The 72,089-nt window shown below is 38.6% G+C and overlaps 2 protein-coding genes across 6 annotated transcripts; one reads left to right on the top strand and one right to left on the bottom strand.

Annotated features, from left to right (window-relative positions):
• Positions 1-23,509: 23,509 nt before the first annotated feature.
• LOC132186613 (RING/FYVE/PHD zinc finger superfamily protein) lies at positions 23,510-50,497 on the top strand. 4 transcript variants are annotated; one of them, XM_088517380.1, is made up of 9 exons: positions 23,512-24,028; positions 24,544-24,875; positions 25,070-25,155; positions 25,356-25,502; positions 25,755-25,829; positions 29,623-29,725; positions 36,851-36,963; positions 47,277-47,401; positions 49,977-50,497. In XM_088517380.1, exons 2-8 carry the CDS (start codon positions 24,632-24,634, stop codon positions 47,367-47,369), a joined length of 861 nt encoding a protein of 286 aa, XP_088373506.1. In that variant the 5' UTR covers positions 23,512-24,028; positions 24,544-24,631; the 3' UTR covers positions 47,370-47,401; positions 49,977-50,497. The 4 variants fall into 4 exon arrangements, with proteins under 4 accessions (XP_059456584.2, XP_088373506.1, XP_088373505.1 ...); XM_088517379.1 differs by having other exon boundaries at positions 23,512-24,206; XM_088517381.1 differs by lacking the exon at positions 25,755-25,829 and having other exon boundaries at positions 23,517-24,206.
• Positions 50,498-56,170: 5,673 nt separating this feature from the next.
• Positions 56,171-67,150, bottom strand: LOC132187443 (uncharacterized). Of its 2 annotated transcripts, none has more exons than XM_059601756.2 (3): positions 66,630-67,150; positions 65,671-65,768; positions 56,171-56,541 (listed from the first exon to the last, which is right to left on the bottom strand). In XM_059601756.2, exons 1-2 carry the CDS (start codon positions 67,021-67,023, stop codon positions 65,695-65,697), a joined length of 468 nt encoding a protein of 155 aa, XP_059457739.1. In that variant the 5' UTR covers positions 67,024-67,150; the 3' UTR covers positions 56,171-56,541; positions 65,671-65,694. The 2 variants fall into 2 exon arrangements, with proteins under 2 accessions (XP_059457739.1, XP_059457740.1); XM_059601757.2 differs by lacking the exon at positions 56,171-56,541 and adding an exon at positions 56,565-56,828.
• Positions 67,151-72,089: the final 4,939 nt, after the last annotated feature.

The following is a 72,089-nucleotide window of genomic DNA, read 5'->3' as shown; positions in this document are numbered from 1 at the left end:
TAACCATAATAAGGCTTTCTTATTTATTGGCCTAAATATTTTATTTATTTAAAATATGAGCTAGAGAGATATGGCACAATTGAGCTTGAGAATAAAACCTAGAGACACAATGAGCATAATGAAACGCATAAGGCCAGGAAAAATTTGATAGCCCTATGCGTTGGAGACAAGGAGGAGGCTATAGGTAAAACCCAAGCCCAATTCCCAAGGATGGGAATGCATGGCCCAAGGCGATTCTCTCCTTGGACCATGCGGCCACTTGTATGGAGGCTAGGGTTTTATACCCTAGCCGTCCATACTTAATCCAAGAGCCTCTTGGATTTTTTTTTTTTTTCTTAGTCACACTTTGCTTAAATCTGAAACTTTGCTTCCCGCCTTAGCCTATAAATAGAGAAGAGCCTGAACTCTCAAATCACTCACTCAACTTATCAAGTTCTCTTGATAATTAATTTTCAAAAACTCTCTGAGAATTAATGGTTCTTGTGTTAACTCACAAAGAACAAAAGTTTAAGATTTGAAGAGCCAAGTAAGAGCCAACATTCTCTTGGTTATTATCAGTTATTGGTGAGAAGATTTTGAGGTCTCTTCATCCTTAAGATTTGTCGTGTTATTGAAGAAAGAAGAACTTGTTCTTTGTGTTCTTGAAAAAAGAAGAATTTTTTCTTCATATTATTAAACAAGAAGGAACATGTTCTTGGAAAAACAAAAAGATTTTTACCCAAAGCTAGGAGTAGCTGTTCATATCCAACTAAGTGTTCTTCGTTCTTGTGACTTAATTTTAAATAGCCAGACCACTTGTAAGAGTATGTGAGTGGCCGATCTAGCCCCGGCCACTCCCTAGTAGGTTCTGGGGTGGCTCACCCACCCCAAGTAGCGGTTGGGGGTGGCCGAGCCACCCCATTAGCTTTTGGCGTGGCCAAGCCACTGCCAAAATCGCTATTGGGGGTGGCTCGACCACCCCTATCCACATGGAAGTGGCTGATGCACCCCCCCTTAAGGGTGGTTTGACTAACCATAGGGGTGGTTCAAAACGGACAAAAATTTGCTACAAACCAGTTTGTAAAAATTCATATAAACCAATATAATAAAGTGACATGTGTCCCTTAGGATATAAAAATCACATTTTTTTTTTAATAGAATGTGCTTCTCACTTGTTTTTTTAATAACTATGGGACACATGTCACTTTATTAGATTTGTTTGTTTGAATTAGGTATAAACTTGTTTGTAGCAAATTTATGTCTGTTCAAAACCACCCCAATTTTTTTTTTTTTTTTTAATTATATTTTTATAATGTTCGCTTAATTTTTTCAATTACCATCTAAATATAATCTCAACTTTTTTTCTCGTCGATATTCACAATCCAAAAATAAGATAAAAAGAGTTGAGAATAAAAAATAAATAAATAAAATTGCACACCCAAACGAGTCCTTATCGTTTTCATCTATTCATAGTTCTAAAATTAGATATAATATTCATAAGTGACTAATGAATTTTGGTTTGGACCAACAATATTCAAAAAGAAAACAACATAACAATCAATATTGTAATATCCTCCCTATAGTGGATCACTTTAACATATTTAGGAGGAAATTCATGAATAAATAAGGAAAAATGGTACTATTTATTCTCAAGCAGCATTTTCTTTGTCTTTTTGAAGTTGACATGTGATAGATTACTAAGATCGAGTTCTACTTCTAATTGCCAAATGAACAAAATATGGAACTAAGTCATTCAACAAACATAAAACATTCATTGCGGAATTAAAGCAACATCACAAGCACAAGCACAACACAAAGTTTGTTTACGAAGTGGAGAATCCTTTGAACACATTAAAGGTAAAAACCACTTCATGACAGCCAAATCTAAAAATTACTCTACGAAGATTTAGAGTTACAGACTAGTATTCACTCCTTGGAGGACCTTTAGACTGTTATGGGCATTCGTAACGAGGGATGAACAATTAGCGAGAGTGATAGGTTTTGATAAGGCTTGGTAGGATAATTCGAGGAATCCTAGGCCTCCTAATTTTAGGGTAATTCGAGGAATCCTAAACCTGCCAAAATGACTATTAAAGTTGAATATTAAACTATTCATATATTTTATTGATCACTCTTAGGTTTATATAGAATATTACATGGCAAAAAATAGAAATACATGTAAATAGAAAATATAATTCTAATGGGAGACAAATCCCATATTTCCTACTAGAGATATTGCTTTATGAGCAAGTCTCCCTATTTTCCTAATAAGAATAGTAATACATCATTACCTTATTTAATAGGAAAATTATATATAAACTTCTTAGGTCAACGCGCTTTTTTTAAAAACTCACTGGGTATTTTTTTTCCAAAAATTTAGTCATTGAGTCACTCAAAACTACTAGAAAACTCCATACCGTCAATTTTTGTTAACTGCCGTTAGTCCACTCAAAACTCCCTATTTTATTTGATTAAACTATTCATTTTTTATTAATTTAATTTAAAAAATTAAATCTTAAAAAAAATAAAATAAAATAAAAAAATTGAAGGGTGGCCAGGGGTGGTGGTGCCACCCCTGGCCACCGCCGCAACCCCTATGGGGTGGCCGTAAGCCACCCCAGGGGTGGTTTGCCCACCCCTAGGGTGGCTTGCGGCCACCCCCAGGTGGTTTGGGGTGGCTTGCAGGCCACCCCAAACCACCCATGGGGTGGCTCGCTGCCACCCCTTTCCACCCATGGTTGCGGGCCACCCCTCCACCCATGGGGTGGCTCGCAGCCACCCCATGGGTGGAAAGGGGTGGCCGCAAGCCACCCCAGGGATGGGCACACCAGCCCTGGGGTGGCTTACGGCCACCCCATAGGGGTTGGGGGGGGGGGGGGGGGCGAGGGAGGGTGGCCGCCACCCCTAGCCACCCCTCAATTTTTTTTTTTAAAGATTTAACTTTTTAAATTAAATTAATAAAAAATTAATATTTTAATGAGATAAAACAGGGAGTTTTGAGTGGTACTAACGACTGTTAAAAATTTTTTACGGTAGGGAGTTTATTGTAGTTTCGATTGACCCAGGGAGTTAATTTCCGGAAAAAAAAAATTACCTAGGGAGTTTTTAATAAAAGCGCGTTGACCTAAGGAGTTTATATATAATTTCCCTATTTAATAATTATTCTAATATATAAATAATTATAATATATATATATATATTCACCGGGTTATGACCCGTGTTGTTACGGGCCTCTGAGGGAGGAACAGTCAAAGGTTTTGATAGGGTTTGGTAGGATAATTCGAGGAATCCTGGGTCTCCTAATTTTAGGTTAATTAGAGAAACCCTAAACTTCCTAAAACAACTACTAAAGTTGAATATTAAACTTCCCTTATAATTTATTGATCACTCTTAAGTTTATATAGACTATTATATGGAAAAAATAGAAATACATGTAAATAGAAAATATAATTCTAATGGGAGACAAATCCCATATTTCCTACTAGAGATATTGCTTTATGAGCAAGTCTCCTTATTTTCCAAATAAGAATAGTAATACATCATTATCTTAGTAAATAATTATTCTAATATATAAATAATTATAATATATATATTCACCGGGTTATGACCCGTGTTGTTACGGGCCTCCAAGGGAGGAACCGTCAAAGGTTTTGATAGGGTTTGGTGGGATAATTCGAGGAATCCTAGGCCTCCTAATTTTAGGGTAATTCGAGGAACCCTAAACCTCCTAAAACAACTACTAAAGTTGAATATTAAACTTCTCATATATTTTATTGATCACTCTTAAGTTTATATAGACTATTACATAGAAAAAATAGAAATACATGTAAATAGAAAATATAATTCTAATGGGAGACAAATCTCATATTTCCTACTAGAGATATTGTTTTATGAGCAAGTCTCCTTATTTTCCTAATAATAATAGTAATACATCATTACCTTCTTTAATATATATATATCGGATTATGACCCGTAACATAGACTTAGGAAGAACAACAAACTTGACAACTTGTTTCTATTCTGACCATCTTCGCGGAGTGTATCTCCTCACCGACTCTTTGGTTGACTTCTTTCTTTATGTACCCATGACAACAACAACAAACTTTGTGTAGGTGAATGAACAGGCAACTTGCCAAGCAAGAGTAAAGGACAGCACGAAGCTTTATCACATCCTCTCTTGAATAAACAACTCTAGAGACAGTGCTTGTAGAAATTTTTTAGACTTTAGTGAACAATGCACAAAGAAAATATTTTCCCAAAAGTCTTGGAATGAACAGTGACAAAAACAATTTATAGGAGAAACATTTCTGTCTTCACGTCCTAACAGGATACCACTCTTGTTATGACAGGAAGAACAAATTCTCAGATTTGATAATTCCACGTCCTAACTAGAAAATAGTTCCATTACAACGAGAAGAACAAATGTTTTATCTTCGTCACATGTCCCGTCTTAACGCACCATTTGACAAGAAAACAGTAGCTTCAGCTTTGCTCCCGTTACATGTCCCGTCTTGACGAGGTTCCTGACGAGGAAACCGTAGCTTCAACTTTGCTCCCATTACATCCTCGTCTTGACGCAACTTCTTATGAAAAAATAATAACTTCCCGTTACATGTCTCGTTCTAACAGCACTCTTAATGAGGAAGTAGAAACTTCTCGTTACATGTCCCTTTCTAATGGCACTTTTGACGAGGAAACAAAAACTCCTCGTTACATCTCCTGTTCTTACGGGAAAACAGTAAGCTTCTTCAACCAACTCCTGTAGGCCTAAAAAGTTATTCTCCAAAGTTTTAAACAACAAGAAATACAAGAAACAACATTGAATAAAGACAAACTAAAACCTAACTACATGAATGTGCCACATAGACATGAATGCCAGAAGAGTGCTACTTTAGAATGCAAAGTAGCATTCCTCATACATAAGACACATATCAAAGACTTCTCATGTTAATGTATAAAAGGTTGAATGTATTTACAAATTAGTTTAATAAAGTGACATGTGTTCCTAAAGCATGTGCGAAACACATATTTTTTTTTAATTAATACTATTAAAAAAATGTGAGAAGCACATGCTATTAAAAAAATATGTATTTCTTATATACTAAGAGATATATGTCATTTTATTATACTGATTTGTATAAATTAACTATGAACTAGTTTGTACCTAATTTATGTCCAAATGTTTGACCATATAGTTGCAACAATAATGTAAGCACCATTTCCACTAGAAACTAAGGGGTTGTTTGTCAATCTCCGCCACACCAAATATTATTCACTTTCTTTTTTCAAAGAAATAACATTAAAACATTCTCACTTTTTATATCACATCTTTCACTTTTTACTATTATTCAAATAAATAAAAAAATTACTACAAAATAAAAATCTTCCACTTTTTAATATCATTTTTTCACCTTTAAATGCTAATCATTATTTTTTTTTTCTTCCAAAAAGTATAAACCACACCTAAACATAATTTAACATTGAAATAATTAAAAAAAAAAAGATGGAAATAGTTGAGGGTTGTCGAAAGTGTCATTTTTTTTTTGGAGCTTACAGACAGAAAAATAAGAATGCCCCCACCTGACCACCATTCCTAATATAATAAGAATAAGGGTTAAATACTCCATACCCCCTAGGGTTTTCCAACTTTATTTTTTCCCCCCTGGGGTTTCATTTTTATCACAGGAAGTCCCTGTGGTTTTGATAAATGACCAAATTAGTCCATCCGTTAGTTGACCGTTAGTTTACTGTACAAATTGACATGTGGACCACTTACAAATTGACACCTGGAATAAGGCCACGTCATCACTATTCACACTGCCACATAACCTGCCACCTAATTAAACAAAATATCAAATAAACAAAACACCTAATCATTAAACAAAATATCAAATAAACAAAACACCTAATTAAAAAACAAAACACCTTCAGCCTCTTCTATCGACGACATTTACCAACAATAGAAATAAAACCCTTAATTAAACAACAAAAATAGGTTCCTTCAGGCAGCTACGATATTGACGAACAAAACATGGGACGAAAAAAATCAACCCAAACCCTAGGCTCAATCTGGCCAAATTTCCGGCCAAAACTCCACAAACCGGCGACGGAGCTTCCTCCCCAACCCAACCCAAGCTTCCACAGCCGCATTTTCTCTGGCGACAGACCACCGCACCACCGGCGACGAAGCTTCCTCCCCAACCCACCCACAAGCTTCCGCGGCCGCATCTTCTCCGGCGACAGACCACCGCACCATCGGCGACGAAGCTTCCTCCCCAACCCACCCCCAAGCTTCCACGGGCAAACCATCGCACCACTCTCTGGCGACCAAGCTTCCACGACGGACCCTAACAACTTTCTTCCGCAATCCAAGAAACCCCAAATCCCGTCAATCTTCAAACCAAAGTTTGCTTCCACTGACTCGTGGTATGAGAATTTTGGGTTGCTTTTACTGGTTTCCAGTTAAATAGTGAATAACTAAACATGTATTTAAAGTTTTGGTAGGGCCTCTACTGCACGTGTTTTTGGATTGTTGTTGTTTGGATTGTTGCTGTGGGTTGCTTAACAATGAATACTTTTTTAGATTGTTGTTTGGTTGGTGGACACATTGATTGATATTCAACTTTTATGCATGCTTTATTCAATGTGTGTTCTATTAAGAAACACTTTATGCATACTTTATTCAATGGTCCTATTGCATGTGTTTAAGAACTTTTGTTGTGAGAAGTTGCCTTGTGATTTTCTTGGGTAATACGACTGGATATATATATATATATATATATATATATATATAGTTGGGTCATTCCTCTTTGGTACAATAGTATCACGGGTTTGTTTTTAATTGGGTTGAAAGTGAGTTGTCTATGTCACATATTGTTTCACGCGTGGATTGCCTATAAAAGCTATTGACAGCAACATGATATAAACCTAATTTAAGTAATGAGGTGATTGAGTGCTTCGCAATCTTGTTTAGTTTTTTTGTAGCCGCAAAAAATATTATTGTTGAGCTGATATCTTCACTTAGTAAGTAAAATAGTCTGTCAAGATTCAATAATTCAAAAACTCTTTGAACTTTCCAACCATTTTCCTACCATTCATACTTTATTCTCTTTGCCTAATCTACTTCTCTAAAATAATAGAATTTCATCCAATAACACCTAGTCAACGATAGCATGTCTATTGCATGTATAATATATATGGTCTGATTTAGGAATTAGGATACATTTACAATTTGCAGCTTAATTTATAAATGATTATGCATCACATAAAAATGAATAAATTAGAAGATGATGTTATTGCAGCAGACAGAATTTAAAAAAAACACATATTGTGCGTATTCTTGGATACACTAGAAAAACAAAAAAGAACAAAGAATATAATCTCGTCAGCTTCATTTTTTCCCCCCTTTCAAATAATTTTTATTTTAAGTCAGTTTTATTTGTTATATTTTAAGAAATAAAATTTAATGTATTTTTAGACAATTTTATGTACGTATTTTGGATGTATTTTAGATTTATGTATTTTGGATGTATGTACTTTGGATGTATGTATTTTGCACGTAACAATCCAGTTACAGAAATGGCTAAAATACCTGTTTGTTGTCAATGTACAGAAATGCCTACATCAGTTGTTGATCTTTTCATTCACCATCATGGATCATTTAGTCAACCGGATTTGGAATATGTGGGAGGTGATGTGATGCCTATAGAAGGTTTGGATGCAAACCGCCTATGTTTTTGGGATATAACCAACATAATGGAATTGTACTTAGAGTACAACTATAAGGACATTCCAAGGTTGATGTTGTACTACAAGTTTGATGATGAAATGAATGACTACATACGTGGACTTACTAACGACAAAGACATCATAAAAATGTTCAAAGAAGTGGCTAGTGGGAAGAAAAATAGATTGCATGTATTTGTGACCGATATTATAGTTGAAGAAGTTCCAATTGAAGTCAGGTCTCCAATGATGATGATTTCTCAGTCACCCGCACAAGTTTATGAGGAAGAGCCTCCACAAGAACATGTGCAAGAGCATCAGCCTTCAAAGCCGCAAGATACAAAGCAAAAGTCTGCAAAACGAAGTGGTAGGAACAAATTCACACTGAGGGGGGAGAGCATACAGACTTGAGTGACTTTGAAGTAACGGATGGCAATGAAGAGGACGTTTTCTTAGAAAATAATGAAGAACATATACGTCAAGCTAAGGATGATATAATGAAATGGTTTCAATCGTGGTATGAAACAGAGACATCTAAGACTATTGTGGATATTTCAAATGAGCCGGATGAAGATGATGGCGATAGTGATGGTGGCTACTCGAGCATAGATAGTGATGATGTGGGTGAAGGGTCCCCGAGACATGTTAGGAGGAAGTATCCTCAATGGATGGTAAAAACTGACTTGAAAGAGATAGTAGAATTGCATATTGGGCATGAATTTGTTAACCCCCCTCAGTTTAAGGATGCATTGCAACTGTTTGCAGTTCAAAATTCTTTTGACTACACCTACTTGCGCAATGAGAGAACAAGGGTTACCGCCATTTGTAAGAAAGCTTGTGGATGGAGAATACATGCACCGTGGTCGAATGACAAAGGTTGTTTCCAAATCAAGAGTTACATTAAAGAGCACAATTGTGGGGCTCACTACTACAACAAGAAGGCATCAATCAAGTGGGCTGCACACCGATATTTGGACAACTTTCGGGACCAACCGAATTTTAAACCAATTGCATTGAAGGAAATGATTAGAAGGGATTACAATGTCAAAATGACTTTGTTGAGTTGTCACCGAGCAAAGAGGATGGCAATGGGTATTTTGAAAGGGAAAAAAGGTGAGCAATATAAACATGTGCAAATGTATGCAAATGCATTAAGGAAGTAGAATCCTGGCACATCAACTTATAGACAACGGGATGGAAGATTTTTTCAGCGAATGTATGTGTCATTGGCAGCCTGCAAGAGGGGCTTCTTGGAGGCGCGTAGACCCATGATTTGTGTCGATGCTTGCTTCCTAAAGAGCGAGTTCGGTGGGCAGCTGCATGCAGCCGTTGCGCGGGATGCAAATGACGACATTTATCCACTAGCATATGCTGTATGTGAGTGTGAAGATCAGCATACATGGACATGGTTTTTGAGCTGTTTATTGGAAGATATTGGCAATCCACGAGTACACACTTGGTCATTCATGTCTGATCGACAAAAGGTATGAATTAGTTGAATATTATGTATTGTTTGTATTTTGTTTGATGAACAATTAACAAGTTTTATTTTGTATTGATAATCAGGGATTGCTCAATGCCATGGAGAATTTGATGCCTGGTCTAGAACATCGATTTTGTCTCAGGCTCCTGCATGCAAACTTCAAGAAATAAGGGTTCAAGGGCAAGGCATACAAAGATGCTTTGGATGGTGCAGCTCATGCAGCTAATGAGTTGCAATTCAAATACTACCTATCGGTCATTAGAGGTATAAGTGAAGCTGCATTCGACTACATTAGCAAGATTGATCCCCGGATGTGGTCAAGGCATGCATTTAGTGATTATAGTTGTAGTGATATATTAATGAACAATACCGCCGAGTGTTTCAATGCGTGGATCCTAGAGGCAAGAGATAAGCCTATATTGGGATGCCTGGAATTAATATGGCGGAAACTAATGTCCAGGTTCAATCAAAAAGGGGCTGGAGCAGAAACTTCAAAAAATATGATTTGCCCTAAGATTGTGATAAAATTGGAGAGAAACAAGCGGGATTCAAGAAACTACATTTGTCATTGGAGTAATAAATTGCAGTTTGAGGTTGACCATAGTCATGAGCCTAGGAGAATTGTTGATCTAGGGAGAAGAACATGTGGTTGTGGTAGATTTCAATTGAATGGTATTCCATGCCCCCATGCAATTTCTGCAATTTCTGCACATAGGCAAGTCCCTGAGCAGTATGTCAGTAAGTGATATTCGATGGATACTTTTAGGAAGTCATATGCCCCTGAGATATATCCGATACCATCAGCTTACAATGAGTGGCCTATTGAGGATGATGTGGAACATATACTGCCCCCTATACAAAAAAAAAAAAAAAACAAAGAGGTAGGCCTAGAAAGGCGAGAAGAAGAGGAGAGGATGAGAATGAGCCTATTGAAACGATCAAGGTGACTCGTAAGGGGTATAGTGTACGTTGTGGGAATTGTGGTCAAGCGGGTCACAATGCTAGGAATTGTCGTGAACCAGACAATCCGAACAAGAAGATTTGGCCCAAAAAGGTTGTGAAGACAAAGAAAAACAATAAAACTGAGGTTAGTTATTTGAACAAACTATTAATGTTATCTTTATTAAAATATTGAGCGTGTATTTATGACATTGTTTTTTCGTATGGTGTAGCAGCAAGGATCACAAGATGCAGGAGAGCCCACCACCACTGTCGACAACAATGGCCCAATTAGCCAATCAGTAGGGGTGAGTAATGGATTCATTATGACTTTAGTATAAATCCTGCTATTAATTAATTTGCTACACAATAATACATTTTCTAGTGCATCCAATAATACGCACAATATGTGTGTTTTTTAATTCCGTCTGCTGCAATAACATCATTTTCTAATTTATTCTTTTTTATGCGATGCAATAGACATGCTATCATGGAGTAAGTGCTATTGGATGAAATTCTATTATTTTAGAGAAGTAGATTAGGCAAAGAGAAGAAAGTATGAATGGTAGGAAAATGGTTGGAAAGTTCAAAGAGTTTTTGAATTATTGAATCTTGACCGACTATTTTACTTACTAAGTGATGATGCATAATCCTTTATTTATTTATTTATTTTTCTAGTTGAATGATACAATAATTAACCCTTAACATGGTATAGCCTACGTGATTGAAGTTTTATAGCTTAATTTAACATGTCTCTTGGTGATATGGATGTGCATGTATTTCAGATTGGAGAATCACAAGCGGGAGGACAATTCATCACAAGATCACGTTTAGGACAGTATAGGGCAACTCAATAGATTATTGGGTTTTGGATAATGGATCCAATGTTTGGGATGAATGTATTTTATATGTATGTATTTTGGACGTATGTATTTTGGGTGTATGTATTTTAGATGTACGTACTTTGGATGTATTTTGGACGTATGTATTTTGGGTGTATGTATTTTAGATGTACGTAATTTGGATGTATTTTGGACTTATGTATTTTGGGTGTATGTATTTTAGATGTACATTATGAAAATGTTGGAGTTGTCGGTTGTTATAAGTATATATATGTCAGTATGTGTGTTTGCGTCTATAAGACGCGGTTTGATTTCATTATCAGTCAATTATCCTGTTTTCGGAGTGGTGCTGTCGAAGAAAATGGAAGAGTCGCCTCTAGTGATGGTACACAAGCAGTTTAATTATGGACTTAATTTTGCAGTCAATTGGACCTAATGTTGCTTGTGAATCGTTGAATTGTGGCGGTGTTGTAATTTCAGTTGGTATGAGCAAGAAAAGCGATGTTTGTATGTGACATTTGCACCAATTTAGAATATTATTTAAATAATTAAATTCACTATTTTTTTATTAATTTAATTTTTTGGGGAAAAATGGTGATTTAAGATGGTCTTGGAGCAACTCCTGAGTCCCAACATTTTTTTTTTTTGGAGTTGTTTGATATATTTTGATTGGTAAACAGGAACATCTGAAATCATATTGAGGAAGAAATGATTCAAGCTGCTATTGAGGCTTCAAAGAAGGAGGTTGAAAGGGGTTATCTAAATCAGCAACAAAGGGCTCCCAACGTGTGTTACAACTAATTTTACTGCCTTGGCCTGTATTTTTGTTTAATGTTTCCTTGAAGTTCTTTTTATCCACATTTTGATGCAGGATTCGTCTAGGAGTGGGCTTCTGCAAAGGGAAATGCACCTAGAAGATGATGACTTTTCTCTTGCAATTTCATTGTATTTGATGCTCATGTCGTAGAAAATAGATATAATTTCAAAATGACAATTTTGACAACAAAATGACAATTTCAGAAAAACCAAGTTGTTCTAAATTAAGAATATACAAACATATGAACTCAGTTTAAAAAAGTTTACATTTCATAAGTAGGGATACATAATCAATTTACATTAGTTAAAAAAGATACATCATTACACAAAATTCATTGCATAAGTGCAACATAAACAACCAACAACATCATACACCATGACAAAAACAAGGCATACATAAGAAATTTCTCTCTTGCTCTAAATATGGCATTTTCCTTCTCCAACTCTCGAATCTTTTCTATATGTATGACACCTTCATTCTGGATTTGCTTATCCCTTGTCAGGTAGTTGTCATTTTCACTCAACAGGTCTTCAATCCTTGCCCTGCAATTGTCTTTTTCATCCTCCAGCTCTCTAACCTTATCAAACAAGCCAGGTAGAACCGTCATACCCCTTTTACAAGTTGGTTTATCGTGCCATTTGAAAAATCTGCAGGCAGCATTCCTCTGCATAAAAGAAGATAATAATAATAATAATTAAAAAAAAAAAAAAGGAAGCAAAACATTGAATAAGACAAGGTAAAGCTATAAGAAACAGCCTCATATTGAGAACACTCTATTATCAGAGCAAATGATAATAGAGTGTTCATTGATATAAGTCCATTGTATTTTTCTTATTTATCCTCTTAAGAGTGGTCGTATAGCATTGGACTGAGGAGACATACTTTTTTATTTTTTAGAGTGGGCAGAGTTTGAAGCAATTAAAGTGGCTGAAATTAACCCACAAGAAAAAAGAAAAAAAAATTAAATAAATAAAATAAAATAAAAAAGGGCTGAAATGCCAAAAAGAGAAGAAAATATGAGATTTTTGAGAGATAACAGAAAGGATAAATAAATCGCAATAGGAAATACCATAGCAGGAAATACCATCCTCTTGAAAATAACATGGAAAGAAACCTAGCACCTTAATAAATCGAAGGCCAATTCATACAACTTGTACGCTTTCTAAGAACATCAAACAACTCACACAAATTTTAAACAAACAATTGCAAGCAAACTTGAATTGTTAATTACAATCTGTAATTCCTAAAGTCTCACCCATATCAATATCTAATAACAAATAGAATCCAAAACTAATCTTAATGCTCCACATGCTATTCAAGACAACCTTTAATCCAAGAATCACAGCCCATATCAGTACCAATTCAACAAATGGGATTCAAAACCAACATTCAACATTCATAATGGATTTACAGTGGAAACAAGATTTCTTACACTCGAATCGTAGGTGGCGCAACCCCAGAATCGTCTGCCAGGGTTGTCCGGAGTCATTGAAGTCCTCAAAGGTGCAGGTAAATTGCAATAACATACAAAGGACATCTCACTACAGTCCACTGATGAAGATCCAGCAGATGAATTCGTCTGCATCAAAATAAAACTATCCAAAAATACATAAAATAGAACTAACTTAAAATAGGAAAAATAAAACTTACTTAAAATACTACAAATAAAGCTGACATAAAATAAAAAGAGTTAAAAGAGCAAGCAACATGCATACACGTTGTGTTGTGTGTGTGTTGTTTTTTTGTCTTGTTTTGGGCTCCAGTAAAAGGCATGTAATGGGTTGGTAGGGGAATGGCATTTCCATATTAAGGCATGGGGTCCATTTTAATGGGTTGTTAGAGGAACACTTTTCCTGCTCTTGTATGGCTGTGTTGAGACAACTCTTCCCCCTCCCCCATTAAAGGACGAGAAACTCCTGTACACATAGATGATTTCAACACCACAATTGCCATTGATTTAGGCTTAAAATCACATATAATATGAACTTTAATGGCAGAAAAATGTTGTTTTGCATTAAAATACTAGAAATAAAACTGACTTAAAATTTTTTTAAAAAAAGAAAAGAACGGAAACAACAATGGGAAACAAAATTAAATTTCGTAAAATACTTGCAGATTGTTCGTAAAATTCATAAAAGAAAAACAAGGTGCAGATTTTTTGTAGAATATACCTTCTCAATGCTACGGGAAACTTCCTTTCGTTTCGAGCCGTACATCCGACTTGATGCCATCACGTACACAGATCGGACAGCGGAAGCAAACTTTGGTTTGGAGATTGACGGGATTTGGGGTTTCTCGGATTGTGGAAGAAAGTGGTTAGGGTCTGTCGTGGAAGCTTGGTCGCTGGAGAGTGGTGCGATGGTTTGGCTGTGGAAGCTTGGGGGTGGGTTGGGGAGGAAGCTTCGTCGCCGGTGGTGCGGTGGTCTGTCGCCGGAGAAGATGCGGCCGTGGAAGCTTGTGGGTGGGTTGAGGAGGAAGCTTCGTCGCTGGTGGTGCGGTGGTCTGTCGCCGGAGAAAATGCGGACGTGGAAGCTTGGGGTTGGGTTGGGTTGGGGAGGAAGCTCCGTCGTCGATTTGTGGAGTTTTGGCCGGAAATTTGGCCAGATTGAGCCTAGGGTTTGGGTTGATTTTTTTCTTCCCCTGTTTTGTTCGTCAATATCGTAGTTGCCTGAAGGAACCTGTTTTGTTGTTTAATTAAGGGTTTTAATTCTATTGTTGGTGAATGTCGTCGATTGAAGAGGCTGAAGGTGTTTTGTTTGTTTAATTAGGTGTTTTGTTTATTTGATATTTTGTTTTAATGATTAGGTGTTTTGTTTATTTGATATTTTGTTTAATTAGGTGGCAGATTATGTGGCAGTGTGAATAGTGATGACGTGGCCTTATTCCAGGTGTCAATTTGTAAATGGTCCACGTGTCAGTCCGTACAGTCAACTAACGGTCAACTAACGGATGAACTAATTTGGTCATTTATCAAAACCACAGGGACCTCCTGTGATAAAAATGAAACCCATGGGAGGAAAAAATAAAGTTGGGAAACCCCAGGGGGGTATGGAGTATTTAACCCTAAGAATAATAAGAAAGCCATAACCTGCATTTTCTTCAATTTCGGTTTGTTCAGAGTCTCTTTCTCTCTCTCCCTCTCTTTGTGGAACTCTTGTTCATGCCAAATTGGAAAACCGGAGTGGAATTCTCGGTCATGCCAAATTGTAAAACCATAAGAATTTGATTATTGTTCTAAAATACCCCACCGAGCTATGCCTATATTGTTTGAAACTGTAACACACCTGCTATTGATTTGGGAATTTCTGTATGGATTAAGGATGGATGATTGAATGATTTGTAAAACAATGGATTGAAAATGGAATTGAACGGAACGAATTACAGATAAGGATCAATTCGAGTTTGATCGGACTCCTCTTACAAGACTGAGGCTAAACTATCAAGAACTACAACTATAGGTTCCACAATACAAGATATTCGATAATCCCCTTCTCTTGACTTTTGTTTTATATATACAAGTCCAAGCTGTTAAGCCCAACTGACTATTAACTGTTCAGCACAACTAACTAACTAACTAACTAACAACTGTCCAGCCCACTTATTATAGCTTACCACACACCTGTTACAATACTCACCCCTTTAAGAGCACCTTGCCCATAAGGTGAAGTTGAAAAAGACAAGCCCACTTCAATATTGACTATTACAAAACAACCCCAAAAGAAAAAAAAAAATCATTTCCATAACATCTAAAAGCCCAACTCGCAGGCTACAGAATCCTTTCCTCCAACCCATAGACCAATCCCCCATATATCCCAACGGCAGCATTTCCATCTCGTTGTCAAGCATTTTTGTAATGCTTTCCAACTCTTTTCTCTACACCCCGCATAATGTGCCAAGTGTCCAGCCACTTCTTTCCACCACACTCTTTGGGCCATGTATCCCTCCTATCAATTATTCACATCTGATTCTTCTCCCCCAAACACACAAGGCCTTCTTCTCCCTTTCTTCTTCTGCTGCACAAAAAAAATGCTTTTTGCCTGGATCAAAACACCATCTGACGCACCAAAGAAAGAAGATGCCATCATTTAACTTGCTTTGCGGAGTTTTATCAAACAATTGCACTTCATTGCAAGAAAGCCTCTCAAATTTTGAAATTTTTTTCACCAAATCTTGCTTCCCCAATTCTTCATTTTTGATCTCTTGTTTGATCTCCACCTTCTCAAGAATCAAATATAACTTCTTACAGTCCATGGACTCACTCTCCTGGGACAGGTCTAGAAACTCTTCCTTGTGGTCGTCATTCGGTTTGAGATCAACGAAGCCAAGGGATTCCACTTGGGTACCATAAATCCCTTATGGCTTCGGAATTTGTTGACCTTTGGCTTCAATTACTAATGGTTTCTTGATTTGTTTTGTAGACTTTGAAATCTCATGAACCTGTTGTAATGGTATGAACTCGATCTTCATAGGGACTAACTCGGATATAATGGCTAGCTGCTCCTCTCCTTGCCGATCACCTTCATAACCTCCTTGTTGAACAGCTCTATAACCTCAATCTTCAAAATATGGCCTTCTCCAGTTCTGATGTGCAAGTTGAGGAAACCTCCCTACCATCCTCTTGTCTTGAACTGCTGGATGATAAACATCAGAAAAACCTTGCTGCCAATTATTCCTTCCATCTCTAATTCCAAGATAATTATTGAATTTTTCTTGGGCTGATGGGTTGTAAGATTCAAGAAAACCTTGCTGCCAACAGTTCATCCCCTCTCTGGTTTCAGGATAATAAACAGCTCCATAACCTCGATCTTCCAAATATGGCCTTCTCCAGTTCTGATGTGCAGGTTGAGGAAACCTCACCGCCATCCTCTCTTCTTGAACTGCTGGGTTGTAAGGATCAAGAAAACCTTGCTGCCAATAGTTTCTTCCCTCTCTGTTTCCAGGGTGACAAAACTCATTGTAAGGTTGTTGAAAATGAGACCTACTCTGCCATGGCCCTGCTGCTTGATGAGCTGGTCTTGGATTTTTTTGTGCCTCCATCATATCAGTTATTTGGGAAAGTTTGATCATCACTTCATCAAATCTTTTGTTAAAATCTACCAATGCTTCTCAGGAAAGTGCTGCTTTGATACCACTTGTAACACACCTGTTATTGATTTGGGAATTTCTGTATGGATTAAGGATAGATGATTGAATGATTTGTAAAACAATGGATTGAAAATGGAATTGAAGAGAACGAATTACAGATAAGGATCAATTTGAGTTTGATCGGATTCCTCTTGCAAGACTAAGGTTAAACTATCAAGAACTACAACTATAGGTTCCACAATACAAGATATTCAATAATCCGCTTCTCCTGACTTTTGGTTTATATATACAAGTCCAAGCTGTTAAGCCCAACTAACTAATAACTGTTCAGCCCAACTAACTAACTAACTAACAACTGTCCAGCCCACTTATAACAGCTCACCACACACCTGTTACAATACAACTATAGAAAAAATTCTTCATTTTTGATCTCTTGTTTGATCTCCACCTTCTTAAGAATCAAATGTAACTTCTTATAGTTCATGGACTCACTCTCCTGCGACAGGTCTAGAAACTCTTCCTTATAGTCATCGTTCGGTTTGAGATGACTGAAGCCAAGGGATTACACTTGGTTTATCTTTCACTTTTTACTATTATTCAAATAAAATAAAATAAAAATCACTATAAAATAAAAATCTTCCACTTTTTAATATCGCTTTTTCACCTTTCAATACTAACAATTATTATTTTTTTCTTCCAAAAAGTATAAACCACACCTAAACATAGTTTAACATTGAATTTTTTTTTTTTTAAAAAAAAATGGAAATAGTTGAGGGTTGTCAAAAGTGTCATTTTTCTAGAGCTTACAGACAGAAAAATGAGAATGCCCCCACCAGACCACCACTCCTAATATAATAAGAATAACAAGAAAGCCATAACCTGCATTTTCTTCAATTTCGGTCTGTTCAAAGTCTATTTCTCTCTCTCTCTCTCTCTCTCTCTCTCTCTGTGTGGAACTCTCGTTCATGCCAAATTGGAAAACCGTAAGAATTTGATTATTGTTCTAAAATACCCCATCGAGCTATGCCTATATTGTTTGAAACCCATGAATGTCTTCAAAGATCGCTAAATATTGGGTAAGCCATTGATTATTTTCTCAATTTCAATTTCAATTTCTCCTTCTTTGGGTTTCAAGTTTAATCTGATGCTCAAACTTGAGCGATATATTTTGACTTTCTAGTTTTGAATCTTTCTTTGTATTGATTGGTGAAAACGTTCGTGTACGTTCTTTTTGTATTTTCTACTCACTGTTATTTTAGTCAGACCTTTCGCTTGTTGGGTAATCTGTGGTATTTTTTTATTGATTTATTTATTTTTTAATATTATTATTTTTATTGATTATGCTTTGTACATAATTTTCTTTATTAGTTTTTTTTTTTAATATGTTCCTTGTACATGTCTTTATTGATTTGTGTTCATGTTTTATACATAATTAAGTAAATGGGCAGTTTTGGACTTGTCTATGTTGTTCGCAAATGCATGTTTGGAGAGTGAAATAGAGTATTCTTTGACTTGCTTTTCCTTTTGAAGCCACAATGAGGGAGAAAAAGAAACTTGGGAGTGAGCCAGTGAGTATAATATTCTTTTTTGGAAATTGAATTAAAAAATTAGGCTGCTTTATAGTACATGTCCCAATATTGAATTGGTCTGGGTGAGTGGCTTCAATGAGGAGGATTCTGAACTATACAGAGTTGCAATTAATTAAGTTCTTTGGGTTGTATTTGTGTCATGTTCTGCTAGCTCATGGATACCTTATGGAGCTGATACCAAGATCTGTTCAAGGAATAATTAATATGAACATTATTATCTCAATATCTGGTGATCTGGTGCATGTTAGGTTTGGAAGCCTACTACGAATTTAAAGGTGTACCGTTAAATCTTATAAAAATGTCAAGATCTTGACCATCATCATCTGCCTTGACAAGTCTTGAGAGTGAGAGCCACTATATATTATTTTCATGGATTGATAATTTTTTTTGATAAGTAATAACAAGTCTTATTAAAAGTGTAAGGCACCCCAAAGTACACAGGTAGAGTATACAAAATGATCACCTAACTAGAAAAGGAAAAGCGAGGAAGAAAATCATCATAACTAATCGACACCGGGGACAAAGGTGCTTCTGTCCAAAAATACAAAGTATGAAAACAAGAGTATAAAATGTCCTTCAAAGACTTCTCCAAATCCTCAAAGCACCTATTGTTCGTTTCCTGCCATAAACACCAAAAGAGGCATGTAGGCACCATCTTCGAGACCGCAGCACTCCTCCGCCTCCCAGAAGACCACTAACAGGTTAGCAAATCAAAAACTCGTCTAGGCATCACCCAGGCCATCCCAAAGCGACTCACAATGGCATACCATAGAGCAGAAGCAACCTCACAATGCAGAAGGAGATGATCCACCATCTCCTCGCTTTTTTTGCACATGCAACATCTGTTTATCACAATAACATGACGCTTCCTTAGATTATCCAAAGTTAGAATTTTACCTGGTGCCGCCGACTAAGCAAAAAAGACCGATCTCGGAAGAGCCTGTGTCCGCCACACACTCTTCCAAGGGAAGCACCTACCTTCATTACAAGCCAAAGAATAAAAGTGGGCCTTGACCTCGAAGAGACCCCTTTTGGAGGAGATCCACCACAATTTATCTTCACACCATCGTCTCACTCTAAGTGAACGCAATACCTGGAGAAATGACAGAAAGACTTCCAATTCCAAATCATGTGCCTTTCTAATGAAACTCACATTCCATTGATTTGAACCTCCCAACACCTCCATATTAGCCGCAACTAAGGCATCCTTCACACAAGCAATACCAAATAAAACTGAAAGGCTACCTTGAGCACTGTATCTCCACACCACAAGTCATGCCAAAATCTAATCCTAGTCCCATCCCCCACTACATGTCTAGTAAAGCCTTTGAAAGTCTCCCACTGTTTCCTGATATTCTTCCACAACCCAACCCCAAAAGCTCATCCAAGCACAAGAGAGCACTACCCGCCCCATAAGCTCCCATACTTCGAGTCTACCACCACTCTCCACCAAGCATCTCTCTCAATCCCATAACGCCACAACCATTTCCCTAAAAGTGCGCGGTTAAACACCATTAAGTTTCTGATGCCCAACCCTCCCTCTTTGATAGAAGTGCAAACCTTCGCCCAATTCACTAGGTGAAACTTGAACTCTTCACCTATACCACCCCATAAAAAATTGCGTTGTAACTTCTTGATGTGCTTACAACATTCACCGGGATAGGAAAAAGAGAAATAATATGTGGGCAAATTAGGCAGGGTACTCCTGATAAGGGTGACGCTCCCACCCTTCGATAAATACATCATTTTCCAGCCGGCAAACTGGTATTCTAGCTTCTCTATAATGCCATCCCAAATATGCTTGACCTTATAAGAGGCCCCCAACAGAAGACCAAGATACTTCATTGACAAAGAGTCAACCCTGCAACCTAAGATATCGGCTAACCTACCCACTTGCTCCACATTCCCCACTGGAATTAAAACCGACTTAGCTAGGTTTACCTTCAACTCAGAGGCGGCTTCTAACAACAAAAACACACTCTGCAAATAACGCAACTGGCTGGGCATAGCATTGCAAAAGATCAAGGTGTCATCAGCAAACAGAAGATGTGAGAAAGAAGTATTACCTACTTTCAATCCTTCTAACAAACCCCCATGCACCGCCACTGAAATCATCTTACTCAAGGCCTCCATCACAAAGACAAACAACAAAGGAGAAAGAGGATCTCCTTGTCTCAAACTCCTGGAACTACTAAAAAACACCATTAGGGGAACCATTAACCAGAATCGCGAACCGTACCGAAGAAATGCAATGTTCTATCCAAGAGCACCATGTCCTCCCAAAACCACACCTCCTAAGCACATAAAGCAGAAAATCCCAATTCACATGATCATAAGCTTTTTCTAGATCCATCTTACAAATCACTTCTGGCTCCTCTGACCTCAGCCTACTATCAAGGCATTCATTAGAAATCAAAATAAGATCTAGGATTTGCCTACCCTTAATGAAGGCACTTTGCGACTTGGAGATAATTTTGTCTAAAACAATCTTCAATCTGTTTGCTAACACCTTAGCAATGATTTTGTAGATACCTCTCACAAGACTAATTGAGCGGAAATCTTTGACGTCAATAGCACCTGGAACCTTCGGAATAAGCGAAATGAATGAAGCATTAAGGCTTTTTTCGAACATCCCTCCTGCATGAAAAGTCCCGAACACTTCATAATATCCAAACTCAGAACATCCCATCAAACTTGGAAGAAGGCCATATAAAACCCCTCGGGACCCAATGCCTTATCACCATTCATCTTGAACACTACCTTCCTAACCTCTTCCTTTTCAAAGTCTCTCTCCAACCAAACTGCCTCAACCTCCAAAATGGAATCAAAGGATATACCATCCACCTTAGGCCTCCACTTGCATTGCTCAGAAAAAAGATTTTGATAGAACTTAACAATGTGCTCACTGATCTTTGTCTGGTTAGAAGAAGGATTGTTTCCATTCATAAGAGTGTCAATAGCATTATGCCTTCTATTAGAGTTGGCTATGGAGTGAAAGAATTTAGTGCACTTATCCCCCTCCTTTAACCATAACACCTTAAATTTCTGCCTCCAACTCACTTCCTCCATAAGAGTATACTTCTCTAATTCTCGGACCACCTTTGTCTTCCTCATTAACTCCTCCACATTCAAGCCCTACTTTCTTCATGCATGTCAAACGCCTGAAGATCTTCAAGGAGAATTCTCTTATTCCTTTCTATATTGCCAAACACCTCCTCATTCCACCTCTTTAAATCTAGCTTCAAAGCCTTGAGCTTGCGAGCAAGAACAAAACTCGGTATGCCTTGGAAAACATAGGAATCCCACCACTGTTTCACACGAGCCACAAACCCCTCCGCTTTAAGCCGCATGTTTTCAAACTTGAATGGCCTTCTCCCCCTGGACACATCCCTCATATCAAGAAGAATTGGGAAGTGATCCGAACAAAGTCGTGGAAGCCTCTTTTGCATAATCCCTGGAAACCAGGCTTCCAACTCTGGGGACACAAGAAATCAATCTATCCTTGACTGCATTGGAGGATCATGAGAAATCGACCAAGTGAAGAAACCCCCAGCAAGAGGAAGGTCCATCAACCCTTCTTCAGAAATAAGCTTTGAGGACTCCATCATAGCAGAATCCAGGTTAGCAGTGCCTAACCTTTCACTAGGGAACCAAGGTACATTGAAATCTATCCCTATGCACCACGGCAAGCTCCACAAACTTAGGACACCTGCCAACTCATCCCAAAGAAGCCTTCTATCCTATCAGAATTCAGACCATTCACCGAACACTCCAAATTCCTGACCTTCCTCTTACCCTTTGTACTGCTACTCAAATTGGCTACCATTGCGTTATTGCAGCGTTCCTCCTCTAGAAAAGTCAAAAGAGCCAACAATTGCAGTTTATGTCCCACATACGATATCCCCACAATAGGATAAATCTCACTTGCACACGGTGTAACCCAATCCGAGTAACCTGACACACCCCTGAACTAGGAGTGAATTTAGAGGGGCTTTCCTATCAACACCCATGTCACCTACCTCCTCTTCCTCCCTGCATCTTCGTCCCAACCCATCAATATTACCCATTAACTGGATCTCCTCCCTTGTCTCTACCACTTCAGAGGACCCCACCGACTATTGGTAGGAACAAAAACAAGGGGGGTGCGAACTACAGGTATGCCAAAATTAAGCACCTGTTCTCAATCCTAGTTCAACTCACCAAGAGACCATGGCACCATCGTTCTGTCCTCAATCCCCGGAGGCACCCGCACCCCTATAGAAGTCCTTCCCGACAGACTCAATGGCGCTCCGTCCTTCTGTGAGCCGTCGGGCTCCTCACCATTGATCTGGATTGCAAAAATCGGCATCCTCAGAGGTGTTTCGACCACCTTTGTTGAACCCAGTCCGCTGGAAACCTCCCTAGCCTTCTCGGTCACCGTCACCAGCAACAATGCGGCCTTTTTCGGTATGCCCAGGCCGCCGGTCTTTACACCGGCCAATAGATCCCCTTGCACCCAGTTGGCTTTGACGGAGACATCCCCGCCGGAAATCTCTCTGGCCTCCTCTGTTGAGCCCAGCTCACCGGAGCACCCTCCATCCTTCACAAACACGTTTGCCGGCAAGACCCCTTCCTTATTTGGTAGGCTCATGTTGCTGGTCTTCCCTCGGGCTAGTGAAAACGCTCTATCCCAATTGACAATGCCAGAAGACGATGTCCCTGGGTCCCTTGCCATGTGCGATTGTGACTTCTCCGATTGTGACTTCTCCTACAACAGGAATGAGCAAAGTCTGGGTCTTCTCCCATTCGACCCATAACACCCTGGGCCTCTGTCTTGGCCCACACCTAGGCCCACACCAGCCTTAGGCTTAAATAAGGCCACCTTCTTCTTAGTCTTGAACCTTCTTCAAGGGTCGTGGACCTTTGCCCTCAACTCCAACCTTCTTCTTCCCTTTTTGGGCTATAACCCAAGGGACAATAGGGCCCCCGACTCCTTGACCAAGCCCACTTATCTCGGCATTTTTAAGTACCAGGTCCATCTTTCCCGATCCCACGTCATTGACGTCAATCTCCTCCGTCAACCTACATAACGTCTCCTTTACGTTTAATATCTCAAGACTTACACCAAAATTGGCCTACCCAGCGTGAATACCAGCGCCATCCTGTCCCTTCAGCCGCTCAGGACCACCGCTCGATGCAAACAGCCTCGCCGGAAGTTGACAGCTACTCGCCGGCGCCTAGGAAATTTGCCCGCGCCTTCCCCCACCTTTGGGTATCGCTTTCCAGCGTCTACAGGACCGCGGAGGGGCCTCGCCGTAATATGGTTCTTCGTCGGAGCCACTGATGGTTTGACAGCTTATTGGGCTGGCTTGTTCATCCCTGCAGAAGACTCTTTCAACCACCTGGGCACCCTAGCTATCGGCTCTGGATAATAACCAAAGCACTCCTCCGTTGGATTCACTGTCAACCCCAATACCTCCGCATAACTCCTCCTTCCCTTCACCTCCTTATCCTTCTTACCCTCTCTGACCTCACGGAGAGAAGAATTAGCCAGGCGCACTTCTCAATGAACTCATGCTTGCACAGACATGTGTGCTTTACTCTTGCCCTTTTGATTGTCCTGAAAAATTAGTTCTTGGAAACCTAGATTATATATAATTTTTGGCTATACTTTCCCCTTAAACATTTTTAGATTGTAACATTTTGAAGAAGTCTATGTACTTGATTCATCACATACAACAAATAAGCCGTTCTCATTTATTAATTAGGTATGATCTCGTTTGTTCAATTGATCAGTTCATTTTTCATTAGTTTTGTGGACTCTCTGTTTTAATTGAAGCAGTGCATTACCATGTTTGTTTATACTTTTTCATAGTTTTGCTACTGACTTTTGTCTTTGTTTTAATTTCTTTTTTTTTTTTTTTTTTTTAACTTTTATACCTTGATGGAATGGATAATATACCTTGATGCATTTTGGGGTATTTGTGTCTCTAATTTAATTTTGGCACATGACATACTCGTTGGTGTGTGGTTGGTTAATTACACTTTGACATTTGATGCAGGTCCTCTAATCCTGATTAATGTTATTTTTCCTTTATTTTGTAGGTTCGTTATTTTCTGTCGAAATGGTCACGAGTAACTGTTGCTCTGGCAATTAATGTCGTAGTGTTGTCCTGATTCAACATTCTTCGCCATGCAATTAGTCTCAAATGATAGTCATAGGGAAGATATTTCAGAAACTGAACCCATCCTAAGTCGACCCGGGGATTTGCAAAGATCTGAAGAATCTTCTTCATCTTCATTGTCATGTGAGATTACAACTGTGGGAGGGGATTTTTCTGTCTCTAATGACGATTCACAAAATCTTCATCTTGATGAAAGTCGCCATCTAGGGAATACAGACCAACCACAATGCCGCATATGCCTTGATAGTGGAGGTTTTTACTACATATCATGTTTGTTATCTTTTTCGTATCTTCAGTTTTATTGCCACTGTTTGACATGTGAACCTTAATCAGTGCATTTTTATTGCTTTTCCTTTCCTATTCGTTAGTTTTTTATTTTTTGGGGGTTGGGCAGTGAGGGGGCTAGGTGATATTCTTATCTTGGGCACATTTTTATACATTTTCAGGAGAAGACTTAATTGCACCATGCCATTGCAAAGGCACCCAGAAGTATGTCCATAGATCTTGTCTTGATAATTGGAGGTCAACTAAGGTGATTTTTTTTGGCATCCTAGAATGCAGCTTGTGGACTCATGAGATTGCGGATAATTAAGTCAATCTTTCTGCCGTTGTTTTATCTTACTTTTATTTGCAGTAGTAATATCCATGATATTGCACTAATTTGAAAGTAATAAATTTATTTGTCTGGCACCTAGGCACAGAACTGATTATTCTCTCCCTTCTTTGTCGCAGGAGGGCTTTGCTTTTGCTCACTGTACAGAGTGCAGGGCCATGTTCATATTACGTGCAAATGTCCCACCTGATCGCTGGTGGTTGAGATTGAAATTCCAGTTTCTTGTTGCTAGGGATCATGCATTCATTTTTATAATCGTACAGCTGGTATGATAATTGATCATTTCATAAATGTTTGTCAATTATTTGCTTTTGTGTACATAAATGATAATGACTTTTGTTGGATTAGCATAACTAACTATCACTGTATTGGTACTTTGGATTAGCATAAATATCACTGCAGCACATAGTATTTGTTGCTGCTCTATCATGAAGTTATTAGAGAGTACTACTATTGGACATGCTTGTATTTGTATTTGTTTTATTTTCCCCTCCAATTGGCTCTTGCGAACATTGCAGGAAAGTCCATTTGGTTTTTTTGGGGGTTTGATATGCGCTGCAGTTGCTATGGACATATGGCAAATAGATATTCTGGTATGAATTTAAGCAGTTTTTATGGAAGAAAACCTGCTGATATATTGTCTTTTTGGTAGAAAAGAGCCTTTTTCAGAAACTCAGATGAACTAGTTGTAGAATTGCAGGTAGCTGTAAAGGAAGGACTCCAACTAATATAACTTCTGTTTTTTATATGTTTTTCCAAGAAAAAGCCCACCAGAGTCTTGGGAGTTAGATCTAGAACTTCTATTAATAAGATATTTAAACAAAGAACTGCTTCAAATGTACTTTACCATGGTTAGGGCTGAATTGAGCCGAGCTGAACCAAGCTTGGCCTGTTTGGACTCGGCTCAAGAAAGATTTGTAAGAGCTCGAGCTCAAGCAACTCTGCTCAAGCTTGGCTTGAGCTTGTCAGAAAATTGCGAAACAAAGCTCTAGCTCGAGCTCAAGCTTGTTTGAGATTATTTTAACATTTCTTGTTTTTAACAAGTGATTAAAATATTAACAATAAATTTTGTTGGGATGTGCACACTTGTGTTTCTCATGCTTAAAGATGCACTAGCTTCCTTCTTATAATAGTTCTCTTTAGGAATTTTGTCTTCTTTTTTTGGTGTGGGACGAAGAGACCAACACTCGGCTTTATGGCTTTTCTCTTGTGGGATCACCTTTCTTCTCTTCTATGTGGGACCTCTCCCAAGTAAGTTTGCAAGGAAAATTGCAAGTCAACACGCTTAAGACTCAACTTTTGCTTCCATATCCCAATATCTCGTGCAAAAGACATTTTGACTAAATTAAGGAAAACTGAGACACAACTCTTGGAAAACTCACGAGGAAACAACTAAAGGAGCTGATTGGATTCCTTTATGGTCATTTAATATGGCTTCATTAAGATTTTCAAATGCAACATGACATAAGCAGCCATTTGCTAATATATTATATCATTTATATAATTAGTTACATAGATAGTGCACAAATAGTAATGTATATAACATATAGTATATGGATGTATTATATATAAATTAACATATTATATATATATATATATATATATATATATATGGTACATAAATAGTACACATATATATATTTTTTTGATAGGTAATATCAAATTTTTTTTGGATAGATAATATCAATATATATAAAAGTGCAAAGGGGCGCAACCCATATAAACAAGAAGTATACAAAAGAGCCCACGTATACAAATGCTTTTAAGCTGAAAATGAAGCACATAAGTCTAAAAATTCCCAACACTTGTGGCGAATGCCACATTACTCTCCACGAGAACAATGTTTGGAGCATCCTTTTCTTCAACTCTATGAGTCCAAGTTCACGGTCTTCAAAACTCCGAGCGTTCCTTTCTCTCCATAAGCACCACATTATACACAGAGGAGCCATTCTCTAAATGTGCATAACTGTACGATTACCCCTTTGACCTCTCCAACTTCCCAAACAATCCTATTTTAATGGCGAATGAATGTGTGGATAGCCGGATTCGATATAGGGAACCAGGTCTTATTTGCAAGTTGGATTTGGTGAAGGCTTATGATCATGTCAACTGGGACTTTTTATTATACATGTTAGAGAGATGCAGTTTCAGGGAAAGGTGGAGAGGTTGGATTCATCACTGTGTCTCTTCGGTACGTTTCTTCGTGCTCATTAATGGAACGCCTGCAGATTTCTTTAGTAGCTCTCGAGGAGTTAGACAAGGGCATCCTTTGTCCCCTTTATTATTTGTGATGGTGATGGAGGTGTTTAGCAGAATGATGAATGCAACAGCGGAGAGAGAGCTTATGGCTCGATTTTCAGTGGGCTCATGGCATTCTGAGGTAATGGAAGTGTCGCCCACACAGGTTTTTTTGATTCAATAAAACCTTTTCTATAGTACACACACACACACACACACACACACACATATATGTTACATAGATAGTACACAAATAGTAATGTATATAACATATAGTATATAGATGTATTATATATATAAAACAAGCCTACCTAGCCACGTTGAGCTCTTACGAGCTTTGTTTACAAGCCTAGTCTAAACCAAGCTGAGCTTTGGCATGTTCAGCTTGTTTATAAATGATCTTGAAAATATGTTTAAGCTCTGTTCATGTAATAAATGAAGCGATCTCGAGTTGAGCTTTTCCAAGCCAAGCCCGAGCTTGTTCATGAGTAGCTATGTTCATGTATAGCCTCAACCATGGTGCTTAATTTTAAAGAGAATTATGGATATGTCCAGTGTTGACTTGTGACTTATTCTAATTTGAACACCAAGTACTAATGGCATTGGATCTGCAACTTAAAGCATGTTTGAGAAATAGAGCTTTTAAGTTAAAAAGCGCTTTTTGGCAAAAGCTTCATTTTTTAGCCTTTGCCAAAAGTGCATTTTAACTATTTTTATGGTTAAAAAGTTAAAAAAGTACTTTTGAACTTTTTTACCAAACATGCCAGCTTTTGTTTGGCATAACTTTTTAGGTACAAAAAGTACTTTTGAAGCTCTCTAACACAATCCTAAATAGACTCTTAATCAAGACCTCGCAGTCAATCATGTGTGCTTTATGAAGGAGGGAACCAATATTAAGTCTTTTGCAAGAACACTAACCGTAGAGTAGGACATATGTTGCCCATGAGATTGGGAAAATTTGGAGACTGAATATCATGAAACTTGGTAATTCCATAATATGAAATCATTTGGGTTGAGCTTCTGTATAATTTAAAGTCAGGTTGGTTGCTTTAAACTTGATTACAATTAGAATTTTTTAATGAGTAAATGAACTTAATTAAAATGCAAAAGGACGCTCCCAGTACACAGTATACAAGAGAAACATCTAATCATAAATTGAAAAAGATAAAAAAATTAATGAAAACTAGAAATAGGAAAACACTCAGCCATCCATTGGTATAGGGTATTGAAGAAAGCTTTAATTCTATCCCCGTCCTCTCACTGTCTTCAAAGTTCCACTCATTTCTTTTCTCTAGATACACACCACATCAAGCAGGGCGGAATCATCTTCCAAACAACTTCACTTTGAGGACTACCAAACTGTCCTCTCTGACAAGCGAGGAGATCTATCACTAGACAGGGCATGACCCACGCTAATCTAAAGAAACGGGAGATAGAGTTTCATAAGGCACTAGCTATCTCGCAATGGAGTAAAAGGTGGTCAACGGTTTCTTGCATATGCAACACTAATCTACCACAATGATCTGATGCTTTCTTAAGTTATCCAAAGTGAGGATATTGCTTAAAGTGGCTGAACAAGCAAAGAAAGCCACTCTCAAGGGGCCTTATTCCGTCAAATACTCCTCGAAGGGAAATGAGTGATATCATGGGGAATTAAGACATTATAAAATGATATTACATCAAACAACTCTCTTGGAGGGCGCCTAACAAAGCTTGTCATCACCGCACCATCTCAGTTTTATGGAATACAATTGATTGAAGAACAAAGTAAAGAAATCCATCTCCCAATTAAAAAAATAGACATAATTTTATTTGGAGCCTGCTAATTTCTTAAACTCAAACTTTCTTTGTTTGTATTGTAAATCTTTGCTCCCTTGGATACCTAAAATGCAGTTTATATGTTTTTCATGTTTTGTGGATACTATCAAATTGAAACAACAGAAATAGCTTGATTTCCTTATTACGGGGTTGTTATTCTTGAAGTTTCATGGGCAACTGTTGACATGCATTTTTTCTTCACATTTACTAAGAGATTATTTTGATTAGATATTGGGGTAGATTTTTGGTATGCATGTAAATCTAGTTGGACAATTTCTCCTTGTTTGAATACGTGTTCGATGAAATTTTTGGGATATGTTGTTTTAACAGATTGTGGCATTCTTGGGGGTGCTTGTATACAAATTTTATGGAGACGAACTAAGAGAAATGTTTGGATATGAAGAACATCCATATGGGTTTTATACAATGGCGGGTATGTTAACTCTTGGCTATTAAGTGAACTCCTACCCCCCCGCGCCTCCTCTCTTTCTCCATCTACACAAGCTCAAAGATATTCCAACTTATGTTTGTATATAGGACATTCAGAAATATGTACACACCTGTATAATTTACATTTACACACAAATATTTATGAGTAAATATATGCATATGTGTGTGGTTTCATATTGCTGGTATGATCATTCTCGCCGGTGCATAATTTTCCAATACCTTATTTGTTTTCTTTTTATGTTAACCTTATGTATATCTGTTACAAAAGTCAGGGTTGCAGTGTAGATATTACTTTCTCTAGATTTTGGGGCCGTCTTCCAAATATTTCCATTATGGTTTGTGATTTATTAATCCAATAAAAGTAGTCTTTGCCTTTTCCACTCTCCTATAATTTGTCCATTATAAAAGTCAGATATAACTTTATTCAATTTTCAAATTTAAATTGTATGTATCACCACATTAACTCCGCCTGTGTTAATGTTTGGTGTCTTAATCTTTTTACACAGCCGGTCCCAAGCCCGGATAAAGGAGGAGGGTATGCCGTAGGTTGAAGGCCAGTGTAAAATTTAGTCATGGACCATGAATGAATCCTTCAGAGAATTGAAAAGAATTCATGGAGCTGACTCTAGTTTAGTTGAATTGGGGTTTAGTTGAGTGGATTAACCTTAAAGGAAAAAAGAAAATCCATTGATGTAAGAGTACTGCTGGAATATCAGTATAATTTGGGCCATATATTTCCTTGTTTTGAGGCAATTTTAGGCCTGAAGGTTAATCTTCGAAAATCGGTATTGGTCGCAGTGGGGGAAGTTCTCCATCAAAAAGAGCTGGCCGGTATTCTGAACTGCGACATTTCCTTTCCGCCCTTGACTTATTTGAGACTTCCATTGGGTGCTTCTTTTAAATCTAAAGCCATATGGGACCCAGTTGAAAAAATAGAAAGAAGATTGGCTAATTGGAAGAAGATTTACTTATCTTGGGGTGATCACCTTACCCTAATCAAGAGTAGGTTATCTAGCTTACCTATTTAGTTGTCCCTTTTTCCTTTACCAGCCAGTGTAACTAGGCAGTTGTTCCCAAGCCTATACCTAGTTCTACCCCCGGCTATTATCCATGTTCCTAACTTTTACTCTTTGAATATCTTAGATCTTGTTAACTTTTTTGATTTTAGACATCTTTAGGGTGGTAGCATCTCTTGTATACCTTTTGGGAGGTACCTCCAGCAACGCTGTGATGAAGACAACGATGCCCAGCAAGAATCCCTTGATTCCAGCAACGGGTTTCCAAGTTTCGGCGGTCTACTCTATTTTTCCGGTGAAATTTCCTCCTTCGGCCAAGTCTCTTGCGTTGGGTAGTGACAAGGCAAAGATGGTTGTGCAGGAAAGTGAAGCACTGCACTTTCATGCTCTGAAGGTCATTTCGGCGAAGATCCTTCCTCTCGCAAAATCTGTCTTGTTGGGCAGTGGCTCCATTCCTCCTGCTAAGGCGGCTACGCAGGGGCATGTCGTACCTGTTGTGAAGAATTCCTTTGACAATAGCAAAGTCACGATTGGCAGTATCGAATACGTTAGTTTGAGGAAAACATTGGAGAAGTTACAGGTGGAGATTGGGATTGTAGAGGGAGTGGAGTGGCTGGTGGAGTATTCTTTGGAAGATTCCTTGGACTTGGGCATTGCTATGGATAGTGAGAGTGCCCAGGCCAGTTTGGAGGTGTTTAATTCTCCACATTCTCTGGAGAAATCAGCTCCGCTTGTAATGGAGACAGATTTGGTGGGATAGGAGTTGGAGTTGTATGTGGTGGAGGAGCCTACCCCGCTATTATGTGTCGAGTTTGAAGTTTTTTCAGGAAGGAGGGGCCTCTATCTTCAGAGAGTACTTTGCAGCTAGTAGAGGAGTTTAGTCATTATGTAGGCCTCTCGTGTGATGGGTATGTAGGGAAGTTGTCGGCTTTGTTTGCAGATATTATTGCAAATAGCGAAGAGAAGGGAGCAGTTGCTGTGGCGTCCCACATTGCCTAGGTGGGGATGGAAATGTCTTATATGTATACTTGCATCCTTCATGACATCAATGCATTTTAAAGTCATGATGGTCATGATCCCATCAGAAATTCGTAGTTAAATGAATTCATGCGAGAGTAGTACCAGGATAGGTGACCTCCTAGAAAGTCTTGTTTGGAGGAGCCAAAAGCGAACAATATTGTGCCATTGGGGGTAAGGCATTACAAATGGTATCAAAGCCATTGCCTAGTCTAAGATGGGGGGAGCATGCACAAGCCCAGAAGGGTCACTAGTGGGGACGCTGGGTCCCAAGAGGGGGTGATTGTGATGTCCATCGCCTGGGTCTGGATGAAAATGTGCTTATAAGTATATTGCACCCTTCATGACACCAACGGGTTTTAAAACCGCGATAGTCATGATCCTATCAGAACTCGGCAGTTAAGCGAGCTCATGCTAGAATAGTACCAGGATGGGTGACCTCTTGAGAAGTCTGGTTTGGGAGAGCCAAAAGCGGACAGTATTGTGTCTTTGGGGGTGAGGTGTTATAGTTGCGGTTCCAAATGTGGGAAAGAAAGATACGAGAAAACTCAATAATCTCTTCTCTTCCATTAATTATGACGTCATAGTGGAAGTGTTTCTCGGGATAGGATCGAGGGGAGGGCTCATAGAGATTATTCATGAAGCCTAAGATTCTTTCTTGGAATATGAGAGGGTTGAACGAGGGTGGTAAGCATTTGAGGGTTAGAAATCTTCTTAGGCAGTAAAAGGTGGACATTTTGTGTCTTCAAGAGACTAAAATGGATTTCATTTCTTGCATGAAAAACTTGTGGGGTTGTCCTTATGTCGAGTGGTGTTATGTTGCTTCCAGAGGGGCATCAGGTGGTATTTTGTTGATGTGGGATAGAAGGGTGGTCACGAAGTTAGGGGTTTGTGTGCGAGAGTTTGTTGCGGCTTGTTCTTTTAGAAATGTGGAGGATGATTTTGTTTGGGCCTTTGCGGGGGTCTATGGTCTGAATCTTGATAATGTCAGACGTTTTCTATGGGAGGGACTGGCTAGTCTTATTAGGCTGGTGGGATATGCCGTGGTGTATTGGTGGTGACTTCAATGTTACCCATTTCGCCGGCGAAAGGGTGGGGGGGGGGGGGGGGGGGGACTTTTACATGGTCTAACATCTCTTCTTGGTCTAGGATTGACCGCTTTTTAGTGTCTTCTAATTGGTAAGTCAGATATCCCGGTTTGCTTCAAAGAGGATGCTTAGATTGTGTTCGGATCATTTTCCTATCTTGCTTGACTGTGGTTGCCTTTTTTCAAGTTTGAGAATATGTGGCTGAAAGCTAATGGGTTTGTGGGTAGGGTGAGGTCCTAGTGGTCATCTTATCACTTCCATGGCACCCCTAGGAAGGGAGAGGCTTAGTATATGAAGAGAAGGACAGGGAAAGATTGATTATTAGTCAGTTGGAGACTTCTCTTTTACAAGAGGAAATCAGTTGGAGGCAAAAATCCAGGATCCGTTGGCTTAAGGAGGGTGACAAGTGTACTAAGTTCTTTCATTGGATCGCCAATTTGAATAGAAGATTCAGTTCCATTGAGTCTTTATCTATTAATGGCTCTCTTTCGTCCAATCAAGTTGTTATTAGGGACGATGTTGTCATTTCTATGAGTCCTTGTTCTTTGAACGTTGCAATTGGAGGCCAAAGTTGGATGATCTTGCCTTTGACTCTTTGGATGTAGGTGAGGCCTCTCGGCTGGAACTTCCTTTTGAGGAAAGGGAGGTGTTCGAGGTGGGTAAAGGTATGGATAGAGATAAGGCTCCAGGTCCGGATGGCTTCTCTATGGCTTTCTTGCAAGATTGCTGGGAAGTGATTAAGGCTGACATTATGGCGGTCTTTTCAGATTTCTATGTTCGTGGTAAGTTTGAAAAAAGCCTTAATGCCACGTTTATCTCTCTTATTTTGAAGGTGCCTAGGGCTTCTGATTTTAAGGATTTTCGTCATATTAGTCTTGTGAGTGGGATCTACAAGATTATTGCAAAAGTTCTCACTAATAGGAAAAGTAGGGTTGTGGATAGGATTATCTCAAAGCCTCATACTGCCTTTGTCAAAGGAAGGCAAATTTTGGACTCAGTTCATTATTTCTAATGAATGTTTGGATAGTCGTATCAAATCTGGTGAACCAGGGTTGCTTTGCAAACCGGACATGGAGAAGGCCTATGATCATATTGATTGGAAGTTTCTTTTGTATTTACTTAGGAGGTGTGGGTTTGGGTAGAAATGATTTTATAGATAAGCGCATTGCATATCATCAGTTCGTTTCTCTGTGTTGATTAACAGCCCTCCATCCAACTTCTTTAGCAGCTCTCGAGGGGTGAGGCAGGGTGATCCATTATGTCCTTTTCTATTTGTCATTGTCATGGAGGCATTTAGCAAAATGATCACTGCTTCTATCGATAGTGGTTTTATCTCAGGTTTCTCAGTGGGAGCTAGACTGTCTGAGCAGGTTAACATTTCTCATTTATTGTTTGCAAATGATACTTTAGTCTTCCGTGGGATGAGTTTTGATCAAATTCGATCCATTTGAGCTTTACTTGTATGCTTTGAAGCTATTTCTGGCTTGAAGGTGAACTTAGCCAAATTAGTTTTGGTTCCGGTAGGCACAGTGGATAATGTGGGTGACTTGCTGGTGTCTTGGGTTGTGGAATGGCCTCCTTGCCTTTGAAATATTTGGGCCTCCCTTTGGGGGCTTGCTTTAAGGCCAAGTCCATATGGGATGACATTGTGGAAAAGATCAATCGTAGATTGGCTAGTTGTAAAAGGATGTATCTTTCCAAGGGTGGTAGAGTCACTCTTATCATGAGTACTCTTTCCAATATTTCGACTTATTTCATGTCTTTCTTTCCTATTCCTGCTACTGTGGCTAAGTGAATAGAGAAGCTTCAATGTGATTTTTTATGGGGTGGGATAAGCGAAGAGTTCAAGTATCATCTGTTTAGCTGGGCCAAGGTTTGTTTCCCTTTCTCTGAGGGTGGATTAGGGATTCGGAACTTGAGAGTGTTCAATCAAGCTTTGTTAGGGAACTCACTGCGGCGTTATGTGCATGAGAGAGAAGCCTGGTGGAGAATTGTTTTGGACTCCAAGTTTGGTTCTAAGTGGGGTGGGTGGCGCACCATTGACACATCTAGGCCGCATGGGGTGGGATTTTGGAAGTATATTAGTAGGGGATGGCGGTTGTTTTCTAGCCACACCATATTTGATCCAAGAGATGGGTCCAAGATTAGATTTTGGGATGATGTGTGGTGTGAAGCCTCGACTCTCAAGGAAGCATTTCCGGGCTTATACAACATAGCTAGTGTGAAGGACGCACCTATTGCTGATAACATGGATCTTTCGAGTGGTTCCCTTCAGTGGAATGTTAGTTTCATTTCTTTGGTTCACGATTGGAAAGTGGAAATTCTAGCTTCTTTCTATACTTTGCTGTATTCCCATAGAATGAGAAGGGAAGGGGAGGATAAGATATGGTGGGTTCCTTCTTGCAAGGGGAAATTCGATGTTTAGATCTTTCTACAATATTCTTGCCTACAAAGAGGCTAGTCCTTCCCTTGGAAGAGTATTTGGCAAACAAAGGCTCCTTCAAGAGTTGCTTTCTTCGTTTAGACGGCAATGCTAGGGAAGATTCTTACCTTTGACAATCTTAGAAAGAGATATCTTATTGTGATCAATAGATGTTGCTTGTGCAAATCGGATGGGGAGACTGCCAATCATCTTCTTCTTCACTGTGAGATTGCATGTACTTTATGGCATGCTATCTTCAGTCGTTTTGGGCTGTCTGGGGTCATGCCTAGTAGTGTGGCGGATTTGTTTGGTTGTTGGTGGATGGAAGGTCGTTCTCGAAGTGCTATTGTGTGGCAGATGGTTCCTTTCTGCCTCATGTTGTGCTTATGGAGATAAACAAATGCAAGATGCTTTGAGGACTCTGGAGGAGCTCACGTCATTTTCTTCTTTACTCTTTTCACTTAAACAGCTGCTTGACTAGCTCTGTTAGTGATTAGTTTTTCTAAATTTCTTGTTTTTTTTCTTCTCCTAATTAGGCGTTCTCTTGTATAACTACCATAAATATCTTGTTCTCTTACAAGTATCGTTAAGGAATATAAAAGAGTAAATATGGGTTTTTTTACTCTATTTTCATGCAATGTACTCTCATAAAGGGTATGGAACATGCTGAAACTTTTTCCTTGTGCTAATTAATTTTTGACATTTCAATGACAAAACTATAGTTGGTAATATTGGTTGATGATAGAAGACTTGTATTTTGATATTGGAGAAAATTTTGAATGATTTTGGTCCATTCCTTGGGTACTGGTGTTTTTGTGGTTCGTGCTCAGGATATTTGTTTTGATCTCCATCTCACTTTTTTTTTAATAAGTAATCAAAATATCATGAAAAAGCATAAATGAAGGGGACACCAGGTACGGGTGCCAGTGATTATATGTGTGTTTGGGCCCTAATATATTATGTTCTTTTATTTTTCAGTGTCATGTTATTTTATTTTTCAGAATTTGGGTTGTGTTAATTTAGTTGGGCTTTATGTTATTTCAGTGGGATAGCCCAAGTGTCACTAGGGTTAGGTTTTAATCTCTAGTTTATTTAAGCATAATTTTGTATTGTAGTAAGGAGCTTTTGAGGAATTAAAATTGTGATAGGATGTTTGTTGTCTTCGCCCTCTTTTCTTCTCTTTCCTGTGGCTTGTTTCTGCTTCCCCTTACTTCTCTTCTCTGCTTGTCCCCTTTCAAATCAACCTTTTTTTTTTTTTTTTTTTTTTTTATCTGGTTATCCCACATCAATTTTGGTATCAGAGCTAGGTTCGTCTGTTTTTCATAACATTCAAGCGATCCACAATTTGGCTGTACCCTGCCCTCAAATCTAGCGCCATCAATCTTTCACACCCATTCAAAATCCCTTACCAATGTACTATATAACTGAATGTATCACTTTTCACTTTTGAATTTTTTTTGTATATTTATGATCCGTCTTGTTATTTTATTTGGAGGATTAAATGAATGTCTGCTTGGCATGCTTTCACAAATTATGGTTTAGTTTACCAACTTGGTATTGTGCAGTTTTAGCTATCGTTTTGGTTGGTTTGCTCTATGGTTTCTTCATAGCCATAATATGTGGACAGAGGATCAATGAACGCCATTACCATGTTCTTGCCAAACAAGAACTAACAAAGGTCTGGTATCTCATTCTTAGAGAATATAACAGTTTGTCAAATCATTCATTTTGAAGTTTTCTTGTTGAATAACGTGTTAGTAAAACCTATGAAATGAACTGGAGTATTATTATTTTTTCTTTCTGCCATCTTTTGATTTTTTTGATTTATTTTTAATTACATGTAAATTGTCTCTTTGCATATAGGCCTATTTTTTATTTTTTTTATTTTTGGGGGGGCCTGTTCTATCTATCTGTTAGGATTTCTTATTTAGCTACTACCAAGGTGGGAAACTAGTGAATTTCGTCTCCCCCTTCTTCTTTTGGCCTCATAATGACCAAGTTTAAGAAAAGGATGGAGGATCTAATTATTGTGCCCTTTCGGAGACTCTGGTCCCTGTATCAAATGGTAGGGGTTGGTGGGGAGGGTGGCTTTGAAATTGTTAATGTTGGGAGATGTATTCTTCAAGCGTATAATGTGATTCTCTAAAATTTGGGGAACATTTGCTGAGAAAGATGAGACTCATGATGTTGATAATGATCTTATTGTTCTTTTTATTTATAGTTATTATATTCATTTGACTACAGTTAAGCAAGTAATCTGTCATCATTTTCTAGTTCCTGCACTAAATCTATAGTTCTGTTAATCAATGGGTTTTAGGTTATGACAACTTCATTCATCACCTGGACGTTCCAGTTTATTAATCCATCAAGTTCTAGCTCTCAACAATTTTATTAATAGCTATAGATTTCCCACATTCTCCAATAAAACAATTCCACCTTTGATGGGATACAACTATGTACAGATGTCTAGGTTCAAAACAATTGAAGAATTTGGTTTATTGAAGATGCTGAAGTTGATTTGCAGATAAAGTTAATGTGCAAACTGTTTTGCTTCTTAGGTCTCACGAACTTAGGAAATCATTAGACTTGTGGCGGCATGACTTTAATGTTTTATTCACAAATCCCCATGGTGCTTTCGATTTTTAAAATGCGCCACATTCAGGAGATAAAATACTCCATGTAATAATGCTGAATTATAGGACCATATACAGAATCCAGGTTTCTTCTAAGGCCATGGTGACACAAGACTAGCTAAAGGCATTTTTATGTAGCAGACAAGACAGATTTCCATAAAATCTGACCATATTCCTGGTCTGACTTTGGCTGATGCAGCCAAAGGTGGCTTATTTGATGTATTCTTGACGGAATACTGAAGTTCTCAGCAAGCAAGAATGGAGGAGGGAACAAGTTGCCATTTCTTAATGAAGAGATTGATTTTCCTATACAGCAGAGCCTTAGTCTCTAAAAAAACATATAAAGGAACAAAGGCCTCAGTGTTTACATAAGTTTTCAATAGTGAAAATAACCTTCTTCTACTAGGAGCTTATTGCTCTATTTTGTTGTTTAGTAATTTAATTTATTAAGACGAGTAAAAGAAGAGGCTCTCCTTAGAAAGGGAGTATACAAGAGTAATAACAGGGAAGAAAAGAAAAGGAAAAGGAAAAGGAGGAAATGGAAAAAGAGAAAAAGATTAAAGCCCTTCTCATCTTTTTATAGATTTAAAAATTATACCAGAGTCCGAAATTATGTTTACTAAGCAGTAAGTGGCCCTAATATTTTAATTAATACGTAATACTTGGTAAATATCAAGACTATTGAGTTTGACTATGACTTAGCTAATGCATCAGATTTTGACAGACTTTACACTTCTTTTAAATTGTCATTTGGACTGCTAAACATAATGCATAGAATCTTCTATTAGGTGTTTTTCTTCCCTTAATTCGAGTCACTTGGAGTAATGTTTGGAAAGTTAAAGTCCCTTTGAAAGTGAGCTTTTTTGTGTGGACAGCAGGTCATGGAAAGATTTTGACATCTGATAATCTGAGAAAGAGAAGAGTTATAGTGGTGGAATGGTGTTGCATGTGTAGGAGAAGTGATCTTCACCCTATTCAGAGTCCATTGGGTTATGCCTGCAAGGGTGGTACATGTGTTAGATTGTTGGTGAGGTCAAGTGGGTAGACGCTTAGTTCTAGATGTGTGGAGGGTAGCCTTGTTGTGCTTAATGTAGAGTATATGGAGAGAGCAAAATGTTAGATGTTTTGAAGATCGTGAGAAGACAAGGGAAGAGCTCAAGAACACCCTTGTCAAATCGCTTTTTAGTTGGATTGTGGTGTATAATATCTCTCAATTTTCTAACTATTCTAAATTTGTGGATTTTTGTTCTTCTTTTAGCATGTAAGGGAGACTTTCTTTGAATACATCCTGTGTACTAGGTTTTGTGCTCCTCTGCGCTCATTAATGAAATGAATTATTTATAAAAAATATATAGTATAGTAAAACAATGTTGTTTTGGTGTTCAATACCAAAATGGCGTCATTTTGGTTTAGGGTTTCATACCAAAACGCTAAAACAGGCCCAAAACAGTCTAAGACGGTCCCAAAAAAAGGCTCATACTTGACAGGTGGTCACCGTGATGCAGTTTGGGCATAAATAGCTACTAACCTGCAGTGAGGATGGTTGATAACCACCCGCCCTAGATGGGCGGTGCAGTTACTATAACTCTGTCTGGTCTAATCATTTTTTCAGGTCAAACAGGAAGATAAAATTATGACCCATAAGCAATAGAGCTCAAATTCTAGAATTCTTCAACCTCAGGAATTAAAGGAGTTTGTGGGATTGCTTCCCTTCCCTCTCTGGGTCCAAAACATGAGGAGAAATATCATACAATAGGTCTGTGAATGAAAACAAAAATGAAAAGTGTTAGAGGAATTTAGGGTTTGCATGTAAAGAGAAGAAAGAAGAGGCTGTGTTATTTTCACGTAGCCTTCTCCTCTCATACTTCATATATATATATATCTAATGTAACATTGAGTACAAAGACCAAAATACCCCATATAATATATTAACCCTAATATGCTCATCTAACACTCCCCCTCAAGCTGGAGCATATATATCATATAAGCCCAGCTTGGAACAAATAAACTCTAACTTCTTTCGACACAAAGACTTTGTAAACATATCAGCTAGTTGATCTCCAGACTTCACAAATGGTGTAGATATATCTCTGCTGAGTATCTTATCTCGAACAAAGTGACAATCGACCTCAATATGCTTAGTTCTTTCATGAAAAACAGAGTTAGATGCAATATGTATAGCGGCTTGATTGTCACAAAATAATGGGATAGGAGTAGGAGCAGTGAATCCAATCTCCTGTAGGAAATGTTGTAACCACGTCAATTCACTAGCAGTATTAGACATTGCCCTGTATTCTGCCTCAGCACTCGACCGTGCCACCACCGTTTGTTTCTTACTTTTCCAAGTCACCAGATTACCACCCAAGAATGTGCAATACCCTGTAGTAGATCGCCTATCTGGGAGGGAACCTGCCCAATCTGCATCAGTAAACCCTTCTACCCGGAGGTGTCCATTCGGTCTATACAATATCCCAAGGCCAGGAGCTCCTTTCAAATATCGAATAATACGAGTAACAGCTTCCCAATGTAAAACTCTAGGAGCCTCCAAGAATTGACTAACAACACCAACTGCATATGAAATGTCTGGCCTAGTAATAGTGAGATAATTCAACTTTCCAACCAAACGACGATACCTACTAGGATCTTCAAATAATTCTCCTTCATCTTTTACTAATTTCTGATTAGGATCCATTGGAGTGTCAACAGGACGAGCACCCAGGAGACCTGTCTCTTCTAACAAATCAAGTGCATATTTTCTTTGAGATAAATTGATACCCTTTCGGGATCTAGCAACTTCAATCCCCAAGAAATATCTGAGTTTTCCCAAATCTTTAGTATGAAACTTCTGCTGTAAAAACAGTTTCAATCGAGCGATACCTCCTGAATCATCCCCTGTAATCACAATGTCATCCACATATACCACAAGAAGAATGTAGCCTGCATTTGTATGCAAGTGAAATACTGAATGATCTGTCTGACAACGCTGAAGACCAAACTCCATAACGGCCTCAGAGAACTTCCCAAACCATGCCCGTGGAGATTGCTTGAGACCATACAAAGCCTTCTTTAACTTACAAACACAACTCCGATACTCCCCCTGAGCAACAAACCCAGGTGGTTGCTCCATATAAACTTCCTCATGTAAATCCCCATGTAAAAAGGCATTTTTGACGTCCAACTGAAATAAGGGCCAATTAAGATTAGCAGCCAAAGAAATAAGAATACGAACGGAAGAGATTTTGGCAACTGGAGAAAACGTCTCATCATAATCAATACCATATGTCTGTGTATAACCCTTAGCAACCAAACGAGCTTTCAACCGTTCAACAGAACCATCAGGATTAAACTTAACCGTGTATACCCATTTGCAACCAACAGTCTTCTTAGCAGGGGGTAATGGAACAAGTTCCCACGTACCACTTTGATGTAAGGCCTTCATTTCCAATTCCATAGCTTGCCTCCAACCAGAGTCAGATAAGGCATCCTGCACTGTCTTTGGGGTGGAAACAGTGGAAAGATGGGAAATAAAGCAAAAATGGGAAGGAGATAAAGAACTAGTGGATACAAACTGACTGATAGGATGTTTAGTAGTGCAAGAACGTGTACCTTTCCGTAGGGCAATGGGCAAGGAATCAGATGCAGGTGCCAGTGGATCCGAAGACGGGGAGGATGATGGTGGAGGTGCAGGAGCTGATGGTCGTGGCCGACGTGTATAAACCTGGAGAGGAGCAGGTGAAGGTGGAGGCAACATGACAGACTTAGAGAGATATGGAACAGGCAGCGGAACAGACGCGACATCAGGCTCAAGAGTAGACGCTCCAAAAGACGCATCAACAGGAAAGTAGGAAAGAGACTCAACAAAGGTGACATCGGCGCTAGTAAAGTAGCGGCGAAGAACAGGACTATAACAACGATATCCTTTCTGAGTTGGGGAATAACCAAGAAAGACACATTTGGTAGAACGAGGATCAAGTTTATCATAACCAGGACCTAAATTATGAACATAACAAACACACCCAAAAACCCTAAGTGGTAAGGCAAATGGGGGTGAAGAACAGTATAACAGAGAATGAGGAGAAGCGCCATCTAAGACCGAGGAGGGCATTCGATTAATGAGGTAACAAGCAGTAAGAACAGCGTCACTCCAAAAATGTTTGGGGACATGCATATGAAATAAGAGACAACGTGCAACATCCAATAAATGACGATTCTTGCGTTCAGCCACTCCATTTTGTTGTGGAGTGTGAGCACATGATGTTTGATGGATAATGCCTTTATCAGACAAATAAGAGGCAAAAGAACTAGATGTGTATTCTTTGGCATTATCAGAACGCAAAATACGAATTTTCTTAGTAAATTGAGTCTTAATCATATTACGAAAAATCCGGAAAACAGAAAATAACTCTGAACGATTTTTCATTAAAAATAGCCAAGTCATACGGGAAAAATCATCCACAAAGGTCACAAAATAATGAAATTTATTGGATGCAATATTCATTGGACCCCATACATCAGAATGAACTAACTCAAAAGGATGTGAAACACGACTAACAACTCTTGACGGAAAAGAAACACGACGGTGCTTACTAAGCTGACAAGCTTCGCAAGACACGGACAACTCGTTTCGAAGACTTGGGACTTGATGCTTCAATGTAGGAAGGGAAGGATGACCAAGATGACAATGCCACTGAAGAGCTGAGGTTGACGACTGTAAAGCACATGAGGAAAATGAAGGTGCAAGATCCAGATAATATAAGCCACCAACTTCATGCCCCATACCAATCATCCTCCTCGTCTTGAGATCCTGAAAAATGCACAAAGAAGGGTAAAAACTGACAGAACAATTAAGAGCTTTGGTAATTTTACTAATGGATAACAAATTAAAAGGAAAACCAGGAACGTGTAGAACAGAAAGCAACTCAATATCTGGACTCAAATGGGTATGGCCAGAGCCGGCTACGGTGGAGAGGGAACCATTAGCTAGGGTGACACTGTGGGGTGTATCAACAGGACGATAATCAGAGAGAGAAGTGGACGAACCAGTCATATGCTCATTGGCGCCAGAATCAATAATCCAAGAGTCGCGAGTGGAGGATAAAAGACAGTGAGATGCAGTACCTGACTGAGCAAGAGTAGCAGTGGAAGAGGTAGAAGCCCGCTTATGGGTTAAGAACTGAGCATACTCATCTTTCGGAATGGAGATCAAATCATTCTCGAAGTGTGAGCTCGAGCTAACAGGTGGTCCAGATGGAGCTGGGAAATCAGCATGAGAAGCAACCTGATTGGCCAACCCAGATGGGGTGCCATGTAAATCCCAACAAAAATCCACAGAATGATTAGTACGACCACAATGAGTGCATTTGCGAGGCCCACGACCTCCAATGCGACCTCCGCCTCGAGAATCACGTCCACCACGAAAACCACGACCACCACGACCACCCCGTCCCCCATGAGAACTACCATACCATCCACGGGCAGCAATAAAGGCAGCACGCTCACTAGTACGCTCAGAACTTATCTGAGAGCTACGATCAGTAAGAGTAGCACGCTGAATCCGAGAAAAGACTTCAGGAAGTGAGGGAAGTGTAGAACCCCCCAAAATCTGCGCACGAACCGACTCAAACTCAGGTTTCAAGCCAAGAAGAAACCGAACCACATCCACATCTTGACGTTGCTGTTCCATTTTCTTCAGGTCCTTAGAGAGCGGTTGGTACAAGTTTCGCTCCTTGCAAATAGCCACAACTTGGTTGTAGTACTCATCCACAGTTTGATCACCTTGTTCAAGTCCAAAATACTGTTTACACACTTCATAAATTCGAGTAATATTCCCAGTTCCAGAGTACATGTGACTAAGATGATCCCAAATGTCCTTGGCACTAGGCAAGTAGATGCATGAAGATCCAATGTGAGACTCAATACTATTCAACATAAGAGAGATAATTTGATTATCTTCTTGTTCCCAAAGGCTAGGAGGATACTCTGTAGGCATACCCGAGGTTAAGTGAATAAACAAACCCTTGCCTTTGAGAAAAACTTCAACAGACCTTGCCCAATAAATATAATTCTTGCCATTGAGCTTCACAAGAGTCATAGGAGCATTAACGAAGGAAGTTTCAAGTTTAGAGGCCATAATCTCAACAACAAAGAAGCCAGACTCCACAGAAATACAAAAAAAATAATAGGAACTGTAACAACCACTTAAAAGGAATGGGAGAAAAAAAAAAAATCCAAAACCAGAAACTCGCCGGAGGTTCGCCGGAGACTCGCCGGAGGTTCGCCGGAGACTCGCCGGAGACCGTCGAAACTCGTCGGGGACAGGCAGACCACGCCGGAAATCCCACTGGAAGGACCAAAACTAGAAGCTAAGCCAAACAGGGACCTGCGCCGGAGACTTACCGGAGGCTCGCCGGAAACTGGCCGGAAACTCGCCGGAAATACACTGAAACACGCCGGTGTCTGACAGACCTCACCGGTGATACCAAAACCCACAGCGACAGACCCAAGCGACTACCACAGAACACGTCGGCAAACCACCACAGACTCAGTCGACGACCACACTTCAACGACAACCCAGTTTCTGCCGATCATCACTGTAACCTGCCGGCAGCCATATACTTCACCAACAACCACAGACTAGACCGTAAATACACCACAAACCACACCGGCGACCATCTATCCCCAATCACTATTCGCGGGCATGAAGCCCACGTCTCACAATTCCACGCTCAGTAGGAGAAAACTAGGATTCGGGTAAAAAAAAATATATATTAATAAAGAAGGGAGGAAGAAGCGGGGTGAGAGATGCAGTCAATAGTTATGGCTCTGATACCATGTTAGAGGAATTTAGGGTTTGCATGTAAAGAGAAGAAAGAAGAGGCTGTGTTATTTTCACGTAGCCTTCTCCTCTCATACTTCATATATATATATATCTAATGTAACATTGAGTACAAAGACCAAAATACCCCATATAATATATTAACCCTAATATGCTCATCTAACAAAAAGCAAATGCAAGTAAATTAGATGGATTCTGAACTAAAATAAAGGCACATAATGGTGCTGATGAACATGAAGTTAGATGTGGCTTTCTCTGCTGCTTTTCAACTATATTTGATACTTTTTTGGTCCCTCTAGGACTTGAGGATTCTGTGATATGTACTGAGATTTGTTTTCCTTTTAAGTTCTTGTGACTAGTTGGTTGAGCTATACTTACTATCAGTCATTATGTAGTTATTACCAATTTTGCTTTGAGCTATTTACCAATATATATATATATATATATATATATATATATATATAAAGATGTCAGAATGACTAATTATATATTGATTTGATTGATTAACTTTTGTGGACATCAGAGTTGAAAGAAAAAATTAAAGTGATGACTCTGATTAGTGGAAGTGAAGAGTCATAAAAGTTTGGCCCGGTAAGTTATAGTTGTATGAGTTTTGACTTAACTTTTTTTTTTTCTTTTTTTTTTTTGAGACTTGGAGCATGTTTGGGATTGCGTTAGAGAAATAGAGCTTTTGAGTCAAAAAGAGCTTTTGAGCAAAAGCTTCATTTTTAAGCTTTTGTCAAAAGTGTTTTTTGGCCATTTTTAAGCTTTTTAGACCCTTAAAAGCGCTTTTAATTTTTTTACCAAACGAGTACTCTTTTTTTTTTTTTTTTTTTTTTTTTTTTTTTCAAACGGACTTTTGGAGTGTTAAAAGCACTGTAAGCCCCTCAAACGCAATCCCAAACATGCCCTTAATTTGTTGATTGCAAATTAAAAATAGACGATTTTGTAAGCCTTTTTGTTTTGTGCACCTTATTTTGGATGGTTTCTTGGGTATGATTATGACATTCACCCTGCGGGATTGCTTGCAATGCTACATATAATATGGGGCATTGAATAAAAGAGTTGCAAGGTCCATTAAGCTGTTGCAATACATCGTTCATGTGTTTTATAGCAGAGTTTGATTTGTTCTTATTATATATATCTAATTATTTTTCTTCAAGGATGGCTGGTGAGAAGGAAGGAATGCCAGGTGTTTCTAGCAAAGAGGATGGCTCCCACTATTGGGATTTAGGCATCTGTTATTGGTAGTAATATGCTATAAAGTAGCATGATATCTTTAATCATTAAGATGGATTTTCTTTAAAGAACATGATAATCAGATGTTATCAGATGTCTGCACATAATAAGTCAAGAGTTCTAGATCTGACTAAGGTCGGGATTCAGGAGTTTGTTGTTGGAGCCTTACTTGGGTAATAATGTGTTGTCCTTGTTTCTGCTTTGGTGGAGTAAGATCATAGCCCCTTTTTAGGGTTTTGCTGTTTTTCCAATGGCGTATCCCTGGTGGTTGATAGATTAGGAAAGATTCTAGGACAGGGTGCATTCTCAGAATGTTACATGGTTTGGTGTTGGAGAAGAGGCTGTAACAGTTTATATAGTGACTGCTGTGAAACTGTGGAGTCAAAGTGGGTTGTTGGAATTGTTCTAGTGAGGAAGTTGAGTGGGTCCCACTTTTCATGTAATGTGGGGTCAATTTCCCAATGTGAAATTGCTTCTGCTTTTGTGGAGACCGGAGGAGAGGATGGTATTTATGTGGAGGAGAGGATGATGTTTGGGAGGACCATTTTAGGTACTCTCAATTAAATGTTCTTTCAAGGTGGTCTCTTGGATAGTACGTGTCTAACTTTCCCATTTCAGTATAGTCATGAAGAATAAAAATATTTACCATGGTTATACTCCCTGTGTACTTGGGTTGCACCCTTCTGCGCTCTTTAATGCATTATTATTTATAAAAAAAAAAAAAAAAATTCACCATGGTTGTTTGTTTGGTTTAGTAGTTCTTCTACTTGATGTAGATAATATTTTGCATCAAATGTTTACTTTTGTTGATAACAGCTGAGGTTTGAGTTACTGCTGTTGGATGTGATGGCTGAATGTTGTGTTTTAAGTTACTACTTAAGTTGAGTGCTGAGTACGCCTAGTCTTTATGATGCCTTGGATAATGATAATAATCCAGAAAATTGAACTAAATATTCACGGAGTAAGGCCTTTTGGAAAGAAAGCCATAAGAAATAAGCTAGAATTCAAGGTATATACCTGACCTCCATAGTGGGGGTTAGCTGTCTTTCTGATTTTACATTATGGCAGCATTGGACTAACTTTTGAAAATCTCACTTATTACTAAAACAGGCATCCTCTTTGTTCTTTGAATTTATGACGTTAGCATGCAAAGTTTATTCATACCCATTTGTAATTGGGTGATACTCATTAGAAGTTTAACTGAAAACTTTATCTCAAAGCGTTGAGGCCTGGCCCCTAGATATGTCATTTGTACTTATGGTTTTGGGTAATGTTCAACTTCAGGAGTATGTGGTAGAAGACCGAGAAGATAATAAGAATGTCCCCGAACTTGATCCCAGCCATGTGACAGAGCTCAGGATGTTGGGCCTCTACTAATTTGAAAGTCAATATGTCCGTTAAATTTTCTGGTGAGCATCTTGATCCTCTGTAGCCTTCATTTTAATCTCTCTGTTGCTTATCTCTCTCTCTCTCTCTCTCTCTCTCTTAATTCAAGCATAATATAGAGATCAAATTCTCAGGCATAGTTAACTGCTTAGCCCGTCAGGGGTGAAAGCTCCTAGATTACCTGGGAACTGGTTCTGGCGGGTGGGGTTAGTTACCCGTAGGAGTTTGATTAACGGTGAGGATTGTTGTACAATATGCATTTGCGACGTACAATTAATCTGAGTAAAGTTTTCCTACGTTATCAAAAAAAAAAAAATTCTCAGGCATAGTTTTATATTCAGAAATTGTACATCATCTTTCCCTTTGATTATTCCTAATATTGATATTTTCCCATTTCCATTTATTTCTGCATTCTCTGCCATACTTCCATTAAATTAAACTCTGTTCTTTTGCGGAGTGAAAACAGAGAAGGAAACGAATTCATTTGCTTTGTTTGTTATCTGCATTCTTTCAAATAACTTATTACTTTATTATTACAATATTGCTGGATGTGTTCAAAGAAAAGCATTTGGAGTGAGTTTAAACTAGCTGAAGACGCAGTCGTGATGATTGTGGAATTGATGCTGGTGAAGTCAATTTCTCAGGACAAGTGATGATGAACATTTATTTTTCCCGTATGAACTCAAATGTGCCAAATAAAGCTCCACTTTCAACTAATTTGGCTGGGCTTCCTGATGTATCTCTCTCGGGCCATATATTCATTAAACCATATGCCATCATTCTTTCAATGTTGCAAACCAGCTGGGAATAATGCATATTAAAAACTTTGGAAGTGTTGAATTTAAGACAAATCTAATTCATTTCAGTTGGTCTTAACCGAAACTGTCTTGAATGAAAAATATCCATCTCAACACCAATTTCAGGTGGCAACTTTACCAACCGAAGAAAAAATAAATAAAGGTCTTAAATCATTGAAAGCTATTAAATTCAGAAAGTAAACTAATAGCTACTATCTGCTTTACTATCTCTCATCTCTCTCTCACAAACACAAAAGCAGATATCATCATACACCTTGGATTCCACCTAAATTACTTTATTTGCATTTTTTTTTGGATAATTTCTTTTCATATTTAATCTTCTGTTAAGGCACTTTCTGCATTAATGTTATTTTTTCAACTTCATTATTCCACTCCCTATCCACAACTCCTGTCTCTTTGACCTTCATGTTCCTTAGGGAAGTGGTCTGTACCCCAGGGGATAGTGACTTCTTATTCTGCTGAGTGGTAACATGATGTATAGAGTCTGGAACCCGGTCAGTGCTAGAAGGAGAAGTGTTGCAAGATAATTTTTAAGATTCCCCCCCGAGAGACGCTTATATTTATTATGCTAAAGATACATGTATTAATACATGTATATGCAGGTATAGATTGTCATACACATTAGATTCAATCTAAAACCCTCTTTCCGGAAGACTGATTGCATTAGTGGACAGACCTGTCCCTTTTTTCCATGCACAGGAAGCATTACTTTCTTCGCGCCTTTTTCTGAATATTTAAGTTTTTTTGATAGTTAAACCTTTGCCATGGTGCTTCTCAAATTGATTTTATTTTTTTTTGGACTTCAATGTAGCAACTCCTTATTCCCCACTCTCCCCTGCCCTCCCTTTGCCTCCACTTTTAGCCCTCATGTTTATTTAAATTAATGGTCCATTCCATTTTACCATCTACTTGTTTTGTATATTTGTGGATAATAAACAATTATTTCTTCGAAAATCCCTTTTCTGCTCTTATTATTTGCTTTATCTGATATGAGATTTTTTTTTTTTGAGAGTTTTGATCATTTATTTTCTACTTCCTTCACATCTAGTAATAATTGTCTTAAACTGAAATGTCTCCCGTTTGGTGGACTCTCCCACATCCATCCTCACACCCATGCACACACAGTACTTGCATGCAGTGTCCCACCCGGGGTGGGAGCGGGGGGAGCTGGATGAGTTTGGATACCAAAAGAAACTGGACATATCAGTCTGTTGGTCTGGAGGGTCCTTCGATTATTCTAACTTGTAAATCAGTACCATTTAATTTGTTAAAGGCTATTGTGTTTAAATGCACCATAAATTGGGGTCTTGCAGGAGAACACCCTAATATGGTGTAAAGTTAGGAAAAAGATTCTTGCAACTGCATGAGGTGCTCATTATGCAGATTTCTCTAGACCAAAGGCGCATGTATTTATGGTCAAGCATTCTGCTCAAATATAGAATCAATAACTTTGAGTTCAAGCCATGATTTACTGAATGCAAGCCTCTGTTTCAATATCATATACAAGAAAAGAGAATAAAATGGTTAAAAATTCTTGAAAGTCAACAATTTTGAGGGTTTTTAAGTAAGTCCATTTCCTTTCCATCTCCTGATGGTGTGCAAATAAAATATGCATACACACATGGGCAGACGTGTACATAACATTCCGTGGTAAATTTTTCCCCTTAATGCAATGGCTTATTACTTATAGGTGCTCTTACAAACTTTCAGATTCCTTTATCAGGAAATGTATGTTATTCAGGAAATCTGAAATTCAATGAATTTTTTCTTTTCTTTTCAGGGTTTGCTCTGCTAGGGCTGGGGATACTTTAGAGTGAAAGCCTACATTTTCTTGTTGGAGCTCATGTGTTAACCTGATACCACCTCCTAGACGGTTCTCTTACTTTTTGCGTGCACTATATGCCGCGTGCTCTCCATGAATATAGTCTCTGCAATCTTGTCATTTTTTCAGTTGGTGGTTTGCTTGTTGCTTGCTGGTGTCATATCAGATGTGGCATGTGAATATTGAAGCAGGGAATTCATCTTCTCTCCTTGCTTAAGTATTTTGATACGATTATCAACATTATCCTTCATGTCGAACTGCACAGCCGTAAGGAGTATGCAGCTCGCTCCAAAACTTCTTATACCTGTATGTACACTCCTACTGTTGCTTGTCCTGGGTCTTCAGTTTCATAGTGATAGATATTTACTAGTGATATATATATATATATATATATATATATATATATATGCTGATTCAGTGTAAAACATTTTGTGTATACATTTTGTGCATGGTTTCTTTGTAGAGAGAACAAGAAAAAAGTTGAAACGCGATCTTGATGAGTTTTCATAGGCCAAACACGTTAGCAAGGGGAATGATAAGTTAGGCTATCCAGTGCAACTGCTCGGGCAGGTGAGTCCTGTAAGGATCCTCTCACAATTGTGTGCTCAAATTGCAAGCAATACGGGTTAGGCAATTGCATTGGATCTCAATCCAAGTTCGGAAAACATGTTTCCACACATTCTCTTTCTCCATGGCTCCTCTTTGCCCTCTCTTTATTTATTTAGTAGCTACTTAGATTATATGAAAATATAAGGAAAATTCTGTAAATTTTTCGTACGAGTCAAACTTTAGAAATTTTCATCCGAAAACATTTTATGCTAAAACAAACTTGGCCTAAAGTAAGACAAACTTGTTCTTTGTTTTTGGGTAAGTGCTGCTTTAGAGTTCTAGTACAATCACAAAGAGCACCTGGTCTTTTAAATTTAAGAAGCTACCAATTTGTTTCATCTTTAACTTGAATATATTTCTCTATGAAGACTAACATAAGATGCTACCTTGAATCAAATTTATTCAATCAATCGGTTCATATATTTGTCTCTGAGAATCAAAATTTCTGTAGTAATGAGTGAATGCATGTGGCTTTCAATTTACGTGCCTAGCAAAGTGCTTTTTCCCTATAAGTCTATAAATAAATGAATGGGACTATCAGCTTGGTCCCTCCTTTTTAAGTAATGACAAAAAAGCAACACTAGATTGAATAATTAAACAATGCACATACACACCTTTTTAATTTTTCTTAATGGGTGGATGAGAGAATCTTATATCATAAGTGTAGTTTCTCTTTTTATTTTTTTTGCTATGTCATGGATGGAAAGTGCAAGGGACACCAAGACGACTAACCTAACGACTAACCTAAGTCGTTTTTTATTTTTATTTTTCCTATCTTACTGGAGAATATAGTTGAATGTTGATTAGTTTTAACTTGCATTCTTTACGTCAAACAATAGCCAATTTGGTGTTATTTAGGTCCGGGTTGTATAATTAGAGGTGGAGGGAATGGGGGTTGACAGAGGTCAAATGCTCCCCTTACCTCCCAAAAATTAATCTTGGCCCTGGAAGAATTTCTCTAACAAGTCCTGGTTGCCCACTCTCAAATACTCATCAAGGGTCAAATATTTTCTAATAGGAATGAGATTCATGACTCATGTGGCCAAGCAAACGTTCTGTCTTGTGTTTTCAGAATTAGGTCAAACGCATCGTTTGAGCTTTAAACAAAACGTGCATTTAACTAAAGTTCAAAAACACATCGTTACACACTCCTTTGGGACAAGTTTGATTCTTTGGAAGCGTAACTTTTCAATAAATTTGAAAAGTTGAAAGCCTTGACTTTTACAATTGGGATTTGGGATTGGGAGTACGAGACTTCAACTTCTTTTTAAAAAGAAAAAAGAAAACCTAACCAACTTTAAATAGGTATATATTATATTTTAAAACACTGATTTGCAATTGGAACACAATAAGACAGTATTTTTATGAAATCTTCAACAATTTAAATTAATTGCTTAGCCTTTTTTTCTTTTTCTTTTTTTTTTTAATTTTTTTTTTTTTAGAGATTCAGAGGTGTGTAATTAAACCTTTACATTGATTGAACTTTTATTTTTAGATTGTTATTTTAAATTAATTGGTTATGAATATATATAGTTTTTGCAACATATTTTAATATGAAATATATATATATAATATAGTTATCTAAGATTATGGAGAACAACAATGATTCCATTGAATTATAATCAAATTCTAAACGAGCTCGTGCTGAGATTGATTTAGCAAATTTGTTAGTAGATCCTTGTTTAAGAAAAAAAATTAGGATTATCATCCTAGTGATAAAGATCAAATTCAAAGAAATAGACCTTGTCTAACCAGTTAATTATGGTTTTTCAAAAACACAATTTAAAAAACACTACGCCATTTTAATCCAACATAGTTCAAAGAATATGTTAATGAAGATGTTAGGTCGAGGACAACTTTATAAAGTAATATCAAGCCTGACAAAATAAATTGTTTTTAAACAATAATTAAATTTATTTATTGCATTAGTTATATTTCTGTAATATTTTTAATTAATTTTTATTCAACTTTATTTTTTTATTCTAAAAGTAAATAAAATTTTCTTGACCATTTTCAACCAAAATTATGGTTCTGCCACCGTGTATAATAACCTAAATATTATACTAGACATCAATTTGACTAGTTGTATTGGATTATTACTGATAGATCAAAATTCAATAATGATAATCTCAAATTCAATGGTGATTTTAAAAGCCACGACGTTACATTTGAGAAGACTCTAAGAAAACTTTAGTTCTCCTTATATCATTACTCGACTTGAAATAGGATGGTAGTGAAGATGATGCGGGACACAATTAATATTGTTGAATCATTGTTATCAATGTCTTGTCCAACACTTACGTATGGGTTGGTCTTGTGCTTTCAGCCACAGCTAATAAGCAAAGAGACAAACAGACTGTTTACTTTTTTGCATGTTTCTCTAATAAAAGCAAAGATTTTGTCTTTTTTTTTTTTTTTTTTTTTTTTTCATTTGTTTTGGGAGAGACGAAAAAAAAAAAAAAAAACTCCAAACCGCACGAACATGCAGTAAAGCTATAAATTGAGTTGAAGGCATTCATTTAGTAAGAGGAGAGTGGAAGGAGAAACACTTTAAACAACCATTTTTGTAGGTTTACTGCATGTAAACCTCCAAAATCCCACTGTTTGTGAAATTGATTAATGTCATTTTCACAACTATGACAGGAATATCTTCATATTGCAGTGTGATTCTCACATATAAAACAACTTCACCATACATCTTTCTTACTTGTGAATTAAGTAAGGGTTCGGATTGCAATATGACACCTTTAACATTTGTTATTAATTATATCATCTTTCTATACATCTTCTTCACATGGCCACGCTTTATGAACACCCTCTCTCATTTAATCCACCCACAACATGGAGCTCAAAATGATACAAGTTATATATTGGTGACAAAAAGCATGTCTCACATTCACAAGATATCATTATTATTGCAGTCTTGGATAAAGCTATGTCTGTTACAAAATTTAAAAAAAAAATAAAAAGTTTAAAGGGCTCAACTCTGCCTCCAAGAATTTCAAAAGCAAAGGGGGGGGTGGGGGTGAAATTTGCCTCCAATAAAGGAAGAGTTGGAGGCAAAATGCGAAAAATGGTAACCTTCGGCAAGTTGATGTACACCCTTAGTGGTCAAACCACTAGCACTTGGGGGCTTTCAATTACCCCCGAATCCAAAATAAACTTTGAGGGTAGTTGAAACACTCCTACAACACTAGGGAGTGATTTGAACACCCAAAAAAAAAAAAACTCTAGGGGTAGCCAACCCACCCCGTCAACTTTTTTATTTTATTAAAGGGTAATTTAAAAATTTTAAATAAAATATTCGCAAGTATGTGTCACGTGCGCAAATTTTTATCAATTTTAATACCAAATACTACAAAAGGTGCCAATTAAAAAGAGATGGTGATTTAAGGGAGTCGAGGGCCAAAAATGATAGTTTGGTGTCTATATGCAAATGACCCATCACTTCACTAAGGTAAGTCTATTTTTACCTTAAAATTATTATCCAATGTGAGGTTTAGCCGGATTGAACCGCATGTTTGATCCAACCATATATTTCCCTTTTTCTTTTAGGCTGAAGAGTGATTCTTTAAGAAAAATACTTTCTCACTATGAGAGAATTTAGGAGCTTCTAGTTTAGATAATAATGAGCTACATGATTACTCTTAAGAGTTAGTATTTACTGAGACTTAAATACTTTTTCTCCAAAACGATTAAATAGTCCAAAACTTGAATTTTAAACAAGTCTATGATAAAACTGTAGAGGAAAAAGATGAAATATGAGGAACCCCTATTTTTTATTGAGTAATGTGGAAGAGAGTGTAATAGCCATTAGATCAACCTTTGTTAAAAAAATAAGAAATAATAATTGCCACTACACCTGTCACGTCAATATAATAAAATAGAAATAAGATATTAGTTTGATATATAGCAGTACTTTTATTTATTTGTTTGCTTTAACCTATTTGTCAACTAGATTGCGAATGAATTGATGATTTAAACCTCTAAATTCAAACAACTTACTTTTTGGATAAGTATCGTAACTTCTGAGAAAGAAATGTATAAAACCTGGAATACGATCCTTTCCAGTTGGAGCTGGTTCCTTTTTTTTTTTAATTTTTTTTATAGGGGTAAAATTGTCATTTCACCCTTCTTTGGGCAATTTTACCCCTTAAATAAAAGGAACCAGCTCCTCTCCAGTTAATGGAGGATCCGATTTCCAGTAACCCATACCTCACCTTACCAAAATAAAGAAACCATTCCTAGATTTTTAATTTAGTTTCAGTGGTTGAAGGAAATTTTCTGGCTCTAAAATCATTGTTCTTCTACCACCGAAGTAGAGAAGGAGAATATGCCGCTCCAAGATTTCAAGGGTACGTGTATTGATCCGATTTGGTCAAGTTGCTCATGTGCTGATCTGAAATATGAAAAAGAAGAATCTATGAAACGAAAGTTTATCAAGAAAAATAATAACGTTGAGATTTCAAGGGGGGAAAATTAGTGAGGAAAAGATTTCATGAAGTGTGAGACAGACTCGATGATTTGTCCAAGCATGAAATATTAATGGAAGGAAAGGCTCCAAAGAAGTCCACGGGTGAGCCAATGGCTATACCAATATGCCCAAGAAACAAGCCTTTGAAGGACCAAAAACACCCCAATGTACCCATGATCCATACCAAACAAGATATAAATGAGATTGACATTAATCAAACAACTTAATGATAAAAAGTTAATAGAAGAAACAAACAGTCTTGAAACGATAGTAAGATTAAAAGTAATCAACAAATATACTGTTTAGTGAACAACTAGAATTTGACTGATATGTCATTCATTGAAAAAATGTTTTGGTTAATCAAACCAAAGTAAAATGTAAATTTGACTGTAAAGAGCAAATATAGGTAACAAAAAGGTCTAACGCTTTAACAACATTTAATACTACTCCTAGAGGCCAAAGCGAGATGTGCAAATAGTTCCAATTCCATGCCAAGACTTGTCTGAGGAAGTCAAGAACCGTATCAAGGCAATACATAGAACCAAAGTGGGTATGATAATACAAAACTAAGCTACCCAAAAACAAGAGTTGGTTTTCAATGCCCCTTCTTATCCAGATCAAAGTGGTTTTCTTAAGAGAGACACAGAGCGAGTATCTTGAAGAATGAGCAATAAAAGTATAACATTCGTTGAGCCCCGAAAAGACAAGCTCATCGTATGCACCAACAATTGGAATAAACTGTGTCTAAATTTGGTGGTTGCTGTTTGGAGATGAAAAGTTTTACCCGGCTCTTGATGTGGTTGAGCAAATGTAGCGGCATCGAGCAAGTAGCAGCCAAAAAGAGGAGGAATGTAGTGATGATGCAAATACCTGCCAAAGAGGTGAAGGTGTAGTATATGATGCCAGTAGCAGTACTGCGGATGGGAATTACCAACCGGAGCTCAGGTAAGGAATCAGCTCATTCTTGTAACATATTAATCCACAGAATAGATAAGAAATGACTAATAATGATTGTGAGATCCATTGTAATCGCAGGTTCATTTGTAGTCAATGAGTCCACAAAAGTGGCTCAGGTAAATTACTAGTGAAGATCAATTGATACCAGCGAGAAACCAAAAAGCCAATACTGTTACGGTCATATACATATATACACCGAAAGAAAAGCGGAAAAAAAAAAAATGGAAAATCCAAAAAAAAGATAACCACCAAGCAGGGGATGGAACATATAACATTCAATTGCAGGCTCAATTATTGACTTTAACACAGCATTTACATTGTCAGAATTATCAGCTACGGAAATTTTGGTATGAAATTATTCGTGAGCCTTGCTAAACAGGTTGCATCTGTACAGCTCCTGCCAATGGCAAAAAGGTCTGTCTCAATTCATTTTCTGCATTCTTTTATCCCTTTTCTTCACTGAATTTACACGTCTGGATGAGCCTGCATACCCAAGAAGCCAAGCTATTTTATGTATACAAACATTCTGCAATATGATTGTACTTTTTTTTTCCTTCTTAATTGCAAAAAGTAATTTGTTACACCAGAAAATTTTTTATTAGAAAGTTTATGATTTTATATTTTTTAAGCTTCCGTGTGAATCTCATAAGCTTCTAACAAAGCAGCTCTCCCCCACTAAAATGCATCAGATCTAATGCAGGTGGACTTCTTATATAGCAAGCATGTTTCTTCAAGATCTCAGGTCTGAGCCAAAGTAATTTAATTGTTTCCTATAAAAGCAAGACAGATCTTATACTACATTAAAAAGTCACTGCTCTTTAAATGGTGAATGTGACTAATTTTATTATTATTATAATTATTATAATTTATAAGTACATGAGAAAAAAACTACAAAAAACAGAGGGAAAAAAAAAAAAAAAAACAAATACAAGCAACTCAACTGAGAAACCCAAACAAGACAGACAATTAGAACTTCACTAGATAGACTGGATTTTTGGTGGGAGATAGGGTCTTCTCGGAGTTGGTGGTTACTCACTCGTTATTTGCTGATGATACTCTGATTTTTTGTGAAGCTTCTCCTGAGCAGATACGATATGTGTGCCTCATTCTTTTATGTTTTGAAGCTGTTTCGGGGTTGAGAGTTAATCTGGAAAAGTCAAAGATTGTGGCTATTGGTGAGGTGGAGAACATTGGGGCTTTAGCTAATATCCTTGGGTGTAGTGTTGCCGATATGCCTATGAAGTATTTGGGTTTGCCTCTTGGGGCGTCGTATAAGGATATGGCTATGTGGAATGATGTGATCGAAAAGATGGAGCGTCAGATGGCTGGTTGGAAGAGAATGTATCTCTCTAAGGGAGGCCGTTTAACTCTCATTAAGAGTACGTTGTCTAATCTTCTGACTTACTTTTTGTCTTTGTTTCCGATTCCCATGAGTGTAACAAAAAGGCTTGAGAAAATCCAAAGAGACTTCTTGTGGGGAGGGATGGGAGATGAGCCTAAGTTGCATCTTGTAAGTTGGAATTAAGTCTGTCGTCCCCTGTACTCCGGTGGTCTGGGCATCCGAAAGATGCATCAGTTTAATCAAGCTCTCTTGGGAAAATGGCTTTGGAGATATGCAAATGAGGGTGAGGCTCTCTGGTACAAGATTATCAAAGCTAAGTATGAAGACCAAGATGGTGGGTGGTGCACGAAGGAGGTTTTGGGCTCTCATGGGGAGGGTTTATGGAAGCATATTCGACAAGGTTGGAACTTCTTTGCCAAAGGTATTCGGTTTGAAGTGGGGGTGGGTTCGAAAGTACGTTTCTGGCATGACATTTGGTGTGGGGAAATTTCTTTGAAGCAGGCTTTCCCGTCCCTGTTCAGTATTGCTAGATATAAATAAGCTTGGGTGAAGAATAACTTTACTTGGAGGAATGAGGTTGTCAAGTGGAATGTCATTTTTATGCGGCTAGTCCAGGATTGGGAGATGGACATGGTTTCCTCTTTCTTTGTACGGTTATACTCTTGCAAGATTTCCATGGGTACTATGGATCGTATTTGTTGGACCTCGTCTAAGAAGGGTAAGTTCGAGGTTAAGTCGCTCTTCAAGGCCTTGTCCAACTTTGATCATGAGGTGTTTTCCTTGGAAGAGTATTTGGCGCACCAAGATGCCTCTGTGAGTGGCTTTTTTCGGGTGGACTGCGGCCCTAGGCAAAATCTTGACTCACGATAATTTGCGGAAGAGGAACCTTGTGGTAGTGGAGTGGTGTTGTATGTGCAAGAAGACAGGAGAGTCAGTCGATCATCTTCTTCTCCACTATGAGATTGCAAGTGTTCTTTGGCACTCCATTTTTAGTGGGTTTGGGTTGCATTGGGTCATGCCTTGCAGGATAAGGGACTTGTTTGATTGCTGGTGGTCGGGAGGACGTTCTCGAAGCACGGTAGTGTGGAAGATGATCTCTCTTTGTCTTATGTGGTGTATTTGGAATGAAAGAAATGCTAGATGTTTTGAGAACTCCACTAGGACTGTAGAGGAAATTTCTCATCTTTTCTACTTTACTCTTTACTCTTGGATGGCCACTTAACTTGTTCCTTTAAAGATTAGTTTTTCTGATTTCCTTTTTCATTTCTCTCCCTCTTAGGCGCTCTCTTTATACTTCCCGTGTATGTGGTTGCGCCCCTCTGCGCTTTGCTTTATATCATTATTACTTATCAAAAAAAAAATTAGAACTTCACTGCACCAGAAGGAAATTAGATAGGTGGAAGTCGAGTTGGGATAAATCCATCCGGGGTAAGAGAACCTCATATAACTAAGCCCTTGACCAGTTCCTAGGAAACTTGAGAGACAAAGAAGAGAAAACACAACGCAAGTGGGATCTCCTTCTAGTACAGTGAGTTTGAAGCCCAACGGGATTAGGATAGGGAGAAGCTTAGATCTGGAACTAGAACTGGAACAACAGCGGCAATGAGCGTCTGCAGGGAGGCGCATGGAGGTCACACAGGCAAGTAAGGGAAGCTAGCCAGCGAGTGAGAATCACACTAAGGCACACAGGGTGGCGTAGTGTAGGGGAGAGGCAGAGGGAGACAGCAGTGTAGAGTGTGGGCGTTTAGGGTTTGCAAATACTTTTTATTATAATATTTTAATTAAAAGACTATATTAACTATTTGTTATTAACTTAAACTTTTGAAATTAATGACAATTTATGGTATCAGAGTAAAGGCCCAAGCCCAAACATTATTTCTATCATTCACCTCCTATTTCAATTTGCTTGATCGGACCTTTGACCATCTTAACGGAAAATCAATCGATGTTCAGTAGGGGAAGCCAAATCTTTTTTCTAAGAGTCGTCCACATGTGCAGAACGACATTGTTGCACCTTGACACATTTCTTCAATTATTGGTCAAGGTTTTGGTTGGTGATCACTATCTCAGACTAGAGGGTTGGAAGGGACTAAGTGTAAGTCCATGGAGAACCAACAACGGTCTGGGAGACTTTTTGGTTTCGAGGAGCTCAAGTCAATTTAGAGAGAGAGAATCTATGAAATATAGTGTTATTTCAATGTGACTAATTTTTGTTTAGTAACACTAGTCATTACTAGAGTTTGCTCGTGCCAAGGATAGAATGGAGAACATACAGAGACAACTTCAAATGAACCAATTGGATCCTGTTCTGAATTTGGAGTAGACTGGTGTAAATGAGTATGGGGACCTCAATAGAGCTGAGAAAAGTTTTTTTAGGTATAAGTCTCGAATCCAGTGGATGAACTCAAGTGACCAAAATACTATTTTCATGTTCATACTTTGCATGGGAGAAGCAGAATTTTTTCCATTTCCAACGAAGATGGTTCCACAATTGATGACCCTGTTAAGGTGAGTGAGTCTATTGTAAACTACTTTCAGAGGCTATGAGTACAATCCGGTTGATTTGGAATTCCTAATGGGGGTCCTTCCTAGAAGAATCTCCCATATCCATTGTGCAGAGTTGTCTAAGGAATTTTCTGAAGAGGATATCAGATTTGCTTTGCTCTCCTTGAAGAGCAACAAAACACCCGGTCTCGATAGCTCCAATGCTCTTTTCTTTAAGAAGGCTTTGAACATAGTGGGTTGGAATGTAATTGTTGCGGCTACGTCTACTTTTTTTTTACTATGGTAGGCTGCTTAAAGAATTTTATACTGTTGCCATTGCCTTGATTCAGAATTCCCAATCCTTCTTAGTTAAAATACTTTTGTCCCATCTCTTGTTGTAATACAATTTACAAGTGTATAGCTAAGGTAATGGCAAACCATTGTCAGGTTATTCTTGGTGATTTTGTTGGAAATCAACAAATAGCTTTTATTAGTGGAAGGACGATTGGTGACAATATTCTGTTAGCCCAGGAGCTCTTGAGAAATTACCATAGGGATAAAGGTACCCTCAGGTGTGCCTTGAAAGTTAATTTAATGAAGGATTCTGTGAGATAGGATTTTGTCTTGGAGGTCCTTAGGACTTTTGGAGTTCTGGAGGTAATGGAGAGGTAGATTGAAGAATGCATTACTTTGCCTAGATTAAACATTTGTATCAATGGTGAGCTCAAGGGTCTCTTTCCTGGAGGCCGTGGTCTCAGACAAGGTGATCCTTTATCGCTCTATTTGTTCGTTCTGGTAGTGGAGTTTTTGTTTACTGGAATTAGGGAAAAAATGGTCAAGGGCAGCCAATTCAGATTCCATTGGAGGTTCAACAAGGGAAAAAAATTCTCATCTTTGTTTTGCATATGACTTACTTATTTTCTGTAAAGGTGAGATGAGATTTGTTGCTCTGGTCAGTGATTTTCCAGTTCAATCCAGGGTTATGTCCAGATTCGTTGCTAACATTGACAAGTGTTGTCTGTTTGCTTGAGGAGTTGCAAAGCCGGTCAAGGAGCAATTGTAGAGTATTTTGGGCTTCAAGGAAGGCAATCTTCCTGTTAGATATTTGGGTATTCCTCTTATTTTTACTAGATTTAAAAAGTTGGACTGTGCAGTTTCAAGAGAGAAGATCACAGCCCAAAGCCAAGTCTTGGGTGGGTAGGGCCCTTTATTTTGCAGATAGGCTCCAACTGATTAATTCCATCCTCTTTGCTATGCAAGTATACTAATCATCTCTCTTCATCCTTACCAAAGGAGTGATATGCCAGGTTGAGAAGATCCTTAAGCCTTTTCTTTGGACAGGTAGTGAGCTTACTAGCTTAGGGGCTAAAGTTCCCTGGGACTCTATCTGCCTTCCCAAGGAGGGAGGTTTGGGTATCAACAGTATGAAGTTGTGGAATAAAGGATGTATGGCTAATTTGCTCTAGTAATAGTCAGTCTATCTGGCCATTTCGGTTAAAGCAATTTTATTAGGAATGAGAATTTCTGGGAGGTGAGACCTCCTTCAGGTTGCCCTTGGTCTTGGAGGAAGATCTTGAACTTGAGAGATACCATTTAGCATGAGGTTCCCTGGTTTTGGATCCTAGTAGTGTTTTTTGGATCAAGAGATCTTGGGAGCGTTTGCAGGACCATGGCCCTGAGGCGTTCTGGCACAGATTGGTGTGGCATGGTAAAACTATTGCTTGTCACTCCTTTATCTTATGGCTTGCTATGAGAGGAAGGTTAAATGCCTAGGATAGATTAGTTAGCTATAGCTTGCTTGGAGAATGAAATGTGTTTTTTGTGGATTGGATGTGGAGAATATTGACCATCTTTTTGCTTTTTGCCCTTTCGCTGAGATTGTGTGGCACAATTTTTTTTTATAAGTAATGTTGTATATATAAAAAAGTGCAATACGCCACAAGTATACAAAAAGTATACATAGGGCAACTCGCAAAAAACCCACAATAAGACCCAAAATAAAACCCAATATAAACCCTGAAACCTAAAACCCAAAACAACCCTATGCTCACGAGGAGCTCCCACAAAAAGACCCCCTAAGAAACAGAAACAGGAGCAAACCCATTAAAAGAACACCCTACCACCAGAGGGCTAGTACACAATAGTCTTGCCCTTCCTTCCCTGAGAAGGCCCATTAGTTATACCTTAGTTAATGAAGCTTTCTAAATTTAAAAGCTCTCTCTTTTCCTTAGTCCTAGGCTGCCCAACCTTTAAATCTGGTAACACCTTCCGCATCAACGCCAACTCCTCCTCGCATTCCGGGGGGCGTGCAACCTTATTTGCCCGACGAGTATCCTCTTCCATGTCCTTCAAGAACGCCATATGTTTCTCGTTGTGCTTTACACCTTCCCCCAACCACTCAATCAGCCACTTCTGGGCTTTGGTCAGACCAATTTCCACAACAATGGCATCAGAGTTGCAGACCCCCAAAGACAGCCCAGAAACCACCACAGGACTCACCAAAGAAATTTTTTGACCAGGGTCCGCAATCACCATACTCGGGAACTTGCCAGACATACCATCGCAGGCGCAAGCTTCCCATCAAAGAGGCCACCAGCAACAGTAGCGATCGACACCGGCGCCACAATCGGAGTCTCTGAAACATTGGAGGGCCCATCGGAGACCACAAAAAACATCCGAGAAACATCCCCCGAGGCCGAGCTCGTCGGAGAAGACACCGGCGAGACAAAAGCGGACTTTTGGACCTCAACGGAAACTAGGACCAAGACAACACCGATATTCGGCTCTAGATCCAGAACCGGATTCAAATCTTGAACTGGATCTAGAACCGAATCTGAATCCAAAAACACCCCAGAAACCGACCCAGGAAAACCAGCATCCACCGCCGGACAACCAGGACTCATCAGACTTTACATAATCGTCGAAAACCCCACCACAAGGGCATGGCCATCACCGGATATCGGCGAAGCTAACACCGTCGTCGCTGAGTCAGACTCCGGTAATACCACCGCTGTCGCCATCTCCCCAGCAAAACTCGGGGCCAACTCCTCGCCTATAGAATACCTAAGGTCCAAAAAAGGCCCAGATAAGGGCTTTGGATCCAAACCCAGATGAGGTCTAGCCTCCTTCAACTTTACCTTAGGCCCAACCCTCAACGTTAAGCCAAGCCAAGTTTTGGGCTTAAAGCCCAGCCTGATTGAGAGAACCCGATCCACCTCATCCCTAAGATTATCCAGAAATGCCTTCAACGAGCGCTGAACCCTCATCATCTTCGTCGCTAAAGCGCCGCCACCCTAGGAAGGTCTCCCACCCCTCAACAAACCAACTTCCTCCTTCTTGGACGGCACACCATACTCGAACTCAAAACAATTTACTGGTGCTCATGTCTCCTCGCCACCCTTCACCACCTCAGACCAGTCCGCCATCGGAATCAGATCTGACTGCTTCACGAAAACCGGCTTCATACCACCAGTTGCCTCTGTTAGCACTGCCGCATAGGTCCGATTAGAAGACGAACCATCTCCAATCAGAATACCTTCAGAAACCTTCGCCCGAATCTTTGCAACGCCGAGCGCAAGCAATTGCCTAAGTTCACCTACGAAATGACGCCAACCCCATCCTCCACAGCCCTCAGGGAGCTAGATAGTCCTTTTCCGGTTCCCCTCAACAAATAGAGCCACCTCTAAGAAACTACCGGCCTTATTGCTACCCTTACTGACCCTCATAAACTCCACCTCCTCACAGAACGATTTAGCAAAATCCTTCGTTCCCTGAGCCAACAATGCCTCCTCCACCGTGTCTACCAACCAATCCGCATATCGAAATCCTAGAATAATAGATCCACCAAACCCTTTCCTTCTTTCCTCCAAGCGAATCGTAGACGTACTAGGCTTCGCCGAGAAAGAGAAGGACTTAGCTTCCACCTTAAAACGATGCTCCATTTCCACACAACAACCCCCGAAAGGGATCACCCCAGCCATCCACCGCACGCCGCTCACATGGCTGCAAACCTAAAAGACTAAAAAATTCTCGAAAAAAACTCCCAAGTACTCTAATGCTTCGATAGATTGGAAGACCGCAGCCTGATGTGCTCGAAGACACGAGCAGCACCTGTCACCTAGCAAAACGCGACAACACGCGCCTCCATAGGACACGCGTGAGCAGGGTTTGAGAGGTGGAGAGAGAGAGAGAGAGAGAGAGCTCTTTAGAACACCTCTTTACTGAATGCCATTTTTCTCGAGGGCTTTTGAGAGAGGGGTTTTCAATAGGCACAGTTTGTGGTGTAGATGTCATATGCCTTGGGTTCAGGAAAATTGGGAGGATCTAATTCATTGGATGGCTTCTAATTTTAAAGGGAAGTCTCTTCTCTCCATTGTGACCAAGCTTATGCTCGCTGCAATTGTGTATACCATATGGCGTGAGAGAAGTACTATGTTGTTCGAGAGGAATTACAAGGACACCTTGAGCATCACTTCTATGATCCTTTATTGGTTAGAACCAAAGTCAATTCCATGAAGGGGGTTCGTAATTCACTTGTGAATAGAGATCTGGCTGGATCTTGGGGTTTTTCCGATTTTTTTTTTTGGCTGGTCTTTGCTTTCTCTAATAGAAGTTCCCCATGAACAATTATGCTCAATAGTGTATTGCTGGTGCCTGGTGGTGTTGATTCACTGTGTTTGTTCGGGATCTTTTACAAAGGTCACAAAAAGAAAATTATAAAATTTTCTCATTGAATTTTTAACGAACTCACTCATTCTTCTGACTCAACAGGATACCAACTAATATTCACATCAAGGATAAGTTTTATTTCAAGTCGTCGAGCTCATGAATTTAACAAGAACCTGACATAACTTTTCAAAGGGTTGGTTCTCAATCCAGTGGGTTGAGGTTGAGAATTGGGGGGCCGATGAGGCTAGCAAATACATGAAACTTTGGAGACTGGTATCAAAACTACTGTACTTAGTCGAATTGAAGTTAGTATATCAGGCCAGCAATTACATTTCCAGTTATTCTAATAAGACCAAGAAATTTGTCATGCGTAAAAGTGGACAATATCTCTCATTTGAGATGGTTATTCTTTGGGGAACTATTTTTTTCTTCCCCTAATATCTTTAATTCTCTCTCTCTCAGTTGAATTATTTTTCCTAGTCAAATCAAGTGCCTCATCAAGCCAAATATGACTAAACCAAAATAATTTTGCGTCTACAGGTGGCGGTCTATGAGGAGTGGAGTCCGCCAAACATTTCTGGAGGCCACTGCGAATATTTGGCGGCCGCCGTAGGGCCACCAGGCAGGTTGGCAGCCATCACAGTTGGCAACTGCAGGGCACTAGACAAATCCGACAGCCACAGGAAAATACGGCGGCCTCCACTTAAAAAAAATTAGAAATAACAAGCAGCCTCAAGACTTGAGAAAAAAAATGAGCATGTGTTTCAAAACATATAAAGGTGTGGGAAGTTTTCTAAAAAGTGTTTTATGTTCTGTTTTTTGAGAAGTGTTTTGTGGTTTGTTTTGAGAAGTGTGTTAGTAGTGGGGGCCACATCTAAAAATATGTTTGGTAATTGTTACAAGGCAAATGTTTTTCAGTGTTTGAGAAGTACAATCACTTCTCAAAAAGTTTGCCAAACTGGGGATCCATTTCTCCCCCATAAAGTTGAGTGCGAAATCAAATTTCTCTGACTATTTTTAATGATTAATATAAGTGTAGAGTCTTTAATACATTTATATTTCTACAGAATAAAGTATGCACACAAAAAAAAATTTTTTAAAAAAAAAAAAAAAATCACCTAGATGCCAGTATAAAAGATGGTTCATCCTTCCTCATCCTCAGGTTGAGACCCATTATTTGGAATTGGCTCTGCTTCCACAGGCTGTGGAAATGCACCTAAAACCAAAGAAAAGAAAAAGAAGTGTGATTAACAATATCTCCACAGTTTAAATCAGGCTATGATCAGATAAATGTGTATTACGTTTCAATTCAATCTTCCACCCTTTAAATTTTCCAGACTGGTGCTAAAATCACTGTGAATTTTCACCAAGCACCGGTTAGATATCCTACTAAAGTTGCAATCGAATGTTAACCCCTAGATTTTTCCAGACCAGTACTAAACCAGTTTGATTTTCACCTAGAACTAGTTTGATACCTTAATTATATGACCTTTTTCAATAACATTGAGTAGCCATGTGTAACCTACACCACCTAAAGATGTAGATAAAGGTATTTAAGATATGTGAAGCCCAACCCTCAATATACAGCTTGAGAATATCTGGAGCATGACAATCCACCACATAAAATAAGATTTATTATTTTTAAAGGTTCCTACTTCCTATCATCTAGCATTAAGAGGTTTGGCAACCTAGTGCATGGGACAGAACTTCCCAAATATTCAAAAAAAAAATTAACATTTATCAGACATTCATATAAAGAACCAGCAACAAACAGCTAAAAATGAAATTTCTTTGGATGAGAATGAATCTATCAGATTAGAAACAAATTCGATGTTTAACAATTTTCCATCACAAAGACCACAATACGAATTGATATTTTACTGGACATCCAAACATCGATAAAGATATGGCTTTTCGGGGATGGTTTAAACAAGACATGATCCTAAAAGGGATTTGGATACAGATAAATCTACCAAAATTAAACACCACAAACACAGAAGGATGATTAAAATCTTAGCCAACAAAAATGGTAAAGAAAAAGAAACCCAGAAACAGTAAAGGAAAAAATGGACCAAACCATTGATGAAGTAGGCGGAAGAAGGCCAGCCACGGTCGGAGGTGGTGGCCATGGACTCCTCCTGGGTCAAGGGATTGGCCAACTGGTGGACCAAGTTGGCGAGGCCGTGGGAGCAGGAGCGCGGGCGCGGTGGCACCCAGTAGGAGGCGCCAGGGAGGAAGGGGAGCCAGTCGGGGGCGGACCGGCGGACGATGATGCGGTGGATGGCGTCCTCGAGCTGGCGGACAAGGGGATCGGAAGAAGAGTCTGTGAGGTCGGAGAGGTCGGCCAGCTGGTGGGGCTTGTAGGATTGGTTGGATTGGGTTCGGAGAGTGAGGAGGCGAGATTTGGGGGAGCGGTGGCGAGGGAGGACGGTGAGGGTGAGGGTGAGGGTCTGGGAGAAAGACCTTGCCATGTTGTGCTCTCTAGACTCTCTCTCTCTCTAGTCTCTACACACCGATACAGAGTGGAAGATGTGTAAAATCTTCGGACAAAGGAACGGAAGGAGGAGATGCGTGAGACTTTGTTTAGTTGGAACTTGGTGGGGGGCCATGGCCATATGAAAATCTTTTAAAATGGACTTGATTTTAATTACGGATAGGTAGACTTTTTTTAATTTTTTTTTCTTTTTTATTTTAGGGCAAATTTGGGGAGAATAGGACTAAAAATATCAATTGAGACGCATGTGGTGGACTTTCCGTCTTCTTAGAAGGCAATGACTAAAGGATGGTTCGAATTGAAAATTTTTTAAACTTTAAGAAGATACATTGCAAATTTTTAAATATTAGGATTCAAATTGAAAAATTGGTCAAACTTAAGGGGTAAAGTGCATTTTCCCCAAAAATAAAATTAGTATCCATTTAGTGTTAAGAAAACACAAGCAAGTCCTCAAAGAGTAGCCTAATCAGTTGTGGATCACAGCTCATGAAGCTGAGCTCACTGGTTTGAATCCCTCTCCTCCTCTTATGCAGACATGTCAAAAAAAAAAAAAATATATATATATATATATATATATATATACACAAAAGAATTGTTTTTTAAAATATATCAATTTTCAATTCAATCACTTATTAAAATGGAACTTGAAGTTCTCCTAAATCTCTAAAATCATCTATGATTGAAAGTAGCATTGGCAACTAAAAGGAAACAAGAAAAGAAAAGAAAAACAATATTTTATTTAGATTTGAGAGGCCCAATGCATTCTTAAAAATTTTGGACTGTTTTTTATGGGTCCAGGACAAACAAAAATTTGTTGGACTACTTTATTTTGAGTCTGGGGCCAAGCTAAAATTTTTTGTCTCAAATGCAATTTTTAAAGCATATTTAATAAAAAGAAAATTACAAAACCGGGGGTGGCCATGGCCCACTTGTAATGCCTCCAAAACTGACCTTAACTAGTCTGGTAGGGTTACTGGTAATTATCCCACTTTAACCCAATTGGTGGCTAAATGGGAAACCGCCACTCTAGGCCTGATCAGAGTAATGCATGGGAATGTGAAATAAATATGAGAAGTCTATTGATCATTATAGGGACAAGTATAATCCTCAATTCCAAGACATGAAGCAACTAATAATAATTTAAAGCAAACCTGATAACAGCATGAATATATTTCTTAAGAAAAGTCGGTAGTGGCAACTGTACCACTCTTGGGTTCTAGAAACAGGTTTCCTATACGAGTAATAACTGTGTAAGTCTAACGACTTAGTAAGTAAACCTTACAATTTGGTACAACATGAGCCAATTATTACTAAGTAGAAATAAACATGCAATTTTGGTAAACATTTAAAAGAAGTGTTGTCTCTGTTAATACACCTTAAAAATATTGTTTAGTTGATAAAAGGTGGTGTACTCCCGACGGCAATCGCCTAAGTATTTTAATGTATAAAACTAATGCTTTATAGGTCATTAGTTTGTCTTTAAATTTCACTAACTTTTGTTTTATTTTTGTTTTCATTCTGTGTCTGTCTGCATTAGTGCGATCGAGCGCACAGGCCACTGCGATCTAGCGCATGTCCAAACAGCAGTACTGAAGCTGCTGTAGTTCTAATCTGCTTCTGCCTCTCTGCGGCAGTGCGATCGAGCGCACGTCTAGGGCGATCGAGCGCACCTCCAGACAATAGTACTGAGCTGTTGTAATTTCCAAATCTAATTGGTTTTTTTTTTTTTTTTTTTGATGCAGGGTCATCGATCTTAGAATTTAGCCATCATTTCATACGATGCTTGCCCTATGCACTTGAGTCCTCCATCAAGCCAGGGTACATGATCTCCGTCCAGGTTTTATCTTCCCCATTGTTGTTCAATTTTTATTCTTTGATTATATTTTTACAACATTATGTTGCATGATGTACAAGTTTTATTGTACTCGCAAGCGCACGAGTCATGTGCAATATAGCGTGTGTGCAAGTGCAAGGTCAATCCACAGGAAATTGAGTTTGTGAAATTTAATTTCTATCTAAATCAATTATATCTTAACCTAGTTCCAAATGATTTTGATTTTGAAAATAAACAAGCATAAACAAAATAAGATAAAAATAATCAAAAGATAAACGACTAAGGTTTTAAAATTCACCTCACCAAATCAAAGTATACATTCTCATGTTTCCATTCATGCATCCGACAAACAATTAAACCCTTTATATGTTCTATTGTTTTTTTATAAACCAGTTGAATCATTCGATGAATCCATCTCTATTACAAATCACAACGAATATCCAATTGAGATCAAATCATCCATTGTATCCGTAAATCACAATGGATATAAGTCTAAATCAAATCATTCGATGTATCCGTTGGATGAAACACAATGAATATCCAACATTTTCACGATTTATAAACAACAATCAATCACAATTTTGTCACACAATTGAACTGAAACGAACATACATTACATTAAACGATGGATTTGTACGAACAAAACATAAAAATATAAAACTAATCAATGGTGAGGCTTCATCTTCAACCTTAGTTGAAGAATTAGCCTCTCATGACAAAAGAAATCATAAAGAAACTAAATTACTTCATTAAAATTAAAAACTTACAAAAGAATTCGAGTTCCAAGCTACAAAAACCCAGAAAACACGGAAAGCGACCAAGAACGGCGCCCCCGGCGCGTCTTCGTCTGATCTCCCTCAATTGTGAGGCTTAGAGGTCTATTTATAGGGCTTAGGAGAGTCCTAGAAGCCCTAGTAATCCTAGGAATTTCGGAGATTTAAGTCCAAGCCCAATTAGGTTAAAGAAAACCTAAGCCCAAATCGGAATAGGATGCGCCCAGAATTGCGGTCCTATCTTGCGGCGTGATTTTGGCCTTGCGGTGCTCCGAATTGGGAAAATACTATTTCACAATGAATTGTATAAGTTTGAGTTATCTTTCCAATGACAGTTGAATCACCTCAATCGCATATCTGAGCTGAAAGTTATAGCCAAAATACCGAGACGTATTCAGAATCCAATTTTGCATCCAATCCGATTTGACTTCAAATTGAGAAATTCCGAATTAATCCTTTCCTTTATTTGATTAAACTTTAACCATGATTAGTTAAGCTTAACCATATCTTCTAGATCTTCCCAATTTGCCCTTTAAGCTTGGAATTTTTCCAGAAACGCTTTATTTTCTTCCAAAAGCCTATAAAACAAAGAAAATACAAAAATGAAGTAAAATGGCCTAATTAACCAAAACTAAAGGATTAAAACATGCAAGTTAAGAGCTGAAAATATGAGTATTCTAGCACTTATCATTGCACTTGACTAGTATTTGGTTGTAGTATCATTTAATTTGTTTTAGGGACAAGTGTTCTTGCAAGTTTGGGGTTATGCTATGAGCCATACCTATTCCAACTAGCATCTCACCAGAATAGTAGCACTGAAGCTACTACCAAAAGTGCTCAAGCATTCCAGGAGCTCAAGCGCACCTGTCTGGAGCAATGGTATTGAAGCCACTTCATGCATGAGAAATGATGAGTTCCAAATATTGCATATTTGGGCCCCTTAATTTACCTTAGTTAATCCTTTAGCTGTTTTGTTATCTGATGTTTTGTTTTAGCCTTTTGTTTTTAGTGTTTTATAAGTTATTGAAAGAAAACTACGTCTTTAGAGGGAAAAATGCAAAGTTTGGAAGAAAGCACACTTTGAGAAGACCTAGATGATGTGATTAAGTTTAACCCAATCAAGGATTAAATCGGAATTTATCTAATTGGAGTCAAAATCGGATTGAATTCAAATTCAGATTCTACCAAAATTAAACACCGCAAACACAGAAGCATGGCTAAAATCTTAGCCCAAAACAAAAAATTGTAAAGAAAAAGAAACTTAGAAACAGTAAAGGAAAAAATGGACCAAATCATTGATGAAGTAGGTGGAAGAAGGCCAGCCACGGTCGGAGGTGGTGGCCATGGACTCCTCCTGGGTCAAGGGGTTGGCCAACTGGTGGACCAAGTTGGCAAGGCCATGAGAGCAGGAGCGCGGGCGCGGTGGCACCCAGTAAGAGGCGCTAAGGAGGAAGGGGAGCTAGTCGGGGGCGGACTGGCGGACAATGATGCGGTGGATGGCATCCTCCAAGCTAGTGGGGCTTGGAGGATTGATTGGATTGGGTTCAGAGAGTGAGGATGCGAAATTTTGGGGGAGCGGTGGCGAGGGAGGATGGTCAGGGTGAGGGTGAGGGTTACACTGGATGTTAAGGAAGGTTCTTCTGCTTTTCCTCATAAATTGGGTCCCCCAACAGTAGGGTTACAACCCACTCATACTGTCTCGGAGACAATTTCTCTAGAGTGCTCTGGTGGTTCCTCCTCAAGGGCGGCTGAGTTGGGTATGAGCCTTAGACTCTCTTGTCCTATGATGTCGGAGGATGGGGCACCTAGTTATCCTTCTATTTCCAAGTCGTAGTAGGGGTATTCTCGGAGAGTGAAAAACAAGATACGTGCGCAGCTGAATAAGAAGATGTATAAGAAGCTGATGGGCGAGGTAGTGGCGGCCTTTCCGTCGGTTGGGGTGGATGCATATCCCACTTTGGGGTTGTCTTTTGGGGGTGACGAGAAAAGACTTCAGGATATTTTTTCTGTCATTGAAGATGATCGATATTGTGAAGAGCGGGTTGCTACTTCTAATACTAAGGGGAAGAGGAAGCTTAAAAATTTGGAATGCTCCATTAACTTTGAGGCTAGAGGTAGTGGGTATAGTAGGGGGCAAAGCCACTTAGTGACACAGGTGTGTTCAGCAATAGTCTATTAACAATTTTCCAAGCTTCAGTCCAAATAAGTCGACAAGCCCAACAGAATGACAAGGCCCAAATTGAAGAAATCCTGATGAAGTCTAGAGAGTTCGAGTGAGTTCAAAAACATCATAGCTATCCATTACTTCATCATTTCGAACACATGCCTAGGTCTAACTTGAAGTTCAGAATCTTATCTTTCCAACTAAAAAGGTTTTAGATCATTTAGAATTGCGTGCCAAAAGTTATGACTGTTTGAAGTGGAGTGGTTAGCCTT

Source organism: Corylus avellana, chromosome 6 (genome assembly GCF_965113065.1).
Source record: "Corylus avellana chromosome 6, dhCorAvel1.hap1.2, whole genome shotgun sequence".
In the NCBI taxonomy this organism is placed as follows: domain Eukaryota; kingdom Viridiplantae; phylum Streptophyta; class Magnoliopsida; order Fagales; family Betulaceae; genus Corylus; species Corylus avellana.
Note: the sequence above shows the minus strand (reverse complement) of the source record. Positions and strands in the feature narration are given on the sequence as shown.

Bases quoted from the DNA above. Each gene is read 5' to 3' on its own strand.
- LOC132186613 (XM_088517380.1), top strand. From the start codon at position 24,632: ATGCAATTAGTCTCAAATGATAGTCATAGGGAAGATATTTCAGAAACT. The intron at 25,156-25,355 runs GTGATTTTTTTT...TCTTTGTCGCAG, and splicing joins ATAATTGGAGGTCAACTAAG to GAGGGCTTTGCTTTTGCTCA. The intron at 25,830-29,622 runs GTATGAATTTAA...TTGTTTTAACAG, and splicing joins TATGGCAAATAGATATTCTG to ATTGTGGCATTCTTGGGGGT.
- LOC132187443 (XM_059601756.2), bottom strand. From the start codon at position 67,023: ATGGCAAGGTCTTTCTCCCAGACCCTCACCCTCACCCTCACCGTCCTC. The intron at 65,769-66,629 runs GTTTGGTCCATT...CTTTGGTTTTAG, and splicing joins TTCCGCCTACTTCATCAATG to GTGCATTTCCACAGCCTGTG.